General features: G+C 38.3%; 5 protein-coding genes, 1 long non-coding RNA gene and 2 pseudogenes across 8 annotated transcripts; 5 read left to right on the top strand and 3 right to left on the bottom strand.

Annotated features, from left to right (window-relative positions):
• Positions 1–901: 901 nt before the first annotated feature.
• LOC149384041 (LEAF RUST 10 DISEASE-RESISTANCE LOCUS RECEPTOR-LIKE PROTEIN KINASE-like 1.4) lies at positions 902–3,276 on the top strand. Its single transcript, XM_089628732.1, has one exon. The coding sequence runs from the start codon at positions 1,221–1,223 to the stop codon at positions 2,040–2,042; it is 822 nt and encodes a 273-aa protein (XP_089484858.1). The 5' UTR covers positions 902–1,220; the 3' UTR covers positions 2,043–3,276.
• Positions 3,277–3,963: 687 nt separating this feature from the next.
• LOC149384040 (LEAF RUST 10 DISEASE-RESISTANCE LOCUS RECEPTOR-LIKE PROTEIN KINASE-like 1.2) lies at positions 3,964–8,076 on the top strand. Its single transcript, XM_089628731.1, has 5 exons — positions 3,964–5,014; positions 5,266–5,298; positions 5,387–5,644; positions 6,118–6,551; positions 7,371–8,076. The coding sequence occupies exons 1-5, from the start codon at positions 4,261–4,263 to the stop codon at positions 7,908–7,910; spliced, it is 2,019 nt and encodes a 672-aa protein (XP_089484857.1). The 5' UTR covers positions 3,964–4,260; the 3' UTR covers positions 7,911–8,076.
• On the top strand, positions 8,040–10,180 carry LOC149384039 (putative protein S-acyltransferase 17; annotated as a pseudogene). Its single transcript, XR_016301589.1, has 7 exons — positions 8,040–8,048; positions 8,595–8,843; positions 9,172–9,266; positions 9,355–9,522; positions 9,633–9,705; positions 9,795–9,847; positions 9,959–10,180. The product of XR_016301589.1 is annotated as a putative protein S-acyltransferase 17 (transcript).
• Positions 10,181–32,644: 22,464 nt separating this feature from the next.
• LOC149384038 (LEAF RUST 10 DISEASE-RESISTANCE LOCUS RECEPTOR-LIKE PROTEIN KINASE-like 2.1) lies at positions 32,645–35,294 on the bottom strand. Its single transcript, XM_089628519.1, has 3 exons — positions 34,453–35,294; positions 33,951–33,980; positions 32,645–33,861 (listed from the first exon to the last, which is right to left on the bottom strand). Exons 1-3 carry the CDS (start codon positions 35,171–35,173, stop codon positions 32,729–32,731), a joined length of 1,884 nt encoding a protein of 627 aa, XP_089484645.1. The 5' UTR covers positions 35,174–35,294; the 3' UTR covers positions 32,645–32,728.
• A 576-nt stretch (positions 35,295–35,870) lies between these two features.
• LOC149384037 (glycine--tRNA ligase, mitochondrial 1-like) lies at positions 35,871–40,263 on the top strand. The gene is made up of 7 exons (XM_089628518.1): positions 35,871–37,248; positions 37,781–38,145; positions 38,227–38,539; positions 38,614–38,838; positions 38,913–38,972; positions 39,041–39,536; positions 39,755–40,263. Exons 1-7 carry the CDS (start codon positions 37,036–37,038, stop codon positions 39,991–39,993), a joined length of 1,911 nt encoding a protein of 636 aa, XP_089484644.1. The 5' UTR covers positions 35,871–37,035; the 3' UTR covers positions 39,994–40,263.
• Positions 40,264–47,109: 6,846 nt separating this feature from the next.
• On the bottom strand, positions 47,110–55,909 carry LOC149384035 (LEAF RUST 10 DISEASE-RESISTANCE LOCUS RECEPTOR-LIKE PROTEIN KINASE-like 2.4). The gene is made up of 4 exons (XM_089629037.1): positions 54,920–55,909; positions 48,898–48,927; positions 47,572–48,800; positions 47,110–47,385 (listed from the first exon to the last, which is right to left on the bottom strand). The coding sequence occupies exons 1-3, from the start codon at positions 55,734–55,736 to the stop codon at positions 47,581–47,583; spliced, it is 2,067 nt and encodes a 688-aa protein (XP_089485163.1). The 5' UTR covers positions 55,737–55,909; the 3' UTR covers positions 47,110–47,385; positions 47,572–47,580.
• Positions 52,516–54,532, top strand: LOC149384036 (uncharacterized). Its single transcript, XR_016301782.1, has 3 exons — positions 52,516–53,019; positions 53,969–54,033; positions 54,212–54,532. It is a non-coding gene; the product is annotated as an uncharacterized LOC149384036 (long non-coding RNA).
• Positions 55,910–63,275: 7,366 nt separating the features above from the next.
• On the bottom strand, positions 63,276–69,128 carry LOC149384034 (LEAF RUST 10 DISEASE-RESISTANCE LOCUS RECEPTOR-LIKE PROTEIN KINASE-like 2.3 pseudogene; annotated as a pseudogene). Its single transcript, XR_016301588.1, has 3 exons — positions 68,336–69,128; positions 64,572–64,604; positions 63,276–64,486 (listed from the first exon to the last, which is right to left on the bottom strand). The product of XR_016301588.1 is annotated as an LEAF RUST 10 DISEASE-RESISTANCE LOCUS RECEPTOR-LIKE PROTEIN KINASE-like 2.3 pseudogene (transcript).
• Between the last annotated feature and the right edge of the window lie 1,820 nt (positions 69,129–70,948).

Raw genomic sequence — 70,948 nt, 5'->3', positions numbered from 1 at the left:
CTGTATTCCACGGAATTCAATTTTTTATTTCTATTCATGCGACTCATTTTGTGTCGTTATCAATGCGCAATTTCCATACTTTGTTTTTACGAATCTATAGAATTTTGAACCTCTTGAAAACTGAAATATAGACTTAACTTGTTTTTGCTTCCTGAAAGAAGAAAGTACTTTGAATAGGTCTTCTCTTGTGGAGGAGACATGCTTACGAGAGAAAAAAAAAACAATTCATTGATATATAAATGAAAATAAACCCAAAGAACGTGACGCATTAGTTAAATCCAGTCTATTTTATTTTATATTATATTAGTGTTTGAATGAGTCCACTCATGAAATCCTCTTTTAAGTCTTTAGTTGCATATAATATTCGCCAAACTTCAAAATAAATATAGTTCCACATCATACTGTAGTATTAATCAACGTAGGGCCACATAGGGAAAAAAAATTGAAAGAAAAAAGAAGATGATTTAGGAGAAAATTCAAATTAAAAAAATATGTAGAATCTTAATCATCCCCACTTAGTTGTTACGGATATTAATTGTATAATTGGAATAGCATGACTAAACTCGTGATCAGTCTGGTCTTCGTGATTATATAATAAATTTTACCGCTATTTATTTTTACGTGACAATTCGTTGCCATTGATTGAAAAAATTCTAATGAAAAATACTTGCTTACAAGACTTACAGTATATAAATAAGCAACAGTTTTCATGACATGGTTATAGTTACAAGACTGATTTATTTTTCTAATTATGAAACGTGGATGGTATTCCATAACCTGGCACGCGGTTTTTCTTTTCTAGACACAAACAGTACACAAGTTTGATTTTTGGTCGGAAGCGAGTTACCCTCCATCTAGTCGTCGTCAATTCATATTAGAGTAAATTAAGAGGTGTCTTCCTATTTTTGTTTTTTTGTTTTGTTTTTTATTTATTATGTTTAATTTCATGGAAAACAAATATATGAATAGAAGAGAGACAGAGTAAGTTTTGGGCACAAATGGGTAACGTGTTTGATTAGGCTACTACTCAACTACTCAAAATACAAGTCAACATAGACAATCCCTTCCGCGGGTCTCACACACACAAAATTCCAACCAATAAAAAACTATTCCAACAAAGTCTTGGTCAAGACTCAAAAATTCCTCTCTCCATAGTTTACGGTATCTTGTGAAGAGCAAAGGCATTAAAGAGATCTGTGAAGCTATCATTGATCAGCCAAATGAATAGAGTAATAATGAGGAAGCACCACCACTGCTCGTTGTTTTTCTCAGCCTTGGCGTTGCGGTGTGTGTTAGTCTTTTCTCTCCCTTTCGCTTCCCATTCCCGATACGAACCATATCCCACCCAATGCTCTCCGTACAGCTGTGGAGACAATCTCACAGACTTGCATTTCCCATTCTGGGGAAACGCCAACCCTCCAAGCTGCGGTCACCCCGGGTTCAATCTCCGCTGCGTCGACAGTGAATACGCGGTCATCAACATCGAAGGCCTCGAGTTTCGGGTGCTCGGCGTCAACCAAATACGCCGAACCATGAACCTCACCAGGAACGACCTGTATGAGGACCCATGCTCTCTTCGCCAATTCCAAAACACCACTTTGAATCCTTTCTTCTTTGCTAGTGATCTTAAAATAGTTGCGAATCTCACGTTGCTGTATGACTGCCCGGAAACTATCGACGATGACAAGCTTAGTAGATTAAGCTGCCACGATGAGCGTCGACGGGTTTTCTACGCCAACGATTCGAGCTTGAGGTCGGTGTCGGTCGACAAGTGTAGAAGAGTTGTCACAGTCCCGGTGCCACGGGACGTTCTCCGTCGGATCGAGGCCGGAGGTGACGTGGAATTGGAGTTGAAGAAAGGGTTTCAAGTGAATTACATGGATTTGGAAAAATGTTTTACCCACTGCATGACCTGGAATAATAGTCGACGTTGCGGATTCGACACCAATGTGCAGTTTCTGTGTTCTTGCTTGGAGGGTTTTCAACCATCTAAATCTGGAGCGTGTGAACGACATTCACATGAAAGTACGTACACCTTTTAACCTTCTTCTTCTTATGTCATTCATAGCTTAGGCTATCAAATGCTTTGCTCTCTGATCAAACAGAAATCCCTCCATTTTCCAACATTACTCTGTATAAGCGTGTTAGATAAAATTGAGATGTCGTAGTTCTATAAAATAAGTTTGACATTTTAGTTTCGTAATGTAGTAATAAGTATAAGCGTTGTGTTTGCTTTCTGCATTTGAAGTGCTTCCATTGGGAAATCGAGCTCAATGCGTTCTTTGGCTCTCTTAAATTGTATCATACTATCTAAAAAATTAGGCGTTTCAAAAATAGTTTAGTTAAAGATACTAAGGTGTTCAGAAATTTAATTACATGTTATTAAATAATTCAGGGAAAAAAAAAGGTTGACTGGAGAGAATAGTCTTGTACAATTGTGACCATACAATCACATTGACTTTAGATATTTTATAGATGATGATCATTTAGGAAAATAAAATACTAAGGCACATGAATCATCCCTTGGAAGATTTTGACAAGGTATACAAAGTAGAGCCCATCTCAATCCTACGTGTCTTTTTGATTTTTGTGATAGCTGTACAAAACCACTGCGACGCTGTGGCCTAAAATCTAAACACCTTTGAAAGAGTCAACGCTACAAAACGATATAGACATTGGCTTGAGAAACTAGAAGCGTGTGATACTGGGGATATAGATCATGCTTCTTTGTAGCTATTATATTTTCCTATCTGTGATTAGAAAAATTATAGATTTTGCTTAGAATTTGGTCAGACAATAGCATACATGTATTAGGCTAGGATAATGGGTAAGATAGAAAATCGCAGATACTAAAAAATCTCTATGGTCTGATTTTTATTTCTTTAGAAATAAACCATTCTTAACAAAATTTCAATCCAAAAATGAAATAAGAAAATTAAAGTATGAATAAAAGTAAGAAAATATTGAATAACAAAGCGAAAAATAAAAAAATTATCCAAAAATAGAAAACTGAAGTTTTAGAGGCCTAAACAACAAATTTCGACCGTATTCACTAAAACTTCACTATGAAACTGTTAATTTCCGATACAACGGTCTCATATTTCTTTTTGTTTTTTTGCTCAAGAAACGGTCTCATGCTTCTATAGCTTCTAGGCTTTTTTTTGTATTGCATATTTGCATCTCTAACTCCATTAGATATTGGACTGTTAAATATATCTCCTAGAAATTAATTTTTTTTTAAAGAAAAAAAGTAAAGGACTATGTTATTGTGGATAACATTTAAGACGAGATGATCGGTTTAGATTGAATGATCTTTTTTTTTCTCATTCACGAGGTTACAACGGTCATTGTACTATAATTTGGAATGGAAACAAGTAGGAAAGAGTAGGGTGAAGAACGAAAGATGGGTCATTATGGGACGAAATTATATACGATTGTGACATAATATATTGTCATTTTGTTGCTATAAATTCTATTCTTCTTTTTGAACATGAGAAAGTAACTATGGAATTTGTGTTCCTTTTTTTCTTCTTTGCTTTCGGTTCAACAAACGAACCATTAACTTGTTCCCAATGGGTCAAGGTCGTCCACTAATTCCAACTTTTCACACGTGGCACGTGAGAGTTTTGGACCATATTATATATCAGCTATTAATTGACAATTACTCTAACTGTTTGACTATCTACACAAACTAATACCCAAGTTTTTTTTCTTCTTAATAAAAATGATGTTACCATTACGTAAATATTGTGGTAGAGTCTGACTGGTTAAGACTTTTCCAAGTTTCTTCTGAACCAAGAATTTCAAAGCTGTCCAATTCTTTGAAATTTTAAGCAAGGCAGATTTAATTTGATTGTTATCCTCAATTGAATCTTGCTTTCATTGTAGCGCGTTGATAACATTAAAAAAAAACCAGTGGACCTAAGATCAAAAGTAAGATTCACAGCCATTGTTTCAAAGTTATTTAATTCCATTTAAACAAGCTACAATGAAACTTCACGTTTAGTTAAACATTCTAGTTTAAGAACCACTTGGGAATATTCATACATTTAGAATAATTAAATAATAATAACATCATTGCTTTTGTTTGAGCAATTATTCTGTTCCGGTCCCTTCTTTTCTTTGAAGTTCATGCATTAACCAAATTTTATATGACTATGATATAAAAACACTAAACATATATCATATAAAATAAGTTCACCTACTACCACATTTTTCTCTTCTCCTCTGTTTCCTCTGCTTTTTCATTTCTGTTCCAAAATGAAGGCTCTCAAGCTCATTCTCTTCACAATCCTAGCCTTTTTACACAAACCAACTCTGTGCATAGACCCAAGCTTCAAGGCCTGCGAGCCTCAATCCTGTGGAAATGGGCCTACCATAAGCTTCCCTTTCTGGCTACCTCACGCACAAGAGCCCTTCTGCGGATATCCAAACTTCAAGCTCTCTTGCGATGCTCGGAAGAATCCGGTAATCAGAATCTCGAACGACGATTATGTCGTTAAGGAAATATTCTACTCAAACCACTCGTTCCATGCCGCCAACGCTGACGTGTACAACGAAGACGAGAAATGCCCGGTGCCACGTCACAACATAAGCCTCGAAGGTACTCCGTTCGGGTTCGGGTCCCACCACCGACTAAACCTATCCTTCTTCTACAACTGCTCGGAAATGCCGTCTGGCTACGCGCTCCCGTTCCGCGTCGACTGCCTCGCTGGCGGCGATCCGGCTCGAAGCTCGTTCGCCACTTTCCACGTGGCGGCTTTAGAGCGCGCCAACTACTCGGTGGGCTCGTGTGGCTCCACGGTCGGCGTCCCTGCCGACGTGGCGTCGGATGTGGAGTTCGATAGGTTGTTGGGGATGAACTACACGGAGATCTTGAAGATGGGGTTTGTCTTGAATTGGACCTCGTTCGGTTGCGCCGGTTGTAGGAAGAGCGGGGGTCGGTGCGGGTTTAAGGGTAACGAGTTCGCTTGCTTTTGCAGCGACGGACCCCATGAGAGAACTTGTAATGACGGTAAACATTTGATGACATGGCGTTCTGTCTCAAAACTAATTGACAATGAGAGGAGTAACTCGTGGTCTGATATTTACATATATTTCGTTTGAATGTTTGTTTTTTCTATTTTGCATACGGATTCGTCTTTGATTTACTTTTTTTTTTTTATTGATGACGTTGTAAATAAATTTCACCCCTTTTCTTGCTTATGTTTTTTCTTAAACATTTACACCAATTTTTCTGATATTCAAACATTTACATCTTTGCAGGAGGAATGAATGTGAAACTCAAGGTCGGCATAGGTAATAATAATGCACTTCAAACTCTATTACTCATTTCTATGGCAAGAATTTTTTGGAAGAATAACGTGACAATATTTATCTAATGCAGCCGTCGGGGGTTGTGCTTTCGGGATAGCAATCATGTTGGCCGTATTCTATTACCGATGGCGCAAAAGGATTAAGAAGTCGTCATCGACATTGCTCTCTCGCTCTTCGGACATCTCGTCTTCGATGAATGATGTCGAGAAGGGAGGCAGTATACATGGAACCATCCGCGTGTTCACGTACGAAGAACTCGTCGAGGCCACCAACAACTTCGACCCCACCAAAGAACTCGGCGATGGAGGCTTCGGCACCGTGTATCACGGTAACCCCATCAACTAATGACCAAATTTGAATATTTCCTTTTTAAATAAATATTTGAAGAGATAAGTTCGAGTTACACAGCAAAAAGTAAATATCGTTAAAAAGGAACATTTTTAATTAGAAACTCTCTCTCATTAGTTGGTATTTAGGCAATAACTTCTATGAAATAGCTTTTCGGGTATGAATTAAGCTCACACTTTTATTGACATTTTATTAAAATTGGCCAACATGAATATAAATTAGGTAGGCCCATCAATTAATGAGAAAACTTGTTTTTTTTTTCTTTTAAATATATAAACATTTGAAGAAGAGATGAGTTCGAGTCACAGTAAAAAAAACTAACATTATTAAAAAAATTTATCAGAAACTCTCTCATTAGTTGAGTATTTAGGCAACTTCTTTATGTGAACTATAATTTTAAATATGAGTTAGGTCTACACTTCTATTAAATTGAGCGAATTTGAATATGTTCAGGAAAACTAAAAGATGGGAGATCCGTGGCGGTGAAGCGGCTTTACGAGAACAACTACCGGAGAGTGGAACAATTTGTGAATGAAGCGAAGATCTTGGCCAGCGTGCGGCACGAGAACTTGGTCTCCCTCTACGGCTGCACCTCGAGGCATTGCCGCGAGCTCCTCCTCGTGTACGAGTACATCCCCAACGGCACGGTGGCGGACCATCTCCACGGGCCCCGGGCCCGCCCCGGAGGCCTCCCGTGGCCCTCCCGCCTCTCCATCGCCATCGACACGGCCGCGGCTCTCACGTATCTCCACCGCTCTGATATCGTTCACCGAGATGTCAAGACAACTAACATCCTCCTCGACTCTCACTTCCGTGTCAAGGTCGCCGATTTTGGCCTCTCCCGCCTCTTTCCTACCGAGGCCACCCATGTCTCCACTGCGCCTCAGGTACCCGCATATTGAATTCTTTCTTTATAGCACTCTTTATGTCGTTTTAACCTAAAACCATTTCTTTATTAGTCAAGGTTACATCATATAGATACAATTATATGCACGGATCAGGGACGGAGCTACAGTAAACCGAGGGGGGCTCAAGCCCCCCACCCTCAATTTCGTTTTTGCACTTTTGGCTCATTTTTTAAAAAATTACATTTTTTACTCTGAAAATTTACAAATTAGCCCATTTGAATCCTTTTTTCAACTTAACCCCTCCTAGTGAGCTTCTTTGGCTCCGTCCCATGATGGACGGATTTAGCTACAGCCCCCCTCAATATTTGTTTTTTTTCCCTACTTTTTTTTTTCTTTTAAATGTTAAAAAATAACAAATTAGCCTCTCGTCACCGCTGAATATATTTTTTTTTTCTTTTTTCATATTAGCGCCTCCTCATTTACATTTTTGACTCCGTGTCTATGATTACATGTTCTTAGAGCCTAGAGAATATAAACCTCAACATGCACAAATATAATATATATATATATATATATATTAACCTCCACTTAAGGTTATAGAAATCTAAACTAGACAAAAAAATATAAATTTTGATTTTTTTGTTGTTGTTTTTTCTCATAAAAAGAATAACGTTTTTTTAAATTATATTAAAGAAAAAAAAAAACAGCTAAATACTATCCTAATATATAGTTTCTTATCATATAACATAGAAAATTTGACAAAAAAGCAATCTTGGGTTTGAAGCTACTAAAAAACCGTTAAAAAAAGAATAAAAAATTTCAATTATAATTTACTAAATTTTATTTGCATGAATACAGGGCACGCCGGGGTACGTGGACCCCGACTACCATCTGTGCTATCAGCTGACGAGCAAGAGCGACGTGTTCAGCTTCGGAGTGGTCCTCGTCGAGCTCATCTCCTCAATGCCGGCCGTCGATATCACCCGCCACCGCCACGACATCAACCTCTCCACCATGGCCTTGAACCGCATCCAAAACCACGCACTCCACGAGCTCGTCGACGAGTCCCTCGGGTTCGGGGACGACCCACGTGTTCAGCGCAGTGTCACGGCCGTGGCCGAGCTCGCCTTCCGTTGCCTCCAACAAGAAAAAGACATGAGGCCCTCCATGGACGATGTGTGGGAGGAGCTCAACGCCAACCACGAAAGAGAATATGTCGCCGCCACCGCCACCGCTAACGCTGAAACCGCTTCCGTACCCGTCCCCGCCACCGCCACTGCCACCGCCGATGATGCTTCCGCGGTGCTGTTAAAGAATGGCCCGTTGACGTTGTCGCCGGATTCTTTGACGTTGAGTTGGGGTAGTGGTAGGTCTACCACGCCCAAATCTAGTAGTTGAGTTTTTTTTTTTTTTTTTTTTGGTGTAAATTTTCATGGAAGTATATCCCGGTCATCCACTATTTATGTATATGTAATTTTCATGAATTGGATGATTGGAATTTTTCTTACAAGATGATTGACCTCTAGTATGAGATGTGTATATATGTTATGTCAGAAACTTGTATTATTAACAGACCTACCGTTCGTGATCGCCTTTTAGCAAATGAGTACTCTTTCTTTCTTTTCTTTTTTTTTTTTTTTTTTTTTTTTTTCATTGTGGCTGAAGGGGTTTATTTTGGTTGCAAGATGTAGAAATATATTGTGCGAAATATTCTACTTACTTTACTCATAGGAATTATTCATAGGTTACTTATTTATGCATTATACTGATTATAAGAAATCCAAAACAATAAATTACAATTCCCTAAGGGAAAACTTGATAAAGCAAGCTTAGTGGAGCATGTGATTTGAAAACCAAACCATGTTTTGGTTCCCTTAGGAAAACCAAGCATATCACCATGTAAAATGTCCAAATTACCCTTAAATGAATTTTTTTTTTCAAAATCAATCCTTCACTCACTCACTCCCCTTCCCTCACGTGGGTTTTTTCAATTCTGAAACAAAAAAAAAAAAAAAAAAAACAGCCCATACCTTTCCCCTTTCCCTTTCAAAAACATAAAAAAAAAAAGAAACCCCCGTTCAGTTCTCCCCGACAGTTCTCCCCGACCCGTCAGTTCTCCGTCGTCAGTTCTCCCCGTCGTCGCCACTCGTCATTTCGGTCCTTCGTCGCCAGTCCAGCATCCTCGCGAACCAACAGAGCCCTCCAGCCGATCCTTCCTGGCTTCTTCGCTTTTGCAGGAGGTTTGTAGGGTTCGCTTGTGGCTCCAAAGGCACGAACGCCATTCTTTCGGCCGAGTACTTCTGTTGTGACCGTCCTAATCCCATTCTACAGGTCTCACTCTTTTCATTTTCTTTTATATTATTTTTTCTAAAGATTTGATTTTGCATATGAACAGTGTGTGTGTGTGTGTGGGAAATTTCAGGAATTTGGGTAGTGTGTGTGAGTGATGAAACTACACAATGTTTGGGGCTTTGTTGAGGTTTTACATTGCAATATGTTAGTTAATCTGAAAGTAAACGAATTGACTTCTCTTGAATTCTAGAATGTTAGTTAATCTGGTGCTCCGGTTTTCTGGGCTTGCGATGATCATAGAAAGTAACAATGGCGTTTGAATTTCTTAGAAAATGTGACAAAGTTTTCTTTGAATCGTTTGTTGAAGGTGATATATCTTGCGATTCTCGGGGGAACCTATTATATCGTTGCAAAGTCTTGCTTCACTTTCATCCCCGGCTATTACCTTAGCGAAATTCACTGGTACGTTCCAATGAGCATATAAATTAGATATTTCGCTAGTTTCAAAAATATCTTTATCTATAAAAGTTATGGTGTGTGTCTGATTCAGGTACACGAGCTTGTTGGCCGTTTCAGTTGGCGTTTTATTGTTTATTTTGACCAGTTTTACCGACCCGGGAACAGTAACGGCCGATAATGTTTCTCACTATCTTGATGCTTATCCATATGATAATGTTATTTACTCGGAGAAAATGTGCTCGACCTGTAAAATCCCAAAGTCAGTCTCTCTTTCTTTCTCGCTTCCAGTCTCTCTCTCTTTGCCTGAGCTTTTTTAAAAATTGCGTGTGATTGAAATAATATTTTATTTATTTTCTTGCGCGTCTTTAGGCCTGCAAGGTCCAAGCACTGTGGTATATGCGGTCGATGTGTCGCTCGGTTTGACCATCATTGTGGATGGATGGTACGAAATCTCTTGTTCTATTTTTTTTTTTAATTCTTTTCGTCTTTTCCTTTTTCGGGGTTTCACCTAAAAGGTTTTAATCGTTGCAGAATAATTGTATTGGCGAGAGGAATAACCATTATTTCTTGGCGTTTCTTATATGGTAACCTTTACTCTTATCCTCGTACGTATTTTCTCTCTATCTGCGAAAATAATTTGTAAAATGTCTTTGGAACGAGCTCAAGTCATTTAGATTGCTGTTCTGTTATTTCAGGCACTTCCTTCTCTGTGTATATGGCACAGTTGCCATTGGTTTTTTTTTTGGGATTTTCAGTGGTTGCTGAGCTCATACAACACACAAATTCTTCTTATGGTCTTTCTTGCTATTGTCTCGTTGCTTCTGGCGGGTTTCTTTGCTTACCATGCCAAGCTATGCCTCACAAATACAACCACGAACGAGGTTTGGTTTCCGTTTACTTCAGTTTTGATTAAATAACCAGCAGTCCCTGAACTTTGAAAGCTTGGCACCCGTGCCCCTTTGACGAAGGGATGGAAAGCACCGTGGCAGCCCCCGAGACGGCAAGCACCGTGGCAGCCCCCGAGACGGAAACCACCGTGACAGCCCCCGTGACGGCAACCACCGTGGCAGCCCCCGGTGACGACGACGACGACTTCGTCAACCCTACGGCGAAAGAGACGGCAAGAACTGTGGCAGCCCCCAAGACGGCAACCTCTGTGGCAGCCCCCGACGACGACGACGACGACTTTTTATTTATTTTATGTTGGATTGTGTAGTTTCGAAGAGAAAGAGCAAGCGGCCCATAAAGCATGATGATTACACTCCCTTGCTTTGATAGTGTTGGAGACTAGTTTTTTGGATGAAAATTGGGTTTGTAATGTTTATTGATAATTACTTTGGTAGTTTTGGAGACTAGTTTTTTGGATGATATTTTGGTTTGTAATGTATACATGAATCACCCGAAATGTCTGAAATCTTTGACAAAAATTAACTGAAATGTCTGAAATCCATTACAAAAATTAACTGAAATGTCTGAAATCCATTACAAAAATTAACTGAAATGTCTGAAATCAAGCACATAAACTAACTGAAAACTCTGAAATCAAACACATAAAATAACTGAAAACTCTGAAATCAAACACATAAAATAACTGAAAACTCTGAAATCAAACACATAAAATAACTGAAAACTCTGAAATCAAACACATAAAATAACTGAAATGTCTGAAATCAAGCATATAAACTAACTGAAAACTCTGAAATCAAGCACATAAAATAACTGAAATGTCTGAAATCAAACACATAAAATAACTGAAATGTCTGAAATCAAGCACATAAACTAACTGAAAACTCTGAAATCAAACACATAAAAAACTGAAAACTCTGAAATCAAACACATAAAATAACTGAAAACTCTGAAATCAAACACATAAAATAACTGAAAACTCTGAAATCAAACACATAAAATAACTGAAATGTCTGAAATCAAGCACATAAACTAACTGAAAATTCTGAAATCAAACACATAAAATAACTGAAATGTCTGAAATCCATCACATAAACTAACTGAAAACTCTGAAATCAAACACATAAAATAACTGAAATGTTTGAAATCCAATACTACTGACGAAAAGTACACGACTTCCTATTATGTCCTCTACCTCCACAAATACTACATTTGCGCTGAACAACAATTACTTCACCTTGAGACGACAAACGTTTGATCTTGTGCCGTCCTCCTTTGCTCTTCTTCTTCGGCCGACCGGCGGGGTTTTTCGCAACAGGTACCTTGACCTCCATATTCAACAGCTCTTCTGGAGCATTCCACTCGTGTTCAGGACCACAAGGGTACACCGCATCCATGTAGGCTGCTCTCCAACTTTCTAAACTATTTCCAGTCAAACATGTACGACAGTTCAACGATTTGCATATCCTCCTAATTGCAAATCAATAGATCATGCATGAGTTAGCCAAAAACACACGATAAATCGATCAACCTAATGCAATTGAGAGCATCCACACACCCTAATCCCCCAAAAAGCAGGCTAAATATTACTCATTTACAAACTACAACAAATGAATAAAAGACTATTAATGAAAGAGATAAGAGTGTACTCTGAAGTGCACGAAGTTTTTTTTTTTATTATTTATAAATATGATCTAAAAAAGCAGTAAGTTTAGAGTTCTCTTTATTATCTGCAAGTCTGAGATCAATGAACAAAAAAAGTTACATAGAACTAACGTATTAGTTAGTCAGTGAAGAACTCCTTTATTCACTCGCAAATAAATCAACAAATTGGAATTCAAAAGAAATACCCATTCGCAGGCCAATAATAAGCAAGCGCCTTTGGTTTGCTCGTCAAATTTTCTGTTACAAAAATAGGCAAAACCGAATACAAAATCCCACATAAAACAACCAGAATTTAATCTCAAGAACTAATCATCGAATTTTCTCCGAGCGAAACGCTCCAAGTACTGCTTCGGGGCCGCCGGGTGAACCCTCGAGAGCCTGGCCACAAAGTGATTTTCGCTGGTCCCAATCACGGTCGCGATTCCATATTCTTTCTCGAGGAACCCAAGCTTTCTCAGCCACACGTAGAACCCGTACCCGATCCCCGGGGAGAAGAGAACAAGATCCGTTCAACATACGCGTTGACTCCGACGCGGAGGTTGTTCTTCTCCGATCTCCGCTACGAAGGACCGAAATGACGAGTGGCGACGACGGGGAGAACTGACGACGGAGAACTGACGGGTCGGGGAGAACTGAGCGGGGGTTTCTTTTTTTTTTTTTATGTTTTTGAAAGGGAAAGGGGAAAGGTATGGGCTATGCGTTTTTTTTGTTTTTTTTTGTTTCAGAATTGAAAAAACACACGTGAGGGAAGGGAAGGGAAGGGGAGTGAGTGAGTGAAGGATTGATTTTGAAAAAAAAAATCATTTAAGGGTAATTTGGACATTTTACATGGTGAGATGCTTGGTTTTCCTAAGGGAACCAAAACATGGTTTGGTTTTCAAATCACATGCTCCACTAAGCTTGCTTTATCAAGTTTCCCTTCCCTAAATACAAGGACATAAATATCTTCATATGAATTAGCTTGTAATTCTGTTTTTCAACTAGCTGCTAGCTGATATCCAAAAGACCCTCGTCGTTTAATTCTTAGAGATAACAATAGATATAGAGATATCATAATTTTTTGGGTAATTTAGCAAAATAGCCAACTCAAACCTTTAAAATTGCTAAATAGCAAAGGTTTTGTAAATACTAAGTAAATAGCCATTCGGATGACGTGGCCCAATAATAGGTTTTTTTATTTCCGAAATTGCCCATGAGCATTTGAATTTTGAATTACTAATTTGAATTTTCGGATGAAATTTATTCCCGAAATTTTTGGAATTGTATTTCCTGATATAAGTGTGAACATGATTTAGTCTATTAATAATCCATTTATTTTAGGAACTAAATGGACGTGGCAGTTGTAATTTTTTTGTTTCTTTTTATATATTATTTCTTATATTCTTCGTCCAGATTTATATTGCATTCTTGATTTCTGTAGGGATCAGTAAACTAATGTAAATAATGTTGGTTGAGTGTTCATTTACATTTGCGTCGATATGTTATTTACCCAGATTTACATAAGTCATGTTTCAGTTTAACCAATAACATCAAAAAATATAAGTCTTAGTAATGACAAAATTTACTCATATATATGTTTCTTTGGATTAACGAAGAATCCAAAGTACCAAAAGAGTTAGCAAACATAAATCTCAAAATACACATAATTAGCATTGCTGGTTTCTTTATAACGCGTTTTGGTCTCTCATTGATGGCAAGCTTCACTGCAACTGGTTCGCCGTTCTTCTTGAGATGTAAATATGTGTAATATTTACTCAGATTTACTGCAAAAAATGTCGACTACTATTATTTTCTTCTAACATCCAAACTCAACAGTAAATATGTGTAAATAAATATTTGATCCAAAAAACTTAGACTATATCCAATATTTACTGCAAAATATGTCGACTACTATTATTTTCTTCTAACATCCAAACTCAGCAGTAAATATGTGTAAATAAAGAAAAGGTCCAAATAACTTAGACTACCCAATATTTACTCAGATTTACTGCAAAATATGTCGACTCCAATTTTTTCTTCTAACATCCAAACACCCAATTTTCTAAACACATTCACAATGGTATATCGGGAAAACTAACACATTGATACATGATTTCATTTTACTGCGCATCAAGATATAGATATAACACATCAAGATTTATACATCAAACTCGTTCCAACAACATTTAAACATTCAAAAGGATTTACAATAAACATAATAATCACTGAATGACACATGATTTTGTATTACAACACATGCATACCTGGGCAGATCCAGATCTTGGCGGCGAGGTCCACTCGCGTGTGGGAAGGGTCGGTATTTCGGGGTGTACGGAAGGGTCGGGATTTCGGGGTGGGATCGGATCGGAGACACGCAAGCCACGTGTGGGATCACGTCCGCGGCCACGCGTTCCACGTCATCCGGACTCCGTCGATCCCCTCCGGATCGCCCATCTCCATCGCCATCGCCGACCGATCTGGGATTCGGAGAGAAGAGAAGCTGAGCTCTGTGCGGTGATCGTCGGGGGTGATGATAGCGATAGAAAGGTCAATTCAATTCCGATTGGATTCGGGGTTGTGCTGTGTCGTGTGGGAGTTTTTCTTAATAATGGCAAATTGAATATTGGTGGAGAGATAATGGATAATTAATTGCAGTTATTATTCCTGGATTCTCGTTTGCAGTTATTATACCTCTTTTATTTTTTTTATTTTTTTTAAAGTCAACCGTGTGCTTATGGGCGGGGAAGCCTGGGCATTTTAGTAAATGCAGATGTGTCTTAAATGATATCTGGCTATTTATTTAGTATTTACAAAACCTTGGCTATTTAGCAATGTTAAAAGTTTGATTTGGCTATTTTGCTAAATAAATCTAATTTTTTTTGTTTAATCTACACTTCGTGCTACTTTCTTTTTTTCGTTATCATTATTTTCCGCTTTATTATTATTATTTAATAAATATGTGACCACGGTTTTCCTCCCGTACATGCAAATGACTTTAATAAAATAAAATTCCGTGGCCGTCCACGTTCTTTAATACGTATATAAAGAATATATTAGTTCTAAGTAGTCGTGTTTAAGCAACAAAATCCCACATACTCCATTTTGCAGCAATCTCAGTTACGCATCTACACTACTCAGAGCTACTTGGCGACTTCGGATGTAGACCTCTGATCAAGAATGGAACGTGTCCAGTCTGCATGTGTGAATATTTCTATTTTAAGGCTATTTTTTCAAACAAAAAGTATTTTTATCAGCGATCAGCAAACCCCTGATGTGAGAGGGGGTTTAGGACCCGTATGTAAGGTGGTCACAATCTCTGTAAGAGCATTAGCAGCCGCTGACCACTAATGTATGTTAAGATTTATCCTCAAATCTTAACCTAAAATCGAAAAATGAAGAATAATATCATAGGGAAATTGGCGGCATAAATCATCAAACTCTTTCTCTAGACTCAGTTTGGTACTCAAACTTTTTTTTACGGGAATAATCACTAAACTGCATTTCTAGTACCGACGTTACTCATTTTAACAATTCAACGGCTCAGATTACACACGGCGTAATACAAACGTTAAAAACAATTAAAGTAAAATATAAACATAATAAAAAAAAGAAAAAAAAACTAATGAAATTTCAAACACCTTGAACGTGTTGAAGAGCAATGCGGTGACATGTCAGAACCACGACCGAAAAGGAACGAGCAACTATGGAAAAAACAGAAACAAGCAACAGAGAACCAGCGGTCAGGGAAACACGAAGCATTTCCATTCTCAGAGCTCCAACAACGAGTCTCACTTGATGAAATCCATCAACTGGTCGTGCAAGGCCGGGAATTTCAACGAGGCTCTCTACTTTCTGGAGCTGATGGTGAGCAAGGGTTTCAAACCGGACGTGATTCTCTGCACGAAGATAATGAGAGGCTTTTTCAGCTCCACGAACGTGCAGAGGGCGATTAGGGTCATGGAGATCCTGGAGAGCCACAGCGAGCCAGATCTGTTTTCCTACAACGCGATGATTAGCGGACTCTGCAAGGCGAACCAGATCGAGCTCGCGAACCAGGTCCTCGATAGGATGCGATCCCGCGGCGGCCTGAGCGGCGGCGACGGCCATGTACTGCTGGTACCCCTGCCTCATGTCGGAAAACATGGCTTGCTGCTGAGTCAGAGACGCGATGTCGAGGCCCGGGGGAGCCCCGGCGAGACCGTCGTTCATTGTGAACGACATGGCGAACGCCTGCGGATTTGCTCCGCCCTTCGAGCCCTGCTGCTGCTGCTGGGGTTGATTCTTCTTTTCTCCGTTCCCGGGACCGGAGATCGGCGCGGGAGTCATCAGAGCAAAGTTGGGCGGGGCGTGCATCGCAAATTGTCTGGCCATGCCCGTAGATGCTCATGCTCTGCCGCGACACCCGGCTATCGGCGGTGGAAGGGCTGTCCTCGCCGCCCATCTCGGACTCTAGCTGGCGAGCCTGGTGGGCCATGTGCTGGCTCTGCCGTTGCTGCATCTGAATCTGCTGGCTCTGAGCCACATGGATAAATATTTTCAAAAAGAAATCTATTTATAAATAGAATAAATAAGTTGGTACTCGAATTTACGTTAGATTGAGACACGTGGATTTCCGTCCAAATGTATCGTTAAAATGAATAACGTCGGTACTAGAAATGCAGTTTAATGATTATTCCCGTAAAAAAAAAAGTTTGAGTACCAAACTGAGTCCAGAGAAAGAGTTTGATGATTTATGCCGTCAATTTCCCTAATATCATATATAGATTTATAGTGGTTCACTTTCAATATAAAAGCTACATCAATTTTGCTACTGTAGATTCACACTAAAACCCAAAAATCGGAAGAAAGATGTTTACAATCTCTTTTGTGCTCTACAAATATAATCGGTGCACAATGTATGATGCGGAGCTTATAGGACTTTCCTTTATGGAGACATGGGACCGTAAAAGCCGAAAATAGCTTTAAAGATCATGTGCACCAATTCTGGAGATAGTTGCAGATCTGGTGTATATTTCCTTTAATGAGCAATATTTGTCATATTTATTTTCGTTAATCTATTTCCATGTTTAGAATGATTTGCTGCAACTATTTTTGGTTTATTGCCTCTTTATTTTATTTCCTTTTTTTCTCAGACTATAAGTTTTATTCTCTATCAGTGTAATGGATTATTATTATTGAATTAAGAAAAGTCAAGCTCTGCTTGCAATCCTATTGCGTTTCCTTTCGTTTTTATACCGCTCTACATCAGTTGGTATCAGAGCCTTTCCGATCACCCCCACCATCGCCATGGCGCGCCGAGGCCGACGTGGAGGAATTCCCGATCGTGATGCTGATCTAGATGACGTTTATAGACGTGAAGAATTCGCCGGATTCCGTCAACAATTGGAGGCCCTCACCCGCTCCGTCGATGCGCTTCTGCAACAGCGACCCGCAGCGCCACTGGCCCCATTGGACGGTTCCGACTATGACGACGATAACCCGTTCGCGCCCGATCTTGCTGCTCCGCCCCCGGTTCGTGCGCGCGCTGAAGGTGTGGATGGCGATATGCGATGGGAATTGGCGTTCAAGATGGAGATCCCGGAGTTTCACGGCAATGTCAACGCCGATGAATTTCTCGACTGGCTTACAGCGGTCGACGAAGTTCTTGACTTCAAAGGGGTCCCTGAGAACCGACGAGCGTTTCTCGTCGCGACGCGTTTCCGTGGCCGCGCGGCCCCATGGTGGACGCAAATCAAAACGCAGCGTGCTAGATCCGGAAAACAGAAGATTGCTACGTGGGAGAAGATGAAGAAGCATATGCGATCTGCGTTTTTGCCGTACAATTACGCCCGCACGCTTTATCAAAGCCTCCAAAATCTTCGCCAAGGCACGAGGTCTGTCACAAATTATTCTATCGATTTTTTTATGCTTTTGGCTCGAAACGACATCGCCGAGACAGTGGATCAAACTGTGTCCCGCTACATCGGAGGCCTACGTGTCCAGATACAAGACGTGTTAAACATGTTCGATCCCATCACTGTTTCTGAGGCGCATCAACGCGCCCTCGCCATTGAGAAGCAACAATCTCGCCGCCCCTACAACGCGGCCCCGACGACTACGCAACAGATCCGAACAACCCCTACCACTGTCCAGCGGGCTCAGATTACACCTGTCCAGGCCCTCCCTGGCACGAACCCAGCCCCTCCCCCGGCTGTTGATGGTGGTCTTCGTTGCTTCGGTTGTGGCGAACCGGGCCACCGTCGAAATAATTGTCCACGGAATCCGCGTCGTGGCTTACTCGCCGAGGAAGCACACGAACTCTTTGGCGACCCTATCTACGACGACGATGCCGACGAGCCCGAAGATGTCGAAGAATTAGCGGGCGATGTTGGTCATGCACTTGTTATTCGCCAGAATTTTCTCGCTCCCCCGGTCCACGACGATGCTTGGCTACGCAACAACATCTTTCAGTCTTCTTGTACAATCGGTGACAGGGTATGCCGCTTTGTGATCGATTCGGGTAGTTGGGAGAATGTCGTTGCCGAAGAAGTTATCAAGAAGTTGGGTCTCGTGGCGGAACAACACCCCAAACTGTATAAATTGTCGTGGCTTCAAACCGGCACCGATGTTAGCGTCTCCCAACGAGCTTTGGTGAAATTCTCGATCGGCGCAACGTACCGTGATGAGGTGATGTGTGACGTTGTTGCAATGGATGCGTGCCATCTACTTTTGGGCCGTCCTTGGCAATTCGACCGACACTCAATCCACGATGGGCTGGCCAACACGTATAACTTTTACTTCAGAGGAAAAAAGATCGTGCTTCTACCGTCCAACCCGGCGAAAGTCACCGCTCGTCGACCGACCATGTCACTGCTCTCTCGGTCCGAATTTGAGGCGGAGATGACCGAGTCGAGCGTCGTCTATGCGCTGCTCGGCAAATCTATTTCCGATACTCCTCCGGTTCCTACGATCGTACAGCCATTGCTTGACGAGTTCCGTGCCGTGTTTCCACAAGAGCTTCCATCCGAGCTTCCTCCACTCCGAGACATTCAGCACCGGATTGACTTCATTCCCGACGCGCCCTTGCCTAATCGAGCACACTACCGCATGAGCCCATCGGAACATGAGGAGCTTCGCCGACAAGTGGAAGAGCTTCTTCACAAAGGGCACATTCGCGAGAGTCTAAGCCCGTGCGTGGTTCCTGCCTTGCTCACGCCAAAAAAGGATGGCACATGGCGCATGTGCGTCGATAGCCGGGCAATTAATAAGATTACGGTTCGTTACCGTTTTCCTATTCCACGACTCGATGATCTCCTTGACCAATTGGGTGGCGCTCGTGTTTTTAGCAAGTTGGACTTGAAGAGCGGATACCACCAAATTTGCATCCGACCCGGCGACGAATGGAAGACTGCGTTCAAGACCCGCGAAGGTTTATACGAGTGGCTTGTCATGCCGTTCGGACTTTCTAACGCGCCGAGCACTTTCATGCGAGTAATGAACCAAGCATTGCGGCCTTTGATCGGTAAATTTGTCGTCGTATATTTTGATGATGTTTTGATTTATAGCGCTAACGCCGAGGTTCATTTACAACACCTTCGCGAAGTTCTCGATATTTTTCGCAGTCACTCTTTCTATGCTGCCATCGGAAAGTGTGTTTTTCTCACCGACCGTGTCACCTTTTTGGACTACGTCATCACCGCTGATGGGTTAAGTGTGGACGAATCCAAAGTCGAAGCAGTCTCTTCGTGGCCACAACCGCGCACCATCACCGAGGTACGGAGCTTTCACGGTTTAGCATCTTTTTACCGTCGATTTATCCCACACTTTAGCTCCGTCATGGCTCCGATCACCGAGTGCATGAAATCGGGCCATTTTCATTGGTCACCTCAAGCAGCAGAATCGTTCGACCGAATTAAAGCACTGCTCACGAGTGCACCGGTTCTTGTCCTTCCGGATTTTGGGCAGCCCTTTCTCCTCCACTGTGACGCGTCCAAGGTCGGTATTGGCGCCGTACTTAGCCAAGGCAATCGTCCAGTCGCATATTTTAGCGAAAAACTCACCGGTCCGAAGTCCCGTTACAACACTTATGACGTAGAATTTTATGCGATTGTGCGCGCCATTCATCATTGGCGACATTACCTCTTTCATAAGGAGTTCGTGCTCTACACCGATCACGACGCGTTAAAACATCTTGGGACACAAGATAAGGTATCATCTCGCCATGCTTCTTGGATTTCATTTCTCCAACAGTTTACGTTTTCTATAAAGCATAAGGCGGGAGTTTTGAATCGCGTGGCCGACGCACTGAGTCGCCGTCACGCCTTTCTTACCGAGCTGCGAGTGGAAGTTCCCGGCTTCGACGTGATGACCGAGCTCTACGCCGGAGACCCATTTTTCTCCACTGTGATCCAGCGACTCAATGCGGGAGAACACGGAGAATTCTCTTGGTCGGAGGGTTTTCTCTTCCACAATACACAACTTTGCATTCCAGAGGGTAGTCTTCGTCTCAAGATTATTCGCGATCTACACAATGAGGGTCACGTTGGGCGCGATCGTACTCAACAGCTTGTCGCAGACAATTATTTTTGGCCGTCTTTACGGAAAGATGTCGCACACTTCGTCGCTCGGTGTCGTACGTGTTATCTCGCAAAGGACAAATCCACTAACGCGGGTCTTTACATGCCTCTCCCAATACCGACTCAACCGTGGGTCGATCTTAGCATGGATTTTGTTCTTGGCCTTCCCCGTACTCAGCGTGGCCATGATTCTATTTTTGTAATCGTTGACCGGTTCTCGAAAATGGCACATTTCATCCCGTGCCGCAAGACAACAGATGCGGTTAACGTCGTGTCTCTTTTCTTCCGGGAAGTGTACCGTCTTCATGGCCTGCCGTCTTCGATAGTCTCGGACCGCGACACACGATTTCTCAGCCACTTTTGGCGCACACTTTGGCGACTCGTCGACACCCGCCTCGACTTCAGTAGTGCATATCATCCCCAGACCGACGGCCAAACCGAGGTTGTTAACCGATCACTCGGCAATCTCCTTCGGTGCCTCGTTGGTGAAGCGGTTAAAACGTGGGATTTGAAGCTTAGTCAAGCCGAATTCGCTCACAACCATGCCATGAATCGCAGTACGGGTTTTAGTCCATTTCACGTTGTCTACGGTGTCGTTCCGCGTGGACCGCTCAATCTCGCCCCAGTTCCCGATCACACGCGCATTCACGGCGACGCATCGGCCTTCATCGAACATCTCCAACACACCCACCAAGCTACAGTGGCAAATCTGGAAATCGCTACAGCCCAATACAAGCTCGCTGCAGATAAGAAACGACGACACGTTGAGTTTGACGTTGGTGACTTTGTTTGGGCTGTCCTAACCAAGGAACGTATTCCAGCACACGAGTATAACAAGCTCAAGGCGAAGACGATCGGCCCCGTGGAAATTGTCGAGAAGATTAATGCTAATGTGTACCGCCTCAAGCTTCCTTCCCACATTCGAACGGCCGACGTTTTTAACGTGAAGCATCTCATTCCTTACACCGGCGACAACTCGGAGGACGACATGGCACAAAATTCGGGGACGAATTTTCTCGACCCAGGGGAGAATGATGCGGAGCTTATAGGACTTTCCTTTATGGAGACATGGGACCGTAAAAGCCGGAAATAGCTTTAAAGATCATGTGCACCAATTCTGGAGATAGTTGCAGATCTGGTGTATATTTCCTTTAATGAGCAATATTTGTCATATTTATTTTCGTTAATCTATTTCCATGTTTAGAATGATTTGCTGCAACTATTTTTGGTTTATTGCCTCTTTATTTTATTTCCTTTTTTTCTCAGACTATAAGTTTTATTCTCTATCAGTGTAATGGATTATTATTATTGAATTAAGAAAAGTCAAGCTCTGCTTGCAATCCTATTGCGTTTCCTATCGTTTTTATATCGCTCTACATCAAGGTATAAATAGGAAAACACGAGAACTAATAGACAAGTTTGAAATTCCCAAAATACCCTCAATTAGTAACATTTACAATATGATTAGGCTCCACACCTCGACAATATATCAATACTCCATCTTAAATAAAAGCCTGGTTTCATGCCTTCATATGAATCTTTGAAGAACTTTCTATGAACATGCTTACTGAGAACCCTATTAGGCCGAATATGTACACCAGGACTTTACTAACAAGTTGTTGGTATGTTCCTTTATTTACTGCGGCTTCGGTGGTCTTGGTAGAGAAATCGACATTAGGATCCATCAAATTGTTTGTCGGTTTGCATCCTAGCATGTTCGTTTTTCTCTATGAAAATTAAGGATATTTTATGTAAGAAACCGTGATACCTTTCTTGGAACGAGCAATTGCCATGCTAAGATCCATGATCATTGACTTCAAATATCGACAACAAGTCAATTTCAACTTTGATATCTCTTAAATTACGATTGATTGACATGCACACTTGAAATGATGGTGCGTTTTCCTCTTGGTGAGTATTTTGAGCATTTCTTAAGACCATTTCCAACGATTATGCATAATGCATTCCACTGCTCAAATATGGATAATCACTACTCACTTAGGCACATTCTTTTAATACTTAATTTTTAATAATTATGTAATTGACCCCAATTTTTATTTGTTGTTCTAGTTTTGTACCTCATGTATTTATTATATATATATATATATATATATATATATATATTAATATGATTGCTTAAATAACTAATTTAATATACACAAACATTAATTCAAATACTCATACTAAAAAAATAATAATTAGAACTACTATACACAATTAAAATAAAAATAACAAAGATATTTATAAAATATATAGTTAAAAAAGATTAAAGGCATTTCCTTATCCTTATCTTTGCAATAAAGAAACAAATAATTATTTTATGGATTTTTGTACACACTTGAATGTATATGAAAACATAATTTTTTTTGACAAATTAGAAAAAAATATAAAAGTAGTAAAGGTCAAAACTATAATTCTAAGCAATACATAGTAAGAAAGAATATACTAAAAATACTCTTAAGCAAGATGTAAAATTGAGATGTGTTGGTTGTAAAATATTGTTCACTGATGCAAAAATGTATTTTGTATCAAATTTTTGAATATAGGTTAGTGATGTTTTTAATCATTGATTTATATTAAAACAAATATTCCTATCTAAATTTTGAATCAATTAACTTCAAAATCACCCTTAAGTATACATAAATTAAGCATATTTTATGTAAGTATGTGTTGACCTGTAAAATTAGTACAACAATATCTCACGAAAATACACTGACTCCGAGTACAAAGCCTCCGAGTACAGAGGTGATTTAGGCAAGACTTTCTCTTTATACAGACGAATCTAATACAAGAGAGCAATGTTTTCTAGAGATTTCAAGTGAAAGAAAGTATGTAAAAAAGTCCGTGTCTCGTTCTGTGCTGCTGCCTCTATTTATACTCGTCTGGTCGTGTCTTTGACGGTTATTTTGAGGAACGTGGGGTGATCAGTCCCACGTTCTGGACGGTTATGGGTAACTGCCTTTCGCCTCTCTCTGAGGTGGGCGGTTAATGCTCCTCGCGTGGTTCCTGAACCGTCGAGGTGTGCGTTTTAGAGCTTGAAACATGTTTTCTATTAGTTTTGACTAGTCTTTGACCCACGTTCTTCTCTTCTCTTCGAAGTTCTGATCGGTGGGTTTCGTTCTTAACTTATGAACGGTTCGTTCCTTCTCAATGGATGGCCCTTGGGTTTACTTAACCTGAGCTCGGTGCTGGATTCATATTTCTGCTCGGTAGTCCGACTAGCCAGATCGGAGTCTGACTAATTTATCCCGTAACAGCTGCCCTCCAGTTTCTTAGTCTTTTCTTTAGCAAAAATGGTAAGGAACTATTTCGGTTTGCTTTGTGACCGTGTTCATCTTTGCTTACTCGTCTCGGGATGATCCGAGTAGAATTCTTCATTCTTTTCTTTTTACAGGACGACGTCGTTTGTCATCTGGCCTTTCTGAACCGTAGCGTCTTTTGCTTCGACGGTCAGATGTGTTTGGCTTCCTGGACAAGCTTAATCCTCACCGTTCATGAAGTCTTTATATAAGGCCTTTCCTCAACTTTTGACTTCATTTCGCTTTTTCTTCTGAATTCTGGTCTCAGAGCGTTCTCGGCGTGATCTGCTTATTCAGATTGTGCTTTTGGCTTTTTCGTTTTTGCTCGGATCTTCCGATCTTCAATCTCGCGGGTAAGGTCTGTTCTTTTTTCATTGTTTTGATACCTTCCTTTTGTTTTGAGATTGTTGTTCGGCGATCGATATCTTCTTTATTTATTGTATTCGGACCCTTCGGACTTTAGGAATCTTAGTTTCTCAACTTCATTAGGGCTATGGGTGGACTTGCGCGTCCTGATCTAAGCTTCGATCCTCGCGTCGTTCGGCGATCGGAACCTGATCCCGATAGTGTTACCCTGTTGGATGGGTCCAAGTTTCCTTTCCTCAGAAGTCCCGTGTGGTATCATGTCCCAGAGATCGGATGGGACCGTCCTGTAATGACATATGATGAATCATGCGTGCCTCCCAATCCTGAGTCCGAGGGGGTTGATAACGAGAAAAAGGTTTTTGACTCGTCTTCCCTGTCGTGTAGGGACATTATGGTCGTGGAGATATCGTCCTCGTCCGATTCTTCGAAGGAGAGCGGGTCGGAATCTCGTGATACGACGAGCCTTTCTCTTTCGCAAGACCGAGGAGAGGGTTGCTCTCAAGGCACTCCGGGTCCAAGTGGGAGGACTTTTGGGGTTGATCTTCCAGAGGAAGAGGAAGAGGCCCTGGTCTTTGAACGGAAAGAGGGCCAGTTTTCGGCCAAAGTTTGGACTTCTCGGGTTACCGAGAAATATCTACAAGGGTGAGGGAGGAATTCGAGATAGCTGATGGAATTATCCTCTCGGCACCTTTGGAACACGAGAGAGCCGATCAGCCTCCTGTCGGAAAGATTGCGTTCAATAGGCGAACGTAAAATTGGCGAAGGTGCTCAGCGTTCCAGGGGTTTTTCTCCATATCGCCGCTCAACTGTTGTAGTCGGTAGGCCCCGTTTCCGAAGTCTTCTCGGATGATGTAGGGTCCCTCCCAGTTTGCGTTGAAGGCTCCTTCCTGGTGGATTTTGGTGTGGAGAAAAACTCTTCTGAGGACTTTGTCGCCGACTTTGAATGACCTTAGTCGGACTCTCCTGTTGAAATACCGAGAAACCTTTTGCTAGTTAGCTAGATTTCTCAATCTGGCGTTTTCTCTTTTTTCTTCTAACAGGTCTAGACTAATTTCAAGCATGTCGTTGTTTACCTTTGTTGAGTAATTTTCTCTTCTCATTGTTGGTATTAAGACGTCGGTTGGTATGGCCGCGTCGGAACCGTATGCAAGGGAGAAAGGTGTTTCGCCAGTTGCGGAGTGCTCGGTGGTCCTGTATGACCAGAGGACTTCTTGAAGCATATCCACCCACTCTGACTTTTGCTCGTCTAACTTTGTTTTCAGGCCGTGTTTTATTGTTTTGTTGACGACCTCCACCAATCCATTGGATTGTGGTCTGACTGGTGTAGAAAAAACTTTGTTAATGCCATATTTTTCACAAAAGCTTTTGAAGGAATCGCAGTCGAATTGGGTTCCGTGGTCGGATACAATTTTGACTGGTATTCCAAAACGAGTAATGATATTTTTCCATACGAATTTCTCAATTGCATGGGCCGTTATTTTATTTAAGGGTTCGGCTTCAACCCATTTTGAAAAATAGTCGATGGCTACAATCGCATACCTGCATCCTCCTCGGCCTGTTGGCAAAGCTCCGATTAGGTCTATTCCCCATTCTGCGAATGGGATCGGGCATGAGAGGGTGATGAGCGGATTAGGTGGAAGCCTCGGGATGTTTGAGAATTTCTGACACTTGACGCATCTTTGCGTCATGTGCCGTGCATCGGCCTTTAATGTCGGCCAGTAGAGTCCTTGTCGGATGATCTTTTGCGCCAATGCTTCGCATCCGATGTGACTTCCGCATATCCCTTCATGGATTTCTTTGAGAGCGTACTCGGCTTCGTCTTCATCTAGGCACTTGAGTAGAGCTTGGGAAAATCCCCTTTTGTAGAGATTCTGACCTTCGAGGAAATATCGGGCGGCTCTGAACTTCAAACTTCTAGCCTCGTTTTTGTCGTTGGGTAGAGTTCCCTGCTGCAAGTATTTTCTGATCGGAGTTTGCCAAGACTTTCGTTGCTCGATATGAAGCACGTGGGTGGCCTGCTCGATGCTGGGCTGCCCAATTTTGATCACTAGGATTGACTCTGAGTCTGATCCTTGAGTGGCGTGCTTTGCTAATGCGTCGGCCTCTACGTTCATGGCTCTTGGGACTTGGGTGATCTCGCAAAGTTCGAATTCGTTTGCTAAGTTTTTAGCCTTCTCGGCATATAGCGACATCTTTTCGCCTTTTGCCTGAAATTCACATTTCATTTGATTAACAATTAACTGAGAATCCGAATATACTTTGAGCTTTTTGATTTCTAAATCTTTTGCTATTTGCAGCCCATGTATCATAGCTTCGTACTCAGCTTCATTGTTCGAAGTATTAAAATCGAATTTTAAAGCGAATTTTACCTTGTCTCCTTCTGGACTGGATAGCGCAATTCCGACCCCGGACCCCTTTTCGTTGACTGCTCCGTCTACATACATGTCCCAAATCGGGAATTCGACTGGCCTGTATGTGAACTCTGCAATGAAGTCGGCGACTGCTTGTCCTTTAATTGCTGGTCGGGGGCTGAAGTGTATGTCATATTGTGTCAACTCAATTGACCATTTCATTAGCCTTCCGGATACGTCAGGCTTTTGCAGCACCTGGCGCAGTGGGAAATTGGTGAGGACCGTAATCGGATGTGCAAGGAAGTAGTGTTTTAGCTTCCGAGAAGCAGTGATGAGGGCGAAAGCTAGCTTTTCGAGTTCCGGGTATCTTCCTTCTGCCTCGTTAAGACGCCGCGAAGTATAATAAACCGGGACTTGGTGTTTTCCCTCATTCTTGATTAGTGCTGAGCTTACTGCATGTTCCGAGACGGCTAGGTAGATCTCCAGGGGCTCTCCCTCCTGTACTTTTCTCAAAGTCGGAGGCCATGCCAAGTGTTCCTTTAGAGAGTCGAAGCTCTCGTCGCACTGCTTGGTCCATTCAAATTCCTTGGAGCCTCTGAGTATATTGAAGAAATGAATACTTCGGTCGGTAGACCGAGAGATAAAGCGACTTAGTGCAGCTATGCATCCCGTCAATTTTTGCACCTCTTTGATGTTTCGTGGTGGTCTCATGTTCCATAGGGCTGTGATCTTCTCTGGATTCACTTCAATGCCTCGTTCATGAACGATGAAACCCAAGAATTTTCCTGCGGAGACACCAAATGTACATTTTAGAGGATTTAATTTCATGCGATATTGCCTTAACAGTTCGAATGATCTTCTAAGATCATTCGTATGTTCAACTATTTTTCGGCTCTTAACTAACAAGTCATCAATGTATGCTTCCATTGTGATCCCGAGTAATTCGGCGAACATTCGATTTACTAATCTTTGATATGTTGCTCCAGCATTTTTCAACCCGAAAGGCATTACCGTATAACAGTATAGCCCCCGATCAGTTATGAATGCCGTGTGGTCCTGGTCGGGACCATACATAGGGATTTGATTGTAGCCAGAGTAGGCATCCATAAAACTTAGGATTTCATGACCTGCCGTGGCGTCTACTAACTGATCAATTCTCGGCATAGGAAAACTATCCTTTGGGCAAGCCTTGTTCAGATCTGTAAAATCCACACAAGTTCTCCATTTCCCGTTGGGTTTCTTGACCAAGACGGGGTTGGCCACCCACTTAGGATATTTAGTTTCTTTTATTGATCCGTTAGAAATCAGTTTGTCTACTTCTTCCTTCAGAGCAGTATACCTTTCGGAATTTAAAGCTCTTCTTTTCTGTCTGATAGGTTTTTCTTTAGGATCTATATTTAACCTATGACATGCTATTTGAGGATCTATCCCTGTCATGTCGGACTGCGACCAGGCAAATATATCTAAACTATTAGATAGGAGAGTAATTAGGTTACTTTTGGTACCTGATTCAAGATATTTTCCAATCTTGAGCTTCTTCTCAGGTTGCTTTGGATCTGGGGCGACTTCCTCGACTTCGTCTCCTGGGCCAATTTCTTCTCGGCTCGGGAGGCGTGGGTCAAAATCCGAATCGATCATCATGACCTTGTGAACATCTTTGTCCTGACTCTCTTTGAGATAATTCGCATAGCAGCTCCTCGCGATAGCCTGAGTTCCGACTACTTCACCTATCCCGTGCTCGGTAGGGAACTTCATCTTCAAATATTCCACCGACGCAACGGCCCCGAGGGACTGCAAGGTCGGTCTGCCAATGATCGCATTGAATGAAGATTTTCCGGGGACCACTATCCATGTTGTGTTGATGGTTTTACTCCTCGGGTTTTCTCCCACAGTTATTGGGAGCGAGACTAATCCCTTGGGCTGGATTGAATCTCCCGTGAAGCCATAGAGGTTCTCAGGGGAAGGAGCCAACGTGTCTTGCTTAAGACCCATCTTGTTGAACGTGTCTTCATAGAGTACGTCAACAGCGCTTCCAGTGTCCACCAAAATCCGGTGTACGTTCCTGTTGCCGATTAAAGCCGAAATGACCAATGGATCGTTGTGAGGATACATCACCCACCGAGCATCTTCTGCTGTAAAGGTAATAGGCTCCGAGCTAGACTTGGCTATCTTGTTAGGCCTCTGCTCGGTTGTAAACAAGATCTGCCGGGGTCCTGCGTAGGCTTCCCTTACATAGCTTTTTTGAGCCCCTCCTTCTAGCGCCAACTGTTGACCTGTAAAATTAGTACAACAATATCTCACGAAAATACACTGACTCCGAGTACAAAGCCTCCGAGTACAGAGGTGATTTAGGCAAGACTTTCTCTTTATACAGACGAATCTAATACAAGAGAGCAATGTTTTCTAGAGATTTCAAGTGAAAGAAAGTATGTAAAAAAGTCCGTGTCTCGTTCTGTGCTGCTGCCTCTATTTATACTCGTCTGGTCGTGTCTTTGACGGTTATTTTGAGGAACGTGGGGTGATCAGTCCCACGTTCTGGACGGTTATGGGTAACTGCCTTTCGCCTCTCTCTGAGGTGGGCGGTTAATGCTCCTCGCGTGGTTCCTGAACCGTCGAGGTGTGCGTTTTAGAGCTTGAAACATGTTTTCTATTAGTTTTGACTAGTCTTTGACCCACGTTCTTCTCTTCTCTTCGAAGTTCTGATCGGTGGGTTTCGTTCTTAACTTATGAACGGTTCGTTCCTTCTCAATGGATGGCCCTTAGGTTTACTTAACCTGAGCTCGGTGCTGGATTCATATTTCTGCTCGGTAGTCCGACTAGCCAGATCGGAGTCTGACTAATTTATCCCGTAACAGTATGTATTATTTTTATTTTCCATATTTATGAAAATATAAAAAAATATATATCATTTAAAGGGCAAAATGTAATACATCATTAGTTAATCTCACTTTCCAATACCTTTTTGAAAATAAATAATTAAACTGTAGTCTAATCAATATTTTATTATGGGTTCATTAGGAAAATAATAAATTTAAATGTTTAATATTGCTAAATATCCAACGTTTGGTAAATCTTAGATAAATAACTATTTTCATATATTTACAAACGTAAATCTTAGCTAAATAGTTAGTGTCATATATTAATCCACGTTATCATTTATGGTTATTTAACTAATATTTACCAAACGTTGACTATTTAACAATATCATACGTTTAAATTAGCTATTTTCCTAATTTTTTTGTTTTATTATTCCTTGCTAATACTAAAAAGTTTAGTTTTCGTACCTTCAAATGAACCTGTCGGGGGGTCAATCTTTTATATAGACGCGTTTTTTTCCCCCAGAGAAAAATAACGGGGAAATATACATGGTTTACGAGATGCTTTAATTAAAAGATATTTCAGAAGTCTACATTATTATCATCACATCGAAGAAACAAACATTCCACATCGACATCGGTTCCACAATTTCGTTTTTTTTTTTGTTTGTATTCACCTTAAAAGCCTTAAATGTGGACCACGGTGCGCTAATTGACTTTATTTTAGGCTTATTTTTCTTCATAATGATGGGATAGGAGTGGAAAAAAAATGCACTCCTCTAAAAGTTCTTAGGAAGTCTGAAACTTGGCATCTATCACATTTTGTCAAACTTCCGTCTAGATTCGTAACCAACGTGAACATTTGACTATGGAGAGAACCATGAGAGCGTTTCCTTCCATAATTTCGTAATAAGAATATACTGGGAAGAAAACTGTTTTCGTATCATCACAGGCTCAATGCAAAGAGGTGAACAAAATCTTAGCTGCTTTGCTAGTTTTTTCTCCAAATTTTCAAAACTTGACTTCTTATAAATAACTGATCCGAACAATGTAGTGTATTCATTGAAGACTTTCGGGTGAGTCGCTATAGTTCGGTTCAGTGAGTTCGTTTACTATACCATAAAGTTCTTTAATTTATTAAGATAAAATGCTACGTGAGGGGTTTTATTTTATTTTATTTTTATTTTTATTTTTTTTGCTTCAAAACCTTTTGGATGTTAAATAGCAAATGCAGATGTACGCATGGGCCGAGCCACATCCACATTAGACCTAGAGTGGTCATATGTCTCCCCTCAACTTTTTGAAATCGTATATTTTACCAACTGATTAAAAATAATTTTTTTAGTCCTAGTTATATGTTTTTTGTTTCATTATCTCACCTAATAAAGTTCTAGCATGTATGCCCCTACTCAGATAAAATTATGGCTCCACCGCACCATTGGATCTACATCTTCCATATCCATACATTTCACAATTTCACTATGGCTCTCTATTTGAGAAAGAAATTTTTACGTGCAACTTCTCAGCTTAACGCGACATTCATCGAATCTGAAACACTAACTCATTTATAGGCTTTGATTTAGCTCTTGGCCTAATCTTGAATTCACACACCTCCTTTAATTTTTCTTGTTTTCTTGAAAATCATGTGTGAAGGGGAAGGAGTTTGGGGTCAAGCCTTATTGGCCCCATATCCATCAACCTGCAAAAGTAGTCACGTATCCTCCAATACATTTTTTCCTTCCATAGAAGTATATAGCAACGCAAGTTGGATATCGAGTGTCGAAGATAACAAGTTTACAACATGATGGATTTTACACTAGCTAGAGGTGAAATTTCTTTGAAATCTAAGAAACCAAAGTTTATTGCTCATTTGACCACGGAATCAGAGTTAGCTCTGACTTCCAAAGGTCAAGAGGCTGAGTGGTTGAAGGATCTTCTATTAGAAGTTTCACTGGATATTGTAACTGTTGTGTCAATAATTTGTGATCGTCAATCCACTTTACCAAAAAAAGTCTCGACACATAAGTCTAAAACATCACTATCTAAGAAAATTGATCGATGATGTAATCATTTCACTCACATACGTGCATTATTCTAGCTATAACAGAGCATATCCTTTCACTAAACCTCTTGCGGGAGATTTGGTGAAATCGACCTCGAGATTTATTGGTCTTAAACTCTTTTAGTAGTGATTCGAGAATGATGACAACCCAGTCTAACGTTAGAAAATTACTATTAGGTTAAATGAGTAAGAACAAGTCATTGATTTAAAAGTTCACAAAGATGGCTATTACAGTTAGAGGTTGAGTTTCTAAACTCTTGATGAAGTTCAGTCTTGATGACAAATATTTATAAGTAACAAAGATACTATATGAACTTCACCAATTTAAATGTTGAGATGATGTTGTCTCAAATTGTGAGTTGGAGATGTTGGAAATGGGAGATTGTTGGAAATAAACATCAATAAAAGATAAAGTTGTTTTTATAGACTAGGTGGCTTCTATTGATTTTTCGCTTAATGATAAAATAGTGCGTTGTTTAAGAGATGTATGAGTGGTAAAAAGTCTCACATGAACCAAATACTAATGAATTGGGCTCTTTATATATGTCCATAGAGATAACCATTATTAAATGTTATGAAGCCAAAAGAGTGTCAAGTGGCACTCTCATGCGTTCTTTGGGCAACAAAGTGCGACCGTGGCATTGGCGTTAGTGTCGGGCTCGGGCATAGGGGTAGAGGCTTAGTGGCTTTTGTAAGAGCACTTAGGTACTGTAGCACGAAGCCATATAGGTATCGTGACAAATCTGGCGAATGATGTGGACCGCGAGCTCTCTCGCGATGATTCTCGTTGTGACGATTGCCTCTCCGACAGTCGTGCCTTATAGCTGATATGTGTATATTTTAGTTACCATTTGAACAATTATATAGTTGTGTCATTTCGCACAGTCAACTGTTTGGTCAACAGTCGTATCGTTTGCGACAATAAGTATAGCTAGGTATGACTGTTCGTCGTCACTTTTGACAAATAGGTGCGATTTCTTATTGTAACCATACTAGGTTCCATGAAATCGTTACTTAATTTTGTATCGCACTATTCTTGTTTACGTCCCGATTTTACTGCGATTTAGTGTAGTCCGAATCCAGGCTTATCATATTTTTGCGGTATTATTGTCGAAACCTTCGAAATATTTTCGTGGTCAAAACACATCTCATGCGTGATTTAAACCCGGACATCTTCGACTTCAAAAAATTCTTATCAATAATTCATGTTTGACTAAAAATCACATATTATATCTCATCAATAATTCTTTGTAGAAACTTTTATGATGATCTTATTCTATCAATTTGCTGAAATAATCACTGTAACTATATTTATTTAGTAGTTTAATAATACTTATATTTAATACATATTAGTTATAGATTATAAAATGTATATAGTCGTGTGGAGCTCGTAACTGAAAATCGTTTCTAAGGAAATATGCTATTAGTAATTTAGTACAATCTTACCCCTTGATAGAAATAGGACATTACAACATCGATGCTGTTAAGGAGTCAATCATTGCTAGATCTATAGGCAATATTTCTGGAGATTCCGATGAATCAAGCGTAGGATTGGGTGGAATTCGCAACGACTCTAAACTTCCTTCCAACATCTCAATCACTTTACTCATCAAAGGGCGATCAGACGGTGCAATCTGAATGCACCAAAGCCCGACTATGATCATCTTCCTCGCCAACCGATTTTGTTCTCTCGTCATATCACCCAACAATTGCAAGTCGCTCCCTATCTTAATATGCTTATAAATCCAGTTTGGAAAATAAACCTCGCTTGATCTACTCGCTCCAATATTAATGTTCTTCCTACCGCCGACCATCTCAAGAATCATCATCCCATAGCTATAGACGTCAGACTTGGATGAAACTCCGCCAAAATTTCGGTTACAAACTTCTGGAGCTATGTATCCCATCGTACCTCTCGCGTTCAATAAGGATACACAACTTTCTTTGTTTGGGCAAAGTTTAGCCAGGCCAAAATCTGAGATTTTCGGACACAAATCTTTGTCCAACAGAATGTTGTGCGGCTTTATGTCGAAATGCAAAATCCTAGTATTGCAACCACGGTGCAAATACTCAAGCCCTCGAGCGATCCCCGTTGCAATCTCAATCATCTTTTCCCATTCCAAATTCGGCCCGGTTTGAGAAGCGTCTTCGTTGTACACAAGTTTCTCAAGCGATCCGTTGGGCATGAACTCGTAAATGAGAGCTCTCTTTCGACCTTCGAAACAAAACCCCAAAAGCGTGACGATGTTCACATGAGACGTCCTGCTAATGCTTACGACCTCGTTGATAAATTCTTGGCCGTCCCCTCTCGACGAATTCAGGAGCTTTACAGCAACATCATGGCCGTCTCGTAGATTTCCTTTGTACACCTCGCCACAGCCTCCTTGTCCCAGCTTCTCATTGAACGATTTCGTAATTTTCTTCACCTCCGAGAATCTGTACCTTTTTGCAGTCAGACCTTCGCTGCTACTTATGATGCCTTCAATATCTTGATCTCTTTTGTGACTTTTCGATAACAAGCTTTTCGTCTTCCCGTGACACCACCTTGTGAAGCAGAAAAACAGTAACGCCATTACCGCCATCAACGCCCCAATCACCACTGTTAGATACATCAATCTAGTCATTACATACATACAATTTAATTTTAAAAAAATAAAAACAATAAATCACAGGCTGTAAATTACGTACCTAGAGTAACTTTGATCTTCCGCGCACTACCTGCAAAGTTAATAGGTAAACAATCAACTATAAAAACAGCCAAGTTTATGTAATATAAGAAAGTATTTTTACCTCTTCCTAAGTGTTTAATTCTTCTGTCTACCCTAAATTTTATATTTGATCCTTAATTATGTCTCAAAATGTATATACTAGTGTTTGCGCTATAATTCTATAAATATGAAATTGGGTCTAGACCTAGTCACATGAAACCTTTGAAATTTATAAATAGCTAATATTTCGTTAATTTTTTTGTAAATAACCCCGTAAATCTATTTACGCAAATTAAATTTTTAGTAAATATGTATAAATAACGTTGATTACATCATATTTTTTTGCTATTTACAAAATATTTATGGTTATTTACAAAAAAATTTGCAAAACTTTGACTAAAATACAAATGTTTATGTTTTTGTGGCATGTATTGTTAAATATTTGTATGAAATTGGAAAGTGATGGGAAGAAAAACGAGTACCATTATGTGACATACACACTCCTGAAGAGCCTGATTTGAAATGAGGGCAATTGCATATGAATTCCGAGTTTTTGAAGTCGCAGCGGCCATTTGATTCGACACAGGACGAACAGTTATCGGAGTGAACGTAATTCACTTCGAACCCCAATCTCAGCCCTTGACTCACATTCATTCTTCCGATCTCAATCTGCCTCAGCGAGTCGCCGAATATCGGAACTCTCACGATCCCGCCTCGGCACCCACCGAGCTCTTCCAACACAGAACTCAGTCCCGAATCGTTCGAGTAAACCATCACTCCCCGGCCATCGTCCGGGCAGACGAAGCTGACCGGTTTAGACACGGCCGGGCAGCCGTAGAGGAGGTTGAGATTCGCCACGTTTTCGGGGAGAGCGAAGAGAGAGTGGTTCAGCGTGGTGTTCCTGGCCTCGAGAGAGCACGGGTCTCGCCACGTGTCGTCTCTGGATAGGACCAGGGACTTGCTGAGCTGGCTGGCGTTGAGGACGCGGTAGTCGAGGCCGTCGATTCGGACGAGCAAGTATTCGTCTCCGACGCAGCGGAGCTCGAAGCCCGAGTCGTTTCCGCAGAAAGGGAAGAAGAGGTCTGTGGCTGCGACGATGTTGCCACATCTGTACGGACTTCCTGAACAGTCAGACTCGGCGGAAGGTAAGGCTGACATGGCGGAGATTAAGAGCACCGCTGCGATTACACGTGGCAACTCCATGGTCTTTGCTAGAGAGAGAGAGAGAGAGAGAGAGAGATGATTTACGCGTAGAGTACTATCGATGACTGTATTGCTAGATTTTGGATATATGAGTGAGAGATATTGTGTTTGGTAAATGATTTACGTCGTAGACTCTTGACTATGGTGCTCCATTATTTGCATGTGAGTGGGTATGTATGAGTATGACTTCTTCAAGAATTTTGTATGTGCCTATTTTATTTGCATATTAGGATTATTTTAGTTGGGGTCTTCAAAATTTGAAGTCTATAGTGGAGTGATGATGAGACTCACGACTCGCGAGAGTCCATATGAAAATGATTTAAAGCGTTCACCAACAAGAATATAGTCTTATTAAAGCCAAGAGGAAAATTATAGTAGTAACTGTTGTATGTCAATGAGGGGATTTTTTTTTTCTTTTTAATTTTTTATATTATAAAACGATATAATTAATTAAAAAATATATAATTTTTCTAATTAAGTTTGAAGCTAAAAACTTAACGATATAATTATCTGTGATATAACTAAAAAATAATATTAAGCATTTTTATAGCCGAAAAAATTAAATATAAAAATATGACTAATCTATTTTTTATTAAATCTGAAGTTAAAAAATATTTTTTCAACAATTTTTTTTTTTATTTTATAATATAAAATTCGACTAATCGTGTAATTATTCTACGATGCCTTGGCAAGGCAAAGAGGGAATACTAAAAAACGCTTTGTATCAGAAGTCAATTTTTGGGCAAACATACACACCACATCAGTTGAAGAACGCCACTTCCTCTCTTTTTCACATCACAAATACCAAGGGGAAAAAACAATGGCAATTCCCTTATTCATCTTGGTCAACAATGGAAAACTGTTCATTTTCTTCTCAAGCCGGAACGGGAATACAACCATTTCTGTTCGGTGCTTGTCAAATGTCAAAGGTCTTCTCAACGACTTTGGATAAAATATTAAATAAGAACCATCAGACGGCGACGCGATACCCGATCCTGCAAACTCCCATATACTTTGACTATTACTTGAACTTATAAATTGAAATTTCTCATTTTTAATTCTACCTCCAAAAAACAAAAACAAAAAATTGAATTTCTAATTCAAGAATCAAGATACTTTGATTATCCCGTATTTAGTATTTTCTGACTGTCGCTCCGCTTCACTAGACGGGGGCTCGTGCACAGGTTCATCACTACTCCCTCGACTTTTCGTCAGTGAAATTGAGTTGATAGAGTGTTGTTTGTCAATTGATGTTTAAAAAATTTGAACTGGAGTTAGTGATTTGCTGATATGTTATATAAGAATCGGTTGTTGAAATGGATCTTCTGATTTTGAATTATTGTTATCGCTTCGGACACATATTTGTTTATCTGGAAGGTTTTTTTTTTATCCAAGTATTTTTTTTGTTTGTTTGTTTTGTTGCTTATTGATTATTTGTACCTCTGGGATAATTTGCCGATTGATAAAATTGGAAACCAAACTTTTTTTTTTTTTTTTTCAGGATAAGCATTATCAAATTGTTTAGCTTGTAGATGGCCTCTTGACCGGTCAAAACAGTCAAATTGATTAAGCTGGGAGATTATTTTTATTTTATTATTCAAGTATATGTTTGTTTTATTGCTCAGAGATTGTTTGTTCCTCTGTGAAATTTCTGATTCATAAAAATGGGAACCAAACTTGTCTGTGTTTTTTATCTGATATTATGACTCAAGAGTTTAAACCGAAATGTTAGCTTGAAATTATAAACTTGATTTTCTTCTGAAATATTGTTACATCATCAATGAGTTCAGTATTTTGTTGAAATTGATCTCTAAATCATCTCCAAGAGTTCTTGAGCCCTTTCAGATCACTTGTCCTGTAAAATGACTTGCTCCGATTCTGTCCGACAATCTATGAATGCCTTGAAGATCGGGAAGTCCTCTGCAGAGACATTCCGCGATTCAGTCGCCAACACGCTCGAGTGTCACCGTTTCTATATCCCTTCCTTCAAAATCTACGGCGGTGTCGCCGGATTCTATGACTACGGCCCTCCTGGCTATGCCGTCAAGTCCAACGTCCTCTCGTTTTGGCGCCAGGTAATCATTAATTCCAATTGGCTATATTTGGAACCTCGAAAATCTGATGACAAAAGAAAAAAAAATGATTTTCATTCTATTTCTTGTGCTGTTTGTGTTGACGCGGGAGTACTCTCGGTAAACTTTTAAATTTAATAGTTGGGGATCTAAATTCTTGTGGTAGAATTCTGAATTATTTTAGTTGTATATAAATTTGTGGATTATAATTGTGTAGTAAATATGAGACTTCTGAGAGGAAATTGAAAGGAAATAAAAGATGAAAATGAAAATATGAACAAAGAAATGAAGAGAAAAAAAATGCTAAAGAGTTTGGGCTCGATTGTATTACGGTTGAGCTTGATGTTAATGTGCTCTTCTCAATACCAGATCTTCTTTTTTATTGCAAAGCCCATTCTTGAACAGTTTCATTAAAGGAAAATCGAGTTCCGAACTTACATCATAAAACATGAGTTCCAAGCATAGCCATTGTGATTGCCTCGATACATGTGATTAGATTACGCGATTATGATAGCGTTTCCGTCGTTATGCGTAGCATTTTGTTTTGGAGGAGAACATGCTTGAAGTGGACTGCCCGTGCGTGACTCCCGAGGTGGTTCTGAGGGCGTCGGGCCACGTGGATAAATTCACAGACTTGATGGTGAAGGACGAGGTGACCGGGACTTGCTATAGGGCCGATCACCTCCTCAAGGACTACTGCAACGACAAGCTTCAGAAGGGCGATTCCGCCGAGCTCAGGCACGTTCTCGCCGTGCTCGACGACCTCTCTTCCCAAGAGCTCGGCGCCAAAATCAAGGAGTACGGCATTATCGCCCCAGAGACCAACAACCCTCTCTCCAATCCCTACCCTTTCAACCTCATGTTTCAGACCTCCATCGGCCCCGCCGGCTTGACCCCCGGGTGAGGATAACGATACATTACTTTCGCTCCCAATGTGTCTGAAATGTATTTTTATTGTTTTTTTAATATCTTTTGTTGCAGCTTCATGAGACCTGAGACTGCGCAGGGCATTTTCGTGAATTTCAAGGATCTCTACAACTACAATGGCCGGAAGCTGCCATTCGCCGCCGCCCAAATCGGGCAGGCGTTCAGAAACGAGATATCTCCGCGCCAGGGCCTTCTCAGGGTCCGCGAGTTCACTCTCGCCGAGATCGAGCACTTTGTCGACCCCAATGACAAGTCTCACCCGAAATTCTCGGAGGTCGCGGATATGGAGCTTCTGATGTTCCCGAGGGGAGAGCAGGTGTCTGGGCGCTCGGCGGGGAAGCTTCGTCTAGGTGAAGCGGTTTCCAGGGTATGCTAAAGTTTGTGTCTTTCTTTCTTTGTTTCTTTTTCTATTCCGGTTGCCATTAATGACGTAGTTTCCAGGGAACGGTTAACAATGAAACTCTCGGCTACTTCATCGGGAGGGTGTATCTATTCCTGACGAGCCTCGGAATAGACGAGACCCGTCTCAGGTTCCGCCAACACCTCGCAAACGAAATGGCTCACTACGCCGCCGACTGTTGGGATGCCGAGATCGAATGCTCGTATGGATGGATTGAGTGCGTTGGTATAGCAGATAGATCTGCCTATGATTTGCGAGCTCATTCGGTATGTTCTTTTCTCGCTCTGTGACTTTAATCTGATAGTGATTTGTACCATCTTTGATCTTTTGTTCACAACAGGAAAAAAGTGGCGTTGCACTTCTAGCGGCTGAGAAGTATTCACCACCCAGAGAAGTTGAGGTGATTATTTTTCTTAATATCCTTGTTTGGATTCATCTTTATTTGACTTGGTCGATGTTTGATTTCAGAAAGTGGTTATAACTACAGTGAAGAAAGAGTTGGGGCTTGCATTCAAAGGGAACCAAAAGACTGTTATCAAATCATTGGAGGCGATGAAAGAGGAAGAAGCTCTGGTGATGAAAGCCGACTTGGAAACCAAAGGAGAGGCGGGGTTTTTCGTTCAAGCTCTCGGTGAAACCGTCCGCATCGACAAAAACATGGTAACGATTTCGAAGAAGAAGAAGAAGGAACACCAGAGAGTGTTCACACCGTCGGTGATCGAGCCGTCCTTTGGGATCGGGCGGATCATATACTGTGTGTACGAGCACTCTTTCTACGTCCGGCCCAGCAAATCCGGGGATGAGCAGATGAACGTTTTTCGGTTTCGACCGGTGGTCGCGCCCGTGAAGTGCTCGGTTTTCCCTCTTGTCCAAAATAAGGTGTCGCAAGTGTTCGAGAAGGTCTCCAAACACATTTCCAAGTCGCTCACCGCAGCTGGAATCTCGCACAAGCTCGACATCACAGGTCGGAGAATCTCTTGGGAACTTAGATATCAGGGATAGTATAATCATCAATAGGTTTGATCGGGGATTGAATATAGAATAGTAAAAGTACGTTAGCAATATTATAAACGAGATTGGTAGAGAAAATGACTATTGTATGTTCTGTTTATATTTCAATTAGTACAAAAATATCAGTTCGCAATGGATTGGAACTCACAAAAGTCATGTCCTGTGTCACAGGAACGTCGATCGGGAGAAGATACGCACGTACGGACGAGCTGGGCATACCGTTTGCGATCACGGTGGACTCGGCGACCTCAGTGACGATCAGAGAGAGGGACAGCAAAGACCAAATACGGGTCAACGTGGACAAAGCCGCGAGTGTGGTCAAGGACTTGACCGCCGGTGTCACCACTTGGGCTCAGGTCTGGTCTTCTTTTCCCCACCATCCCATTGACTGTGACTCAATTCATATTTGATTGATGATAAAAATATTAGTGGCAGACCTTAGATTCTGCTTCTTAGCATTCAATAATCTCGTTAAGTCAGTGTGTAAGGTTGATCAAAGTTGTAATCAGTTGTAAGATAGAGAGAGCTAAGAATGATAAGAGTGATTCTTTGGGAATCATTGTGATAATAACAAGAATAATTGGGTACTTGTTCTTGTGTGTGTTTGGAAATTCTTTCTTACCACGTCTTGTAGATGAGCTCGAAACCAAAATCAATAAAGGAATGCGAATTGAGTTTTACTTAATCGCGTACGTTCGATTCCTGAGTTGATCCACGGAAATGTAATTGGATTAGATATTAAAATTTGGGCAACAAGTATAGCAAGATTTTTTTTTAACTTCGCCTTTTAAACTAATTCATTAGTAATATAGCTAAGTTTAGAGTTTTCAAATAAATTAGCCGTTGATCTGTGCGTTGAACATCATTACTGTTGTTACATTAATTGGCGATTTAATGTTGGCAAAATAATATAGAATCGTGGAATATATTATCGGATAGCGTTGGGCTTTGTTACAATTTTCGGTCACAAGTGTTGCAGTTTGTGTTGTAACAGTCATGTATAACAGTCTCGGCCCATTGACTTTTGGGCTTTGCTACTCCGACTTGAAGAAGGATTCCAGCGTGGATTAATGAGATAATGGGCTGGTGTTCCTAATCCGACTTCAAGATTTGTGTTGACCTAGTTTTCTCATATAAATAGGTCATCACCACACCATCTACACTCACGCCTTTTGAGAGATTTATTTGAGTGTTTTAGCTGAGCTTAGAACGACCTGTGTTCAGGCTTTTAAGGTGTCTTTTACCTCTGCTTTGTTGCCTATATACGGGTGATTGTATTAGAAGCTAGAGATTAGGTTTTTTCAATTGTTTTTGTTGGGAAACACGTTAAGAAGTCTCGGGAGAGATATTCTGTGGGAATCGAGGGGATCTCGTACTTAGGGGGAGCCTAAGTTGCTGTTGAAGAAGATAGACGTAGGTTGGGTAGCTAGCGAGGGAGTCGTTGAATGTAAATCCTTATTGTACCACGTTATCATAGTAAATTGCTTTCCACCGGGCAAAGGCCCTCCAGACGTAGGCACGGATTGCCGAACTGGGTTACCAACTCTGGTGTCTATTTATTATTTCCGCACTCATATCGTTAATCTGTTGTTTCTCTAAATTTCAGCAACTGTCGCACTTTCTGTTACAAACACTTTCTGAAACAGTTGCGCAGAATCAATAATTTCAATTGGTATCAGAGCGGTTCACTCAGTCCTGTTGAGTGTGATCCGTAGTGTTACTGATCTGTTTATTTAGAGATGGAGTTCATGAGAGAAAGTGCATCTATTGGCCGTCCGCCCCTCCTCGACGGTGGAAAGTACTCGTATTGGAAAGCTCGGATAAAAGCCTTCTTAAAAGCACTAGACGAGAAAGCTTTGAGAGCCGTCCTCACTGGCTGGAAGCACCCCACCACCACCGATGATGCCAGAGAGACTGTTTTGAAACCTGAAGTTGATTGGTCTGTGAATGAAGATAAACTGGCAAGCGGTAACTCTAAAGCTCTTAATGCGATCATGGCTGCCGTCGACCCCAACACATTCAAGCTGATTTCTACATGTGAAGTGGCCAAAGACGCATGGAATATCCTTCAAGTCACTCATGAAGGAACTGATACGGTAAGAATGTCTCGTCTCCAGCTTTTGACTACTAAATTTGAGAACTTAAGAATGACAGAAGATGAAACGATTAGTGAATTCAATTCTAGACTTTGTGACTTGTCTAATGAATCGTTTGCCCTTGGTGAAAAAATGTCTGAGGAAAAACTTGTCAGAAAAGTTCTACGGTCGCTTCCGAAGCGGTTCATCTACAAAGTCACTGCCATTGAAGAGGCTAAAGACATATCCACGATGAAGCTGGAAGAGTTAATGGGTTCCCTCAGAACCTTTGAGATGAACGATGAGCACCACAATCCTGAACCGAAGACTCATGGAATTGCATTGAAAGCTAACCTCGACAACAACCACGGCCTTACTGAAGATGAAGAGTTGGCTAGGACTATCTCTCTTCTGGCTAAGAACTTTGGCAAATTCATGAAGAGGATGAACAACAACACTTGCAGAAGTGTTTCAGAAACTGTCTCTGACAGTTCCCAAAACAGATCCAACGCCAACGAAATTTCCACAGATCTGAATGTCAAAGCTAAGGGGATTCAATGTCGAGAATGTCATGGATTCGGTCATATCCAAGCAGAATGTGCCAACACCCTCAAGAAGCGTAACAAAAGCTACAACACCCGTACTTGGAGTGATGAAGATTCAGAAGAGGAAGACATTATTGACAACTTCCTTGCTTTTACTGCCCGTGATTCTCAAGACAATTTGAAGCCATGCAACACTGTCGCAGGTTGTGTTAGTGACGTTTTCTACAACAGCGACTCTGAAGTCAGCAGCAACGAAGAAGATGAAGAAGAATTAACACTTGAGTCTGTTACCAAGGCTTATGGACTTTTCTACAGCAAGTTGAATGAGGTTGTTAGTCTTAATCAAAGGCTTTATGAGAAGATTGCCACCGCTTCAAAATAAAAGGATGAACTTCTTGCCTCTGTTGCCTCCTTAAATGAAGAATTGAAATCTGAAAGATCTCAACAAGATAAGTTTCTTTCTGAAATAACTCTCTTGAAGAAAAATAATAGAATGCTCAATTCTGGAACGTCAAAACTTGATGAAATTTTATGTATAGGAAAAACCAGTGGCGATCATCATGGTCTAGGCTATCAGAGAGGAGGAGCATCCAGCTCTAAGACTATATTCGTCCCGAGCATAAATTTCCAGAATGAAGTTACTGGCTCAACAACTGTTACAACAGTTTCTGCAACACCTGTGAAGGCGAGCCAAAAATCTTGGGTTTGTCATTACTGTGCGAAGAAGGGTCATATTAAACCCTAGTGTTACAAGCTACTGAAAGATCTGAAAAAGAAAAGACGTTCAAGGTCAAACCCTCTTGCCATGAAAAAAGTTTGGAAAGTCAAAGATCCACAAAATCACGGTGCGTGTACTCCTCTGAAAGTCCCGACCAAAGACGAGCAGTTTCCACCGTCGAGGAGGGGCGGACGGCCAATAGATGCACCTTCTCTCATGAACTCCATCTCTAAATAAACAGATCAGTAACACTACGGATCACACTCAACATGACTGAGTGAACCGCTCTGATACCAATTGAAATTACTGATTCTGCGCAACTGTTTCAGAAAGTGTTTGTAACAGAAAGTGCGACAGTTGCTGAAATTTAGAGAAACAACAGATTAACGATATGAGTGCGGAAATAATAAATAGACACCATAGTTGGTAACCCAGTTCGGCAATCCGTGCCTACGTCTGGAGGGCCTTTGTCCGGTGGAAAGCAATTTACTATGATAACGTGGTACAATAAGGATTTACACTCAACGACTCCCTCGCTAGCTACCCAACCTACGTCTATCCTCTTCAACAGCAACTTAGGCTCCTCCTAAGTACGAGATCCCCTCGATTCCCACAAAATATCTCTCCCGAGACTTCTTAACGTGTTTCCCAACAAAAATAATTGAAAAACCCTAACATCTAGCTTCTAATACAATCACCCGTATATAGGCAACAAAGCAGAGGTAAAAGACATCTTAAAAGCCTGAACACAGGTCGTTCTAAGCTCAGCTAAAACACTCAAATAAATCTCTCAAAAGGCGTGAGTGTAGATGGTGTGGTGATGACCTATTTATATGAGAAAACTAGGTCAACACAAATCTTGAAGTCGGATTAGGAACACCAGCCCATTATCTCATTAATCCACGCTGGAATCCTTCTTTAAGTCGGAGTAGCAAAGCCCAAAAGTCAATGGGTCGAGACTGTTATACAGGACTGTTACAACACAAACTGCGACACTTGTGACCGAAAATTGTAACAAAGCCCAACGCTATCCGATAATATATTCCACGATTCTATATTATTTTGCCAACATTAAATCGCCAATTAATGTAACAACAATCTCCCCCTTTGGCGTTTAAAGACAAAACAGAATCGTACCGGTGACACTTGTGACGATGACGACGACGACGAAGCTTCAACACCATTAGCAGAGTCACCAAGAGTCACATAACCTCCCCCTTTTTGCCATAAACATACTTCCAAACAACAATTTTCTCCCCCTGAATATAATGCATCATCGTAGATCTCGTTTCATGTCGAAAAGAAGATATCACGGCGTCGGAGAAAACACGACCCAAGCTCAATACAAAAGCTTCTAGCTCAATGAGTCTAGAAAAAAAGGCGCTCATTGTGGTGCAAATCTACTCCGAATGTGGAGAAAAACGTTGGTTCATCGGAGAAGAAACCAAAAAATTTCGGAATAAATCGCAACTACTCCGACCAGCGTTGCCAAACACGAGTTTCTGAATTCGTTAACCGTTGGATCGTCACGAAATTTGTACACCATGGTCGTAACACATAAAGGTACATTCTGAACGGTGGAGATTGGATTCTGAGTCTCCGAAGTCTGTCTTTTTTTTTTTTTTTTCGAATTTCGACTTTTTTTTTTTTTAATTTCGACTTTTGACCTTTTTTTTTCGAACTTTGACTTTTTTTTTCGAGCTTTGACTTTTTTTTTTTTTGAAATTCGACTTTTGACTCTTTTTTTTTTTTTTTTTTTTTTTTTTTTTAACACAAAGACAACTCATCGGACGAACACTAAAAATCCGAATTAACATGACAACTTGCACGTGAGGTAAAAAATATCGTACCTCAATAAAAATGTATTCGAGCATTAATTTTCCATATTTATACTCGAATACACGTCGATGATAGATCACGAATCAGTTACACAAAGACCCACGACAGGCCTAAGTGATTCGAACTTTGAATCGTCTTTCGTGAAAATATCTGCAAGTTGTTGTTTCGGAACAACATCCTCTTTTATGAAGTTACCGCATACGATAGATTGCTCGTCTTTGGTCGGGACTTTCAGAGGAGTACACGCACCGTGATTTTGTGGATCTTTGACTTTCCAAACTTTTTTCATGGCAAAAAGGGGGAGATTATGTGACTCTTGGTGACTCTGCTAATGGTGTTGAAGCTTCGTCGTCGTCGTCATCGTCACAAGTGTCACAGGTACGATTCTGTTTTGCCTTTAAACGCCAAAGGGGGAGATTGTTGTTACATTAATTGGCGATTTAATGTTGGCAAAATAATATAGAATCGTGGAATATATTATCGGATAGCGTTGGGCTTTGTTACAATTTTCGGTCACAAGTGTCGCAGTTTGTGTTGTAACAGTCCTGTATAACAGTCTCGGCCCATTGACTTTTGGGTTTTGCTACTCCGACTTGAAGAAGGATTCCAGCGTGGATTAATGAGATAATGGGCTGGTGTTCCTAATCCGACTTCAAGATTTGTGTTGACCTAGTTTTCTCATATAAATAGGTCATCACCACACCATCTACACTCACGCCTTTTGAGAGATTTATTTGAGTGTTTTAGCTGAGCTTAGAACGACCTGTGTTCAGGCTTTTAAGGTGTCTTTTACCTCTGCTTTGTTGCCTATATACGGGTGATTGTATTAGAAGCTAGATGTTAGGTTTTTTCAATTATTTTTGTTGGGAAACACGTTAAGAAGTCTCGGGAGAGATATTCTGTGGGAATCGAGGTGATCTCGTACTTAGGGGGAGCCTAAGTTGCTGTTGAAGAGGATAGACGTAGGTTGGGTAGCTAGCGAGGGAGTCGTTGAGTGTAAATCCTTATTGTATCACGTTATCATAGTAAATTGCTTTCCACCGGGCAAAGGCCCTCCAGACGTAGGCACGGATTGCCGAACTGGGTTACCAACTCTGGTGTCTATTTATTATTTTCGCACTCATATCGTTAATCTGTTGTTTCTCTAAATTTCAGCAACTGTCGCACTTTCTGTTACAAACACTTTCTGAAACAGTTGCGCAGAATCAGTAATTTCAATTACCATATTACCATACAATGTGATTTAACTCTTCTTCCACTCACCAATATTTATTTATTAATTTCCGAAATTTTTCGTGGCTTGTTCTTTCAGTTTCATTGTTGTAATCCCAAAAAAATTATTTAATGTTCTTTGCTTTCTTCATATATTTTGTTTCTGTAAATAAGATATTTATATGCTAAACAAATTAAACATGATGCAATAAAATCTATAAATACCAACAAGTAATTTTGAATTCGTCGTTTTTTTTTCTTCCATAATGTTTACTTTATGTTCTTCGTTATATTCTCGTATTGGTATTGTAAATGGAATATTTACGTCGTATATAATTGATGATTGATGCAATTATTTAAACAAAAAATTGGCTATATAAGTCACCTAAACTATAGGAATTGTAAATTAGCCAACCTTTGGTAAATACTTTGTAAATAGCCAACTTGCATATGTGGCAGCATATTAACTACCTAAAATATATGTTTGACTGTGTTAAATAAGTCTTTTATTAATCTGTTAATAAGTTTGCTTGGCTATTTACAAGAAATTAACTAAAGGTGGGCTATATCTCAATCCACTATATCCGTGTGGCTATATAGCTTAATAACCCTTATTTAAATACAGCGTGTTACTCATAATCCGTCGTATATATATAAAACAAACCCGAATTTCACTGTGAAATCCGGGTTTTTGTCATAAAATTTTCCAAAAATACCTATTTAAGTTTTAAAATTACATTATTCATTCTACAATGAACAAACAGACAAAAATATCTTTTGATTGATAAAACAATTACAATTTGTAAAGAAGATGACGTCTCTCTCTCACAATTATACCCAACTTTTTTTTTTCAAAATTATATAAATGCCGTTAAATATTACGACATCTGTTCAAATTACAGAATTGCCATTTATAACATCAGACCAAGAATATTCTAGATATACAATATTCTGCAGTGTATACCTTTTCAAGGTTGTGAAATTACATGCATGCCACTCTGATTGAATACATATAAAACTCTGAAAGTTAAGTAAATTATAAAAATGCCACTCAAGCTATAAGATACAAAGCTCCAGATATTTCTGGAAAAGCCATTGAATAAAAAAAAAAACCCTAGATATTTCTAGATACGGGATATTTCATATTCTGGCTGATTTATAATTGACGTTACCAAATTCTTATATCTGCTCTATAAATATTGAGTTGGAGTTGCAAAACAACATATATACACACATATAATCTTTGACTGATCAATATATCTAGCTATTGTCTGCTAATGAACATTAGATAGTTTGGATCATGCTCACGCTTAGCATGTGGGAGAACAGGTAACAAGCTTGAAAGAACAAAAATCAACTTCAGTAAATCTTTCATGTTCCTCTCTTTGTGTAAAGCTCTCTGTCTCTCTCTCTCTGTAAAAAGTAATACATCACAAAGTTAATAAATTATGTACAATAATAATATACAAGTTTCCTGCTGCGAAGCGCAGCTATCATGCTTGTAGATTATAAAAAGAAAAAAAAAATTAGAATATATATTAACAGAACAAGTTATTTTATTAATAGCCAAAACAATGATCATACACAAATTTGACTCACAAGCATCATCTAAACGGCATGATCTTTGATGAAATGACATTCCTCTTTGATACATGGGTCTTTCGACGACGATGATGAGAAAGAGCCCTCAGTTAGCGTGAGAAACAATCTTTCAGGAGATCTCGGCGAACATGATGTAGGCCTAGTTGGAATTTGCAGGGCTTCTAAACTTCCTTCCAACATTTCAATCACTTTACTCATCGAGGGTCGATCCGATGGGGCAATCTGTATACACCAAAGCCCAACTATGATCATCTTCCTTGCCTTGCGGTTTTCCTCGTCGCTCATATCACCCCACAAACTTAAACTACTCTGGTGTTTAAGTTGTTTATAAATCCAATCGGGAAAATAAATCTCGCTGGTTTTGCTCACTTCAACTTTAATGTTCTTTCTACCACCGACCATTTCAAGAATCATCATCCCGTAGCTATAGACGTCAGACTTCGATGAAACTTTGCCAAAAATTATGTTGCAAACTTCAGGAGCTATGTATCCTATCGTACCTCTCGGGTTCAATAATGACACACAACTCTCTTTGTTCTTGCAAAGCTTAGCAAGACCAAAATCAGAGATTTTCGGACATAGATCTTCATCCAATAGGATGTTATGTGGTTTTATGTCGAAATGCAAAATTCTAGTGTTGCAACCGCGGTGCAAATACTCGAGACCTCGAGCGATGCCTATAGCAATCTGAATCATTTTGTCCCACTCTAAATTTGTCCTAGCTTTAGATGGATTTTCGCTGTAGACAAACTTCTCAAGCGATCCATTAGGCATGAACTCATAAACAAGTGCCCTTTTCGGACCTTCAAAACAAAACCCTAAAAGAGTGACGATATTCACATGAGAGGTCCGGCTAATACTCACAACTTCATTGAGAAATTCTTCGCCATTGCCTTTTGACGACTTTAGGAGTTTCACCGCCACAACACGACCATCTCGTAAAATTCCTTTGTACACCTCTCCATAACCTCCTTGTCCCAGCTTGTCCTTGAACGATTTGGTGATTTTCTTCAATTCCGAGTATTTGTATGTTTTTGCAGTTGGGTTTCCACATTTTCTTATAAATGCTGGTATATCTTGATCGCCTCTATTGCTGGTTGACAAAATGCCTCTATTAATGGTTGACAAAATGCCTTTATTAATGGTTGACAAAATGCTCTTTCTTTTCGTGTAGCACCACCTTGTGAAGCCCATAAAAAGTAACGCCACTATCGTGCTGGTAACCGCTGTATTGATACAGTGATTTAATCGGTAAACACATCCATATACAATTTCAATCAAAAGATACACACTACGAAAAAAATTGAAGAATGACTAACTTACCTAAGATAACTTTGGGCCTCCAATTGATTCCTGGGATATTAAGAGATGTAGAATAAACTATCAGAACAACTGAGATGTTTTATATTCCAAACTACTGTAATTATATGACTTGTATACATACAAGTGTAACACAAGTCTTGGCAATCAACATTTTTCTCGTTAATTCCTTTTCAAACTTTAGACATCTCTTTTTTTTTTTTTGGATTTTCTTAACTGTAACGTCTGGTTCTATACTAGTTCAAAACGTATTTTATATGCATAATTATCAGTCTTACTCTCCATATTCTGGGGAAATTCCCTCGGGATTATGAAACGTTCAATTAATCCACAACTTGGTAGACATTATTCAAATTAGTAATGAACTGTCTTAAGTATTATTAGATTCGGTAATTATCCTTTTGTCGACAACTGATTTTTCCTTGACCGCTATTCGTGCTTGAAGTAGGGATGTGCATGGTCCGGTCTAAAATCGAAAAAAAAACAACTAAACCGGACCGGTCTAAACTATCTTAAAAAAATTAAATCGTACCGGACCAAATAAGAAAAAAAATAGGAATGAGGACCAAATGAGAGAGAAAGAGATGTGGATGGATTAGAGAAGAGAAAGAAGCATGAATTGGTGAATGAGATCATTGATACTTGAGAAACCAAGCTTAATGTTATTACATCACATTTGAAAACCAAGCTCTATGTTGAACACTATAAGAAAACCAAGCTTTTGGGTAGGTAAAACGTCCAAAATACCATTGTAAAAAAAACCTCGAAGCGATTAGAAAGATAAATGCAAAAACTTCGAAATCACTAGAAAAATGAAGGCAAAACCTTCGAAGATATAAAAATGAAGGCAAAACCTTTCGAAGATATAAAAATGAGGGCAAAAACTTTGAAAATATATTATTCAAACACTAGTAATTTTGAAATTTTTTGTTTTGATCTTTTTCATCGTTTCGAAGGTTTTGCTTTCATTTTTCTAGTAATTTCAAAGTTTTTGCCTTCATTTTTCTATTAATTTCAAATTTTTCTAAAATGATATATTTTGGACGTTTTACCTACATAAAATCTAGTTTTTCCTAAAGTGTTCAACATAGCGTTTGATTTTCAAATGTGAGCTAACATTGAGCTTGATTTCTCAAGTTTCCCTTATTGTTTTACTAAAATAAAATAAAAAAAATAAAAACAAAACAGAAAAATCATTTAGGCCTGTTTGTTTCTTAACTTGAAAACTGTTTTTCACTTTTCTAACTTGAACAATTTTCTAAAAAAATTGAATTCACTGTTTGTTTGATGATTCTCATAATACAATTCAAAAAAATTTCAAACTGTTTTCTATTTTAATGAAGAAAATCAGAAAACAGTTTTTAGGTGTTTTCCAATTTTTTTCACTCAACTTTCTTAACTTTTTTTTATTTTTATTTTTATATTTGTATATCTCCTCTTGACATCTCCTTCTCTCCTATCAACATCATTTCATTTTCCTCACTTTTGATTATCGAATTTGTTTTTGTTCCCTGTAAAACTTAAGTTTTACAATTATGACAAACTTTAAACAATCGAAACTCCATTTTACAAACTATTAATTGGTCGTGATCCTCTCGTCGAGCACATAAGTTTTCACTATTTTTAGTCAACATTAGGTATCAAAATTTGATATTTGTTGTATCGACTATAAAGACAAATGGTGTTTTCCGATGAACTTGTGAACAATCATTATAACTAAAGGTACGACCATTATATTCGCAACAAAGACTTTCAATTAGTATATATCTCGACGCCTAATTCTTATGTGAATTATTACAGTACAACTACAAAAAACTGAATAAAAAAACTGAAATCATTACCAAACAGTTATTTGAAAACAACTGCAAAAAAATTTTAGACTACAACTATATGAAAACAAAAACAGAAAACAAAAACAATTTGAGTGAACTGCCAAACAGATTGCAAACTTGTGTAATGTTTGTGTCAAGAAAAGAAAAACCGCGTGGCAGGTTATGTACCATCAATTTTCATAATTAGAAAAAGAGTAAGTCTTGTAAGCAAGTATTTTTCATTAGAATTTTTCAAACAATGGCAACGAATTGTCACGTAAAAATAAATAGCGGTAAAATTTACTATATAATCGCGAAGACCAGACTGATCACGAGTTTATATTGTCATGCTATAACAAGTGAAGATGATTAAGATTCTCCATTTTTTTTTTTATTTGAATTCTCTCCTAACTTATCTTCTTTTTTCTTTCAATATTTTTTTCCCCCTATGTGGCCCCATGTCGATTAATATTTAATACTACAGTATGATCTGGGACTATTATTTATTTTGAAGTTTGGCGAATATTATATGCAACTAAAGACTTAAAAGAGGATTTCATGAGTGGACTCATTCAAACACCAATATAATTGATGACTGCAGTGAATTCAATTATTATTATTTTTTTAATTCAGAGTAATGTTGGAAAATGGAGGGATTTCTGTTTGATCAGAGAGCAAAGCATTTGCTAGCCTAAGCTATGAATGACATAAGAAGAAGAAGGTTAAAAAGTGTACGTACTTTCATGTGAAGGTTAAAAGGTTTTGTACAGCTATCACAAAAATAAAAAAGACACGTAGGATTGAGATGGGCTCTACTTTGTATACCTTGTCAAAATCTTCCAAGGGATGATTCATGTGCCTTAGTATTTTATTTTCCTAAATGATCATCATCTATAAAATATCTAAAGTCAATGTGATTGTATGGTCACAATTGTACAAGACTATTCTCTCCAGTCAACCTTTTTTTTTCCCTGAATTATTTAATAACACAAGCGGGTGTGCCCGCGCGTTGCGGCGGATCAAGCCGATGATAAATACATTTTTATAGTTATAAATTTTACGTTTCGGTAAAAGTAAATAACTTAATAGATAATTAAAATTTTTCTATGTTATTTATTTTGTAATTTTGTATATATGCTTCTAAAGTAATAAAAAAACTGTATAGTGAAATTTGTGAAGATGAAGTAGCACAACTAATTACATTGTTCAATTTACAATTATGTAACAATATAAATAATAACTCTTCAATTTCAAATTTTAAAAGATACAACTTACTTGTTTTGAAATACCAATTAGCCATTTCCAGTTAATAGTGCAAAGACAATACTATTATTGAATCAACTATCATTTAATTGTATGATGACTTTTTATTTATATTCATGTATATTTTTTTCAAATATGCTATTGATTTGTTATCAATGTATCGGAGAGAAAAAAAAAGTTACAATTCTTCAATTTTAATATCTATAGAATATGAAATGAATTTTTTATTCAAGAAAAGTATAATGAACTTTATTAATCCAAAACATTGCAAACATCTTTTTTTTCTTTTATGAATTAACTTAAAATCATATCAGATTATTTCCAATCCCAATAGTAAGAAAAAATATTTATCAACACAATATTTTGCTTGATGTATTTTAGTATAAATGAGTTATCAATGTTTTGATGAAAAATAATATTTATAAAATATTTGAATTTGAAAAATGTTTTCAGAACAAATAAAGCGTTTCAGTATTAGTGATTTTTTAATTGTTGTCTTTTTTTTTCATATTGCTATAAAAATAAATTATTTTTTGTATCTATGTCAAAACCATAAGCAAAGTGTAATTCACAAAATTGAAAGAAAATAAAAGCTCAAATATAAACCAATTTCAGAAAATATAAAGCCCATTCAATCCATGAAAATAGGTAGAAACAGAAGCCCAAATAAATGATACGCTATCTGTAAGGAAACAATAAAATGAAAATAAGGTAATTTATTTATTTTGATCGGAAAATCCAAAGCGTATCTGTTAAGCAATAAAATGCTACGTGTCTTATTTTTTGGTTAAAAACAAACGTGTTATTTTTTTTTTTTTCTAACCATTAAGGGTTTCATTGCTTTGGTTATTACCACGCCGCATAAAATCTGAACGAAGAGCGAGAGAGAGAGAGATAGAGAGAGAGAGAGAGAGAGAGAGAGAGAGAGAAATGCGATCAGAAAGAAAGGAAAAGAGCCGAAGAAGAAGATCAAGCGCCGAACAAAATGAGAAATAAGAAGATGGTGAAAAAAGTAGAAATGGACAAAAGGAGAGACAGCGATGATAGTAAGGTAAAGTTTCAAATATATATTTTTCTCTCGATTTTTAAAGAACAAATTTATAGGGTTTTTACCTGGTGTTGGATTTGGTGGTGATTTATTGTTTTTGGGGTTTTCGATTTATGATCAACCTTGCTTATGTGTTTGATTTTTTTCATATGATTTGAATTTATAATTTGGTTCGGATTTCACATTTAAGATTTGGGGGTTTTGATATGTAAAGAGCAAATTTTGAATAAGTGAATTCCGGGTTTCTTCTTATCAGAATCTGTCTTCGAAATCTATTTTCTAAAACCCGAACTTTCTTTTTCCATTGTTTTTATTTTGCAAAATTTGTTTACGTGGTCGAAGGAATTTAAGTTGAGTTTATTTATCCTATTTCATATTCGCTGATTGTTCTTGGTTATTGATTGATAGTAACATAATGTAATCAATCACATATTTGGTACGTCAACTTTTTCCAACAAATTTGAAGAATCTCTATGAATTTAGTAGTTCATAATAATCTTCCTTTCTATTTTTTCTTTCTTGAATTTTTTAAGAAAATTAATAGATGAAACATGGCTGCTAAATTTTGAAAAATGAGTAGTCCAAAATCTGATTGTCTCTGAATTTAGATCTCGTCTTCCTTCTTCAATTGTAATTCAGGAGTTCAAAAGATAAAAAAGAATTGGGATGATAGGATTTATATGAACACATTTCGGTGTAAGGTTTTAGAAAAGTCGAGAAACCTGTGACAAACTTTTCAGGCACAAAAGGAAAAATACAAAAATTTAACAAACCGCTTTGTTTTTGTGTTTGTTTATTATTCTAATATCTTCCAATGAAATTCTTCTTTATTGATGTTAATAATCTGCGTCTTTGTGAGATCGTGGTATGTGGTTGTGTCTTTGTGCCTACTGAAAAGATCAAATGGATGAAGAGATAATTTTATATTGGGCGTGTTATAATTTCTGAACAGGAAGCTGCTGTAAATGTAATGCTTCTGTAATACCATGTGATCTTGCTGCAGTGATCTTTGTTCAAGTAAGACTTATTTTGGTTGATTTTGCAAGCAATGAACTGGGTGGTTTATTTTTTATTTTAAAGGTTATGATTTTTGCAAGCATTAGGTAAAATTTGGTTTGGTTGATTTTGCCGGCAATGAACTGTGTGTGTGTGTTTTTTTTATAGGGTTTTGATTTTTGCTTTGTTTTCTGTATAGGTTCGACAGTTTGAGCAAGATTGGGTAGCTATATATAGACTGAAATGACTCTATGGAGAATTTTCTGGAAATAACCACGAAAGAATTCGTCAAAAATCCAGAAATTTCCGGATAAGAACTCAAAAGTCCATAAATATGCAGATGATGACGTCAGCACATTAGGAGTTTGTCAGGATGTTACTCTATGTCAGAGTATGGTGATGTCGTTTTTCTCTAAAATTTGAATGGCAAGTATTGTAATTATGACAGTTTTAAAGGGCATTTTCGTCAAAAAAAATTCGGATACTGTAGACTTAACAGTAACCTGTGTCTGTGTGAATAGTGATTCCGGATTCTCCTTTATATATATATAATAATGTAATTAAATTTCTGAACACCTTAGTATCTTTAACTAAACTATTTTTGAAACGCCTAATTTTTTAGATAGTATGATACAATTTAAGAGAGCCAAAGAACGCATTGAGCTCGATTTCCCAATGGAAGCACTTCAAATGCAGAAAGCAAACACAACGCTTATACTTATTACTACATTACGAAACTAAAATGTCAAACTTATTTTATAGAACTACGACATCTCAATTTTATCTAACACGCTTATACAGAGTAATAATGGAAAATGGAGGGATTTCTGTTTGATCAGAGAGCAAAGCATTTGATAGCCTAAGCTATGAATGACATAAGAAGAAGAAGGTTAAAAGGTGTACGTACTTTCATGTGAATGTCGTTCACACGCTCCAGATTTAGATGGTTGAAAACCCTCCAAGCAAGAACACAGAAACTGCGCATTGGTGTCGAATCCGCAACGTCGACTATTATTCCAGGTCATGCAGTGGGTAAAACATTTTTCCAAATCCATGTAATTCACTTGAAACCCTTTCTTCAACTCCAATTCCACGTCATCTCCGGCCTCGATCCGACGCAGAACGTCCCGTGGCACAGGGACTGTGACAACTTTACACTTCTCGACCGACGTCGACCTCAAGCTCGAATAGTTGGCGTAGAAAACGTTAACCCGTTGACGCTCATTGTGGCAGCTTAATCTACTAAGCACGTCTTCGTCGACGGTTTCCGGGCAGTCATACAGCAACGTGAGATTCGCAACTTTTTTAAGATCATTAGCAAAGAAGGAAGGATTTAAAGTGGTGTTTTGGAATTCGCGAAGAGAGCATGGGTGCTCATACAGGTCGTTCCTGGTGAGGTTCATGGTTCGGCGTGTTTGGTCGACGCCGAGCACCCGAAACTCGAGGCCTTCGATGTTGATGACCGTGTATGTGTTGTCGATGCAGCTGAGATTGAACCCGGGGTGGAGACCGCAGTTTTCGAAGGTGGTGTTTTTCCAGAATGGGAGACCCCAGTCTGTGAGATTGTCTCCACAGCTGTACGGAGAGCATTGGCTGGGATATTCATATGGTTCGTATTGGGAATGGGAAGCGAAAGGGAGAGAAAAGACTAACACACACCGCAACGCCAAGGCTGAGAAAAACAACGAGCAGTGGTGGTGCTTCCTCATTATTACTCTATTCATTTGGCTGAATGAGAGCTTCACAGATCTCTTTAATGCCTTTGCTCTTCACAAGATACCGTAAACTATGGAGAGAGGAATTTTTGAGTCTTGACCAAGACTTTGTTGGAATAGTTTTTTATTGGTTGGAATTTTGTGTGTGTGAGACCCGCGGAAGGGATTGCCTGTGTTGACTTGTATTATGAGTAGTTGCTTTTCATATTTTTATTTTGGGTGAAATTAAACATAATATTTGCTAAAAAAATCATATTTCTGAGTATGAAATGTAAGGAGACACGGAAATGCAAGGGCGGAGAAAATAAGTGGGGCTACAAATGAGGAAGGGTAATTTTGGTATTGAAATGGGTTGAGTACCCTACTTCACTCGGAATATTTTTTATGATTATTCTTCGGTTTAGCTTTAGCTTACACGAGGTAGTTGCGTTGCCGCGTTGCTCCAGGAAGTAAGGGAGCGACGAAGACAACGGAGATTCGGCGGCGGCGCAGAGACAACGAATTTTCTCATTTATGATTTTTTTGTTGAATATGGTGAATAGAAGATTTGTGGATTTTCTGAAAGTCTAGGGCTTTGAATTTTCTTTGGGTTGGAAAGATTCTGGTGAGCTTGATTTGTTGTTATTGTAGAGTGAAGACATTTGAACTCGTTCTTGATTCAGGTTCGGAGCTCGCCGGCGACCGATATAGAGGATGCGTCTCTGTGACCAATGACAAACTCGTTCTTGTGTTTTAATTTTACTTTTTTTGTTTTGGTTTTGGAGGTTCATTATAATCAGTGCCACCATTATCCGTCGAGCCATTCCGGAGGCCCGGGATGGACGGACAACCCGAATCGATCCCAAGACAACAAACAACTATATATGTCCTTCCGTATAACCACCAGACCATATTTTAAAAATCGTATATTAATTTTTTTCCCCGATTTTTTCAGTCTGGACCCTACCTAGATTCGTGCCTTTGCTCTATGACCTTATACTTCTTCTGTGGAAAACTATGGTCGAGAACGAAGACATCTATGTGAAGAGACAATGCGGTTTGAACTGAGCGATAGAGAGATTTTTAATTTGATCAAAATTATCAGATGGTGATGAAACGTGTATCACTGTCCAATTTAACAGCCCATGTTGTAACGAAACATAGGTCTAACAATTCGTAAATATTGAATTTTTATGCCGTCGTTTTTTTTTTTTTATATATATAAGCTTATACTTGGTTTCCTAATAGCTTTTTTTTTCAATTAAACATTTATCTTCTCATTTTTATTTTCATAAATACATAAATGCCCATATTAATGTGCCTAGACATAAATAACTAATTAACATTTATATACAAATTCCATCGACTACAAATATTTAAAAGAATCAAACTTCGTGTATATAAATAAAAATAAGAGGAAGAAAAAAGAAATTGCAAAGTAACAAATTTTCTCATTGATCAATGGGGAATTGACACAAATAATACCATCTCAATGTCACTTACCATATTTGGCCCAAAATCAAAAAATTGACAAAACTAGTACTTTTGGTAGGTGAGAGAAATTAAATTTTCTCCAACTACCCTCAACATTTTTTAACCTCTCAAAACACATCTAACTTTCATTTCTCTCATCTGAAACTTCTTTCACATTTTTTTTTTCAACTTTTTCTTCCTGTTGAGCTCAGCTGGAGAATGAAGGAGTGAAGCTTCTTGGGTCGCCGGAATCTTCATCTCTTGGGTCGCCGGAATGTTCTTACTCACCCAGGGTAAGTTTCTTAAACCTATTTTAAACTCATTTTGCAATAATGTTAAACCCATCTAAAACCATTTTGCAATCCAAGGTTGCTCATCAAAACATCAAGATTCAAGTTTGGTTTATGCAAATTGTTCATAAAAACTTCAAGATCCAAGCTTCAAGATCCGACTTTACGGGTACGGGTAAAGTCGGGTACGCCTATTCCGTTATCCGTACCCGTTATAATTTTTTACTCGTTACTCGGACCCGTTTACCCGGATTTTGAGACGGGCCGGGTAACGGGGATACCCGCCGGGTAAGCGGGTTAAAAATATTGGACCCGTTACCCGTTTACCCGGTTTAAAAAAAGGGTAGCGGGTCGGGTAGATCCGCTTACCCGTTTATAAAATAAAAATCCATCAACAATATAAAGTTTAAAAATAATAAAATTTAGGTGAAAAATATCAAAGTGCTACTACAATATGAAGAACATTAAAATTCAAAATAAAAAAATAAAAAATACAAAAGAAGTCTTCATTGCAAATTGACCATCTTCATTGTAAATTTGGTCATCTTCATTGCAACATATACAAATTTATTATTTAACGGGTCGGGTCCCGGGTAACCGGGTACGGGATGACTATTCCGTTACCCGTACCCGGACCCGTTAAAACCTTAACGGGTATTACCCGTTTATCCGTTTACCAAAAAAGAACGGGTATTACCCGACCCGAATAAATCGGGTAACGGGCCGGAACGCGAGTAACTGGTCAAATTGTCATCCCTAATTACACGTCACGAGCTATGGAGGTCGTGGGTTCAATACAAAAAAAAAAAAAAAATCTGTACTGAAGATTTCGGACAAGATTTTCGCTTTTTAATATAGCAGCTCTATAACCATCCAATAGGGAAGTATTATCTTAGCCCAAGCCACACAGCTTAATTAACGACAGTGTGTTTTATTTCGTGAAAAGCAAATTAAAGGCGTACCTTTAACTTGAATCGATACACATTCTCCAGACTCAACTTGTTTTGATCCTTTGGAGAAAGTACACTGAAATTGCGCATTGGAGCCTAATCCGCAACTCCCGTTCGATCCTTCGCAATATAAACAGCGATCCAAGTCCAAGTAATTCACTTGAAACCCTTCTCTCAAACCATCGATCACTCCCACTTGTTTGTCCTTGATACGATCCAGAACTTGCCGTGACACCGGGACTGTGACAGCTCCACACTTCCCGTCCGACACCGACGTCACGGTCGAATCGTTGGCGTAGACAATGCTTTGGTCGACCGAGCAGTTAAGCCTACTGAGAACGTCATCAACGTAGTCGAGAGGCTCTGATGAGGACATCTCAAGCATCAAATGTGAAGAAAGGCCAATGCACTCATCAACAAATTTGGATGTTTTTTTTACTTGTTTTGTAACCTCTAGCTTTTAATTTTCATTACTTGGTGGTTTTTATTTTCTTAGAGGTTATGGTTACTTATTTTTGTTGTTATGTTTTTTTTCATTCATTTGGTTTTATAACCATTGAATTAGAATATGTAAGGTTTGTGTCTAGAGGTTATTATCTAGACTATATATATATATATATATATATATATGTGTGTGTGTGTAAGCTCTAGTATGAGCATCTTGGAAGATATATGAAAAAGTGTGTTTGTGTGTTTAGTGAGGATTCTCTTAGTCTAGAACTTATCAAGAATTTGTGCTCAAAATTCTTGTGGCGTTCGTCCGATTTATCGACGGGAATTCCGCAACCCATCGTGGCATCATTCGATCCATCCTAATTCGAAGGTTTCGAGCACGAAAGCTTTGTCTATATCCCAACCTTCCGATAGACGGTCCGCTCAAATTGAACTCCGACGAATCTCTCCGACAAGTTCACATCAGGCTCTGAGGAATCACAGTCGTAGAGCAGCGTGAGATTTGCAACTCTATCTGGGTCATAAGCGAAGAAGGAGTGGTTGAAAGTGGTGTTTGGGATTTCGGGGAGATAACACGGATACAGAAACAGGTCGTTCCTGGCGAGGGTCATGGTTCGGCGTGTTTGGTCGACGTGTAGCACCCGAAACTGGAGGCCCTTATAGTCCATAACCGCGTATTTGCTGAAGACACAGTGGAGCTCGAACCCGGGGTGACCACAGGATCTGGGAATGGTGTCATCCCAGAATGGGTAGAGGTCTCTGATATGTAGCTTTTGGGAATGCAATAATGCTCGACGGGCTTAGGGCTAGGGGTCGGGACGGAGACAGAGACGGGGTCAGAGTAGGGTTGGGATTGGGATGAAGAAGCGAAAAATAGGGACACTAACACACACCGCAAAGCCAAGGCTGAGACCATGAAAAAGTAGTGCTTCGTCATAATATTTTGTGATTTATTAATGTGATGTACATGAATTCCTTTGGTTTTTGTTTTGGTTTTGAGGAGATATGTAAAATATTCGAGGAGTGGTGAGAGAGGAATATGGTATCGACCAAGACTCGTGGAAATGTTTTTTTATTGGTTGGCTCCGTTGGAATTTTGTGTACGAGGGCCGAACGATTAGCCTGTGTTGACTTGTGTTACGAGTAGTTGAGTCCTAAGCCTACTCAAACACGTTACTCATTTGGCTAGGTGAAATTGAACATATTAATTGCTTCAAAAAAAGTTACATATATACGAATACCCTAAACAACACTCGTTTTTCCTTGTGGAATTTGTTGTTGAAGTCACAACAACAGCACATTATTTCATTTGTATCACAAAATGAGTCTAAATTGCATTCGTGTCTTTTTTTTTTGCATATTTGTCACATATACAATGTCTTAATTACCATTCTATTTTATATCCAACAATAATTCATATCCACATCCAAACCCTAATCTCTCATCAAATTCTCTCACGCGCCGATCGTCGCTCCGACGAGGTCACCGCCGCCGTAACCCTCGCTGGAGCTCTCGCCGGAATTATAGATTCAGTCTTCTAGTCTACTTTTGTTTTGTAAATATTTAACTGTGGTTCTACTTTCTTCTTCTAGTCTACTTTTGTTTTGTAGATATTTAACTATGGTTCTACTTTAAGGGTATTTTGGTCTAATAATAAATAAGAGTGACTTACTTGCAACATGTTTTTTGGTAGTGACATAGATACAATTTTGTTCATAAAAAGTGACTTTGGCTCAAATCTCTCTTTTTCCTCTATAGACATCGGTCCATCATCCTTGTTTTCCTCTATAAACATCGGTCCATCATCCTTGTGTAATATTCGTTTCAAGAATTATGAAACGTGGTATGCTATACTTCATCCTCTTGTGTAATAAACCAAGTCTTGTTACATGTATGAGTCACTACGTAATGGTGGTAACTGTTGCTTATTGCTATATATATGATCAAGTCATTTTTCATTAGAATTGTTTAACAATGGCCACGAATTGTTACGTAGAAGAATGATTTTTTTTTTTATTTTTTTTATTTGGGCTATTGATCAGATGATAGGAGTAGACTACTTGTATAAAAAAATCTCTTCTATTTTTTTAGCTTTCTTCATTTTACTTACTGATCAACTATTGCATTGACCAAAGACTATTCCGGATTTATTGGATGACGCGTTGGAATTTTGTGTATGAGAGAGATGTGAAGAAAGCGACAGAGGCTGTTGGCTGACTTGCGCTACGAGAACACTACTGTATTTCTCTTTATGGCATAATGCATTTATGTCTGAAAAAAATCTACTATCCCCTCTAAATTCAATATGGACTATATATTGTCTGGTATTCATAATGTGACACTGACTTAAATGCACGTCATATTTTCATGTTATATTTTTTAAAAAACAAACAAAAGGAAGAAAATATAGTGACCAAGATGAATACTATTGACAAAATAGTGTTGTGTTTATACTATCATCAATTTGGTTTCAAGGATAATATAGTTCATATATATTTAATAAGGCAATATTAGCAATTAGACAGTTTTAATTGGAAATGCAAATTAAAAAAAAAAAAAAAAAAGAAGAAGAAGAAGATAATTTTCAAGTATGCTTCGGTTGATTATGCAGAGTCACTTTATTGCGACACTACATTAAACCATTTTTTTTTACCAAAAATCCTGTTTTTTCACAAAACAAAACATGCATATGACTTTTCGTAGAAAACATTTCAAGAAGTTATGGATATGCCCAATTTGAAGACACGAGATTTAAGCTACAGATGTATTTACAGAAAAGTCTTGTGGCTTGGGATAAAAATTTGTTTCTTTGCCTTTGCATTGCATCCCCACATAAAAGTAGAGCCGGCTCAAGGAATTCCGAGGCCTTGGGCGAGAGGCAAAAAAGGAGCTTTTATAATTATATTTAAATTAAAGTTTTAAAAATAACACATTATAAATTTATCATTAACCAAAAAATTAAATACCAACTTACAATACAACTCAAATTAATTAAAAAAAATATCGTATTACAAAATAAAAGGTAAAAAAATTACACAAAACTTGCTAATATGTTGACAAAATAAAAACACACACACACAACTTATAAAATAAAAATAAAAAAACTAATTGAAAACAAAATAATAATAAAATTAATAAGAATCCACGAACGATTAAACCTGGACTGAAAATAGTTGTTGGAAATAGCAACAGCTTGATGACTTGATCACTTTAATAGTCCAAGAAATACAATAATAACAATTACAACGTTTTTTTACATATAAATCTCTCTATGATTTTTTTTTTTCCTCTTGAACTTCTATTTTTTTTTTTTACTTTAAGTATTGTAAAACAATTAAATTAGGAATTAATTGAACTTCAAATATTTTTTCAATATCAAACCTTTATATTTTTTAAAAGGTTAAAACCCTAATTTTATCTATAAAGCAGAATTTATTAAAAGGTTAAAACCCTAATTTTATCTATAAAGCAGAATTTATTAAAATTTATTGCAAACTAAGCAAATAAATAACTGAAAACCGTTGGTTCCATTTCAATGCAGCCTAGGAATTCTTTTTAAAGGATGGGCTTTATTGCTCAAAAGAGCACAGCCCAAATAAACCAAATGTAGCTTTTTTGCCCAAAAGACTATTGGACCTTTTATGTGGCTGGAGTCTGCTGACATTAAAAATAAAGGGAAAATAACACATTTATACCCTGTGTTTTAGTGAAATGTCGAGTTTAACCCTCGGTTTTTAAAAATGTCGAGTTCATACCCTCTGTTTAACTAAAATGACGAAATTATACCCTGAAATGAATAACAGCGTCACAAATCTCCCTTTCATTGATATTAACTCTTATATAAGAAAAATCAAATCAAATCTAAATCAGTGCTCTAACTTCCAAATTCTCAATTTTGAAATAAAAATAGCCTTAAATTGAAATTAAATAATAAAACTCATACATCCTAAGAAATGACTTCATTCCGTGTTCGAATTGTAACTCTAAATCCTGGATTCTCTGTTCGAATATGCGATTTTGATGACTATCAACTATCGATGTTTACCCCTTTGCATCTTTCTGTGTTCTTCACGATTAAGAGATTGTTGTTTATTTTTTAGTTTTTAAATAAATTACATATATGGCGCGAATGAATAAAGATAATTGGTGTTTATATATAAATATTATAGTCAACGTCAATGAAAAGTCAATAAAAAGAATATTCATGACACTGTTGTCAATTTCAGGGTGTAATTTCGTTATTTTAGTTAAACAGATTGTATAATTTCGTCATTTTAGTTAAACAGAGGGTATGAACTCGATATTTTTGAAAACCGAGGGTTAAACTCGACATTTCACTAAAACACAGGGTATAATTGTGTTATTTTCCCAAAAATAAACAACAACAAAAAACAAAAAACAAAAAACAAAAAACAAAAAACAAAAAACAAAAAACAAAAAATACAAAAACAAAAAACAAAAAACAAAAAAAGACCCAAATTAAGGGGCTTTCCTTATCCTTACGACGTTGAGGATGAGAAAGAGTCTGTCGTTGGCATGGGAAATAATCTTTCAGGAGATCTTGGCAAAGATAGTGTAGACCTAGTTGGTATTTGCAATGCTTCTAAGCTTCCTTCCAACATTTCAATCACTTTACTCATTGAGGGTCGATCAGATGGCGCATTTTGTATGCACCAAAGCCCAACTATGATCATCTTCCTCGCCGTTTGATTTTCCGCGTTGGTCATGTCACCCCATAATCTTAAACTACTCTCCTGTTTTAGTTGCTTATAAATCCAATCGGGAAAATAAATCTCACTGGTTTTGCTAACTTCAACTCTAATGTTATTCTTGCCACCGACCATCTCAAGAATCATCATTCCGTAGCTATAAACGTCTGACTTGGATGAGACTCCACCAAAATTTCTATTGCAAACTTCGGGAGCTATGTATCCTATCGTACCTCTCGCGTTCAACAATGATACATAACTTTCTTTCTTCGGGCAAAGCTTAGCGAGACCGAAATCAGAGATTTTTGGACTTAAATCCTCATCTAAGAGGATGTTGTGCGGCTTTATGTCAAAATGCAAAATCTTAGTGTTGCAACCGCGGTGCAAATACTCAAGACCTCGAGCGATCCCCGTAATGATTTGGATCATTTTTTCCCATTCTAGGTTTGGCGTAGTTTGAGAAGCATTTTCGTTGTACACAAACTTCTCAAGCGACCCATTAGGCATGAACTCGTACACGAGAGCTCTTTTTTTTGGACCTTCGAAACAAAACCCCAAAAGCGCGACAACATTCACATGAGAGGTCCTACTTATGCTCACAACTTCATTGACAAATTCTTCACTATTTCCTTTTGATGAATTCAGGACTTTGACAGCCACAAGGCGACCATCACTTAGCTCTCCTTTGTAGACCTTCCCATATCCTCCATGTCCCAACTTAAGCTTGAATGATTGGGTGATTTTCTTCAGTTCCGAGTATGCATATCGCTTTGCACTTAGACTTCCATATCTTCCTATCAATGCCTCTATATCTCGATCGCTCTTTATACTGTCTGACCAAATTATACGAGTCTTTATAGTCCAAATTGTGATGCACAATATTATTATCCCACACCCACAAGCACCTGTAGAAAAAGGCAATTTGTGACGTTATGATACAGTGAGAAAAATAAGAGCAATATACAACGGCATAATGAATTAGTGAATTACCTATAATAATGAACTTGATGTGGGTAGAGTTACCTGCAAAAATTTATACGTAAATGGTCATTCTTAAAACAATATTTCTAAGTAAACTTTCAATGAACTGACGAGATTATTATACCTTGTATTTGACATTGTAGCATAATCACCCATTTGTATTTATACTTAATTAAATATTTATCAACTTCTACGTACAGTTTTTTTTTTTGGGTGTTCTAGCACAGTAACCAATAAAAATAAGAAAATTCTAAAATAATTAAGGTTTTCTAAAATTAATAAAATAGTTTAATTTATTAAATGTTCAAATATCATGTGCTAATAATTTTTTTTACCCTAGTCAATAAAATTATTGACTGGGAAGTTGCTTATATATATGCATGAGTCAATATTTTTATTAACGGTGTCGAAAAAATAGACAACGTAACTTTGACTATTTTGCTAAAATCTAACTTTTTTGTTAATTTTTTGATTAATTAATTTTAAATGATTATTTTTATTTAATAAAAATAGTAGATTTAATCATATTTACATGTATAGTTTGCTATTAAGCCAACTTTTAGTAAATATTTGGTAAATAGTCAACCTTTTTGTGTAATCAATTGTAAATAATAGTATAAATAGTTGTAACCATAATAAAGATTAGCTATTTACCAAAATTTGACTAAATAGCAATCTAAAAGTGTAAATATGGCTAATTTGCTAGTTATTTGTCATGTACGGTATATTCTTTGGGGCAATTAGGCTAGTAATACAATAGTCCACATTCTTTTTAAAAAATAGTCAAAATTTCATTTTATTAAGAAAATAGCTCACCAGGTCGAAGTTGATTAAATTAACTGAACAATGAATTTAATTAATTGTTCAGTTAATTTAATCAACTTCGGCCTGATGAGCTATTTTCTTAATAAAATGAAATTTTGGCTAGAATCTTAAAAAAAAAAAACTAATGGATTGACTAATTGTAACAAATTCTTCATTTTCATATTCTTAGTCAAACTCATCAGTTTTAGTTTCCAGAGTTGTTAATATAGTAAATAATCTAGAATACTATCAGAAATTATGCTTAAACAATTATTGTTATGTTTCAATTATTAATAAAACTAATCAGTTAAAAGTAATTGTATATTATTAATAGAAATCTATAATCTTAATATATAAACATATAAGAAAAAGAGAAATATTATAATTCAGTATTTTAGAATTATTTATAAATTTTTTTATCCATTATATTTCGAATATAAAGTATAAAGGTGTTATAACATTTCAGAATTTAAAACTGAATCAAAATATATTATATTAAATTTTCAAGCATTTCTTTATATGATTAATTAATAAACACACAGTTCTTAATTTAAATAAGAGAAATACAAGGTATGTTAAACATTGACTTGTATATTAGCTATTATTTTATTCTTTTTCATTAGATAGGCAAGATAAATATATTTGTGAGTTCTTATAATTTTTGTTTGTGACAGTTTATCATTTTAATTGAAATAAAATCGCCTTATATCACACATTATATTATGAATAGAAAATTAGATAGATCAAGTCATATTTGAAATTTCAAACTAGCCAACGTTTCAAATTTTAAATAGAAATTTTAGTTTTAATGACATATTGAGTAATTCAAATTTTAAAACCTTATCACTACAACAAACAATGGCAACAACCACAATTTTTATTCTCGGGAATAGCCACAACAAGTTGTGGCTAATTAACCACGACTTTTGATGATACAGCCACGATAACTATTTTCATTTTCTCATTTGAGCGGGCTTTTTCTCGCGCTCAGTGTTTGCTAACAGCCACGACTTTTGTCGCAACTGTTGTCAGTTTTTTTTGTAGTGTATTTATCATCTACAATATTATCCAATATATATTTATAAACTATTATTAACGTAAACCCGATACTAACATTAAAAAATTAGGGTTTGAAAATATAAATGGCTTAATTTAATATTTCATTTAGGAAATTTGATTCGTTTACGTGTCGGAGTGATTTTCCATAGGAATATCAATGGTATACGGGTCCGATTGGATGCACTTGTTCCATTACTCAGACTTAGTTAAAAAAAATAGATCCGTTTACCCTATTTTTTAAAAATGCGGGATAACGGGTATACACGTCGAATAAATAGGTAGAAAAGTGTCGGACTTGTTACACATTAATTATCCGTTTTAATTAATTTTTTAATTATAGAAAATTATAAAACAACAACACGAATTTTATTTGAATATCATATCTCTTTACTTTCTAGCTCTCTTACCTTTGATTATTGTTATCTTGCTTTGTTTGATTTCTATTATGAGTAGCTAGACTTGTAGAGGGACATGATGTAGTTGGAGATTCGATAATGGTTGACTCATTTGCTTAGGACTAGAGTTGATTTTCAAGAGGGAAAAGAAGAAGAATTATGTGGGAATGGATTGTGTGTTATCTCTAGTTAGAGTAGCTAAACTGGCTAGTGAATCCTAGGCGAGTTTTGAAACCGAGAGGTAATAAACATGCGAGCTCCACCCCTCCCGTAATAAATCTACCTAGCTCTATAGAAAGACTAGGGAACAGGTGTAGTCGTTTGAACTCTGAGTGTAATGCGGTTGTGTGTTTAATTAGGACCGAAGCCGAGAGGTATAAGTTCGTCACCCAATTAGATCACTAAAGACTCAAGAGAGATTAGTGGATAATTTCAAGGGGTGAGATAGAGATTTTCGTTCTTTTTCAACCTAAATGTGAACCCAATAATCAACCACATCATTGAGCCAACAAAGTCATATCCCTCGTTTTTACCATATTTTCTTGAATCATTTAAGTTTATTTGCTTGTTTTCAATCACACAACAAACTTTGAAAAAAAACCCCTTTTATTGTTTTATTTTTATTTATCTCATTTTGGATGGTAGACCCTTAATGGAGTTTATTTTGTAGGCCACGGCGTGGGCTGTGGTTTTGGACAGCTATCACAAAAATTGAAAAGATACGTACGATTGAGATGGGCTCTACTTTGACCTGGCCAAACTTTTCCAGGGATTATTCGTGTGCCTTGTATTATATTTTCCTAATGATCATCATCTATTAGATATCAATGCGATATGGTCACAATGTGATTGTATTGTATGGTCATAATTGTACAAGATTACTCTATCCGGTCAGCTAATTTTTTTTTTCTTGAATTATTAATTACATATTATCAAGCTTGTGAACCTACTATTAAGAATTAATGCCGATAAAAATACTTACTGTTTATTCAAAATGATATTTATATATTCTTTTTCTTTTTTTTTTGCGCTGACAATAATAGCTAATGTTATTTTTTGCTTCCTCATTACTCTATTCATTTTGGTTTATGAGACACCTCTTAGTTTACTCTAATATGAATTGACGACTAGATGGAGGGTAACTCGCTTCCGGCCAAAAATCAAACTTGTGTACTGTTTGTGTCTAGAAAAGAAAAACAGCGTGGCCGGTTATGTACCATCCACGTTTCATAATTAGAAAAATAAATCAGTCTTATAATTATAACAATGTCATGACTCATGAGCCATGACGTAAGGGTGGTAATATAACTGTTGCTTATTGCTTAATTAGAATGCGGGTTTGCCTATATAGAGGAGACCTAATTGATGATTGCAGTGAATTCAATTAATTTTTTTTAATAAAAAATCAGAGTAATGTTGGAAAATGGAGGGAGTTCTGTTTGATCAGAGAGCAAAGCATTTGATAGCCTAAGCTATAAATGACATAAGAAGAAGAAGGTTAAAAGGTATACGTACTTTTAGTTTTAGGTGAATGTACACACGCTCCAGATTTAGATGGTTGAAAACCCTCCAAGCAAGAACACAGAAACTGCGCATTGGTGTCGAATCCGCAACTCCGATCAATTTTCATGCAATCGGTAAAACATCTTTCCAAATCCATGTAATTCACTTGAAACCCTTTCTTCAACCCCTCGATCAATTCCACGTCATCTCCGGCCTCGATCCGACGCAGAACGTCCCGTGGCACCGGAACTGTGACAACTCTACACTTCTCGACCGACATCGACCTCAAGCTCGAATCGTTGGCGTAGAAAACCCGTCGACGCTCATCGTGGCAGCTTAATCTACTAAGCTTGTCATCGTCGATAGTTTCCGGGCAGTCATACAGCAACGTGAGATTCGCAACTATTTTAGGGTCATAAGCAAACAAGGAAGGAATCAAAGTGGTGGTTTGGAATTCGGGAAGAGAGCATGGGTCCTCATACTGGTCGTTCCTGGTGAGGTTCATGGTTCGGCGTGTTTGGTCGACGCCGAGCACCCGAAACTCGAGGCCTTCGATGTTGATGACCGTGTATGTGTTGTCGACGCAGCGGAGCTCAAACCCGGGGTGGTGAACGCAGTTTTCGGAGGTGGTGTTGTCCCAGAATGGGAAATGCAAGTCTCTGAGATTGTCTCCACAGCTGTACGGAGAGCATTGGGTGGGATATGATGCGTATTGGGAATGGGAAGCGAAAAGGAAAGAAAAGACTAACACACACCGCAACGCCAAGGCTGAGAAAAACAACGAGCAGTGGTGGTGCTTCCTCATTATTACTCTATTCATTTGGCTGAATGAGAGCTTCACAGATCTCTTAAATGCCTTTGCTCTTCACAATATATGTAAAAAACTATGGAGAGAGGAGTTTTGAGTCTTGACCAAGACTTTGTTGGAATAGTTTTTTATTGGTTGGAATTTTGTGTGAGGGGTTGCCTGTGTTGACTTGTATTATGAGTAGTTGCTTTTCATATTTTTATTTTGGGTGAAATTAAACATAATATTTGCTAAAAAAATCATATTTCTGAGTATGAAATGTAAGGAGACACGGAAATGCAAGGGCGGAGAAAATAAGTGGGGCTACAAATGAGGAAGGGTAATTTTGGTATTGAAATGGGTTGAGTACCCTACTTCACTCGGAATATTTTTTATGATTATTCTTCGGTTTAGCTTTAGCTTACACGAGGTAGTTGCGTTGCCGCGTTGCTCCAGGAAGTAAGGGAGCGACGAAGACAACGGAGATTCGGCGGCGGCGCAGAGACAACGAATTTTCTCATTTATGATTTTTTTGTTGAATATGGTGAATAGAAGATTTGTGGATTTTCTGAAAGTCTAGGGCTTTGAATTTTCTTTGGGTTGGAAAGATTCTGGTGAGCTTGATTTGTTGTTATTGTAGAGTGAAGACATTTGAACTCGTTCTTGATTCAGGTTCGGAGCTCGCCGGCGACCGATCTTGAGGATGTCTCTGTGACCAATGACAAACTCGTTCCTGTGTTTTAATTTTACTTTTTTTGTTTTGGTTTTGGAGGTTCAATATAATCAGTGCCACCATTATCCGTCGAGCCATTCCGGAGGCCCGGGATGGACGGACAACACGAATCGATCCCAAGACAACAAACAACTATGTCCTTCCGTATAACCACCAGACCATATTTTAAAAATCGTATATTAATTTTTTTCCCCGATTTTTTCAGTCTGGACCCTACCTAGATTCGTGCCTTTGCTCTATGACCTTATACTTCTTCGGTGGAAAACTATGGTGGAGAACGAAGACATCTATGTGAAGAGACAATGCGGTTTGAATGAACTGAGCGATAGAGAGATTTTTAATTTGGTCAAAATTATCAGATGGTGATGAAACGTGTATCACCATCCAAATTAACAGCCCATATTGTAACGGAGGAACAAAATCATGACAATGGAAACATAGGTCTACAATTCGTAAATATTGGATTTTTACGCCGTCATTTTTTTTTTTTTTTAATATAAGCTTATACTTGGTTTCCTAATAGCTTTTTTTTTCAATTAAACATTTATCTTCTCATTTTTATTTTCATAAATACATAAATGCCCATATTAATGTGCCTAGACATAAATAACTAATTAACACTTATATACAAATTCCATCGACTACAAATATTTAAAAGAATCAAACTTCGTGTAAATAAATAAAAATAAGAGGAAGAAAAAAGAAATTGCAAAGTAACAAATTTTCTCATTGATCAATTGGCTGAGGATGTTTTTATAAACGTTTATATGCACTTTCGTATTAGAGAGAGTGAGAGCAAATTTATATTATAAAATAAAATGACAAATATATATGTGAGATATTAATAGTATAGCTATAAGTGAGACTTATATATCTTAAAATATATATGCACTGAATAGTGAGTGACCTTTTTGTAATGAGCAAACAATTTTGTACAACACATCATTACAACTAATTAGAATAGATTAGCGGGACTCTGTTATAGTTACAGTCTAAAGTTACCCATGATAAATGATATTTTTTTGAGAAATTGTCCAATTTACCACCAATTTCATAATATTTTTCCACTTTCCACCAAAACACTAATTTATCAACATTGTTGACA

Source organism: Urtica dioica, chromosome 10 (assembly GCF_054948205.1).
Source record: "Urtica dioica subsp. dioica isolate 48M chromosome 10, U.dioica_male_clone48M_v1_H2, whole genome shotgun sequence".
In the NCBI taxonomy this organism is placed as follows: Eukaryota; Viridiplantae; Streptophyta; class Magnoliopsida; order Rosales; family Urticaceae; genus Urtica; species Urtica dioica.
Note: the sequence above shows the minus strand (reverse complement) of the source record. Positions and strands in the feature narration are given on the sequence as shown.

Bases quoted from the DNA above. Each gene is read 5' to 3' on its own strand.
- LOC149384041 (XM_089628732.1), top strand. From the start codon at position 1,221: ATGAATAGAGTAATAATGAGGAAGCACCACCACTGCTCGTTGTTTTTC.
- LOC149384040 (XM_089628731.1), top strand. From the start codon at position 4,261: ATGAAGGCTCTCAAGCTCATTCTCTTCACAATCCTAGCCTTTTTACAC. The intron at 5,645-6,117 runs GTAACCCCATCA...GAATATGTTCAG, and splicing joins CTTCGGCACCGTGTATCACG to GAAAACTAAAAGATGGGAGA. The intron at 6,552-7,370 runs GTACCCGCATAT...GCATGAATACAG, and splicing joins ATGTCTCCACTGCGCCTCAG to GGCACGCCGGGGTACGTGGA.
- LOC149384038 (XM_089628519.1), bottom strand. From the start codon at position 35,173: ATGGAGTTGCCACGTGTAATCGCAGCGGTGCTCTTAATCTCCGCCATG. The intron at 33,981-34,452 runs GTACTCGTTTTT...TTAACTTTGCAG, and splicing joins AGTGTGTATGTCACATAATG to GTAGTGCGCGGAAGATCAAA. The intron at 33,862-33,950 runs GTACGTAATTTA...TGTATCTAACAG, and splicing joins GAAGATCAAAGTTACTCTAG to TGGTGATTGGGGCGTTGATG.
- LOC149384037 (XM_089628518.1), top strand. From the start codon at position 37,036: ATGACTTGCTCCGATTCTGTCCGACAATCTATGAATGCCTTGAAGATC. The intron at 38,540-38,613 runs GTATGCTAAAGT...CGTAGTTTCCAG, and splicing joins TAGGTGAAGCGGTTTCCAGG to GGAACGGTTAACAATGAAAC. The intron at 38,973-39,040 runs GTGATTATTTTT...GTTTGATTTCAG, and splicing joins CACCACCCAGAGAAGTTGAG to AAAGTGGTTATAACTACAGT.
- LOC149384035 (XM_089629037.1), bottom strand. From the start codon at position 55,736: ATGAATAGAGTAATAATGAGGAAGCACCACCACTGCTCGTTGTTTTTC. The intron at 48,928-54,919 runs GTACGTACACCT...TTAATATCCCAG, and splicing joins TGAACGACATTCACATGAAA to GAATCAATTGGAGGCCCAAA. The intron at 48,801-48,897 runs GTAAGTTAGTCA...GTATCAATACAG, and splicing joins GAGGCCCAAAGTTATCTTAG to CGGTTACCAGCACGATAGTG.